Genomic DNA, 72,089 nt, shown 5'->3' with positions numbered 1-72,089 from the left:
GGACGACGATGGTGGTGGCCTTGAAGCACTTCGGAACGATGGCGCTGCTCAGGGAGGTGTTGAAGATGTCCGTGAAAACATCCGCCAGCTGGTCTGCACATCCTCTGAGCACTCAGGTGTGTTGTCTGGTCCAGCAGCCTTCCGCGGGTCGACTCTGTGTAGAGTCTTCCTCACATCGGCCGTGATTAGGCACATAAAACCCTGTATTTCAACCAGTGTTAATAACAATGCTAACATTACCCCGTCTCAATATTTTCACTTTTCCACAAACGTAGTCTGCTAACAGTCTGCTAGCTAATTGCTTCGTTAGGGATTACCATATGAGATTAGCGCTCTCATCTTAAACATAACAGAGGACACAGGGACGCTAATCTCACACAAGTTATGCCTGTTTATTTCATTACACATTCATACGAATGTTATATTTCTGACACAGTGCATTATGGGTAATCCCCATAACACCACATGATCACTCAACAATAAAATAACTGCTATCAAGATGTCTGGATAAAAGCATCCTGTGCATTTCTAGCTTTAAAACAACACTAACACGGCAGGAATTCTGAATCACGACCTCTGCACGTTTTCACGCTTACTTCCTGTAAAAGAATGTAAACATTCGATGATTTAATACAGACATGGAAATCACATTGTAATAAAAATGCACGAGTTTCTAAAGTGAGAAATTCTCCTCAGACTGAAATAGCACAGCAACGCCTTGGTGTTTTGCCTCTTATCATAAACACATCTCCAATCGCGGGCTCACTGACGTCCGACAAGTTTCACCTCATCGATAAGGACGACTTGAAGGCCACCTTCATCTTTCAGCTTTAATAATTAACGCTGTGATTGCCGCGAGCTCGCGTGGCCTTGAGAGACGAGATAAAACATGTCGATGATGAAGTCCAGCTCTTCAAACCCACTGATTTTTCTGTGAATAAACCTGGAAAAACATCAGGAGGGCGAGTTTATTTGTGTAGCACGTTTCATACAAATAGATCTTTCAAAGAGCTTTATGTAAGAAAATAATAATAATGAAAGGATGTTAAAATAAAGTGATAAAAAGATAAGATAGAGATAAAACAAGATAAAAATGACAAAACAATAAATAAGCAATAAAACAAAGTAAACAATAAATAAGGAAATAAGCAATCCAATCAAAAACAAAAAACATAAAATGTCAAATAAAGCATTTAAGATTGGTTAAAAATAATGTAAAGAAATAATAATAACAATAATACAAATACCTTTATTGTTATTCTATACGTAAAATGAGATTCAGTGGAAGAAGAAGAAATGAATTTCTTCTTGCAAATTCAATTAATTAATAATAATAATAATAATAATAATAATAATAATAATAATAATAATAATGATGATGATGCAGGGTTCTTGCCAGTTCCTCAGTGGAGCCAGTAAAATTACTATGACAAACAATTTTGATCCAGAACATTGCAGTCGGTATAATTTTTGCTACTTTCGGGTCATTTATTGTTTGCAGTGGGTAATTTTTGTTTGTTTTGGATCGTTTATTGTTTGCAGTGGGTAATTTTTGCTACTTTCGGATCGTTTATTGTTTGCAGTGGGTAATTTTTGTTTGTTTTGGATCGTTTATTGTTTGCAGTGGGTAATTTTTGTTTGTTTTGGATCGTTTATTGTTTGCAGCGGGTAATTTTTGTTTGTTTTGGATCGTTTATTGTTTGCAGTGGGTAATTTTTTTGAATCTCACCACATTTATTGTTTGCAGTGGGTAATTTTTGCTACTTTCTGAGTGTTTATTGTTTGCAGTGGTTAATTTTTTTGCTACTTTCACCATGTTTATTGTTTGCAGCGGGTAATTTTTGTTTGTTTTGGATCGTTTCTTGTTTGCAGCGGGTAATTTTTGTTTGTTTTGGATCGTTTCTTGTTTGCAGCGGGTAATTTTTGTTTGTTTTGGATCGTTTACTGTTTGCAGCGAGTAATTTTTGCTACTTTCTGAGTGTTTATTGTTTGCAGTGGTTAATTTTTTTGCTACTTTCACCATGTTTATTGTTTGCAGTGGTTAATTTTTGCTATTTTTATCACGTTTATTGTTTGCAGCGGATCATTTTTGCGAATCTCACCACATTTATTGTTTGCAGTTGGTAATGTTTTCTACTTTCAGATCGTTTATTGTTTGCAGTGGGTAATTTTTGCTACTTTTATCACTTTTATTGTTTGCAGTCGGTATAATTTTTGCTACTTTCAGAACGTTTATTGTTTGCAGTGGGTAATTTTTGTTTGTTTTGGATCGTTTATTGTTTGCAGTGGGTAATTTTTGTTTGTTTTGGATCGTTTATTGTTTGCAGCGGGTAATTTTTGTTTGTTTTGGATCGTTTATTGTTTGCAGTGGGTAATTTTTGTTTGTTTTGGATCGTTTATTGTTTGCAGCGGGTAATTTTTGCTACTTTTATCACTTTTATTGTTTGCAGTCGGTATAATTTTTGCTACTTTCAGATCGTTTATTGTTTGCAGTGGGTAAATTTTTTTAGTTTCAGCTTTGTTATGGTTTAAAGGTTAGTAATTTTTAGTACTTCAGTTTACTTTGTTACTACATAATTAAATATCAGATGCCATTTAGAGGTGGTCAAAGTCGCTGCACTTTTAGTGAAACATTAGAGACAAAAAATAAAATTGTCTTTTAAGTGATTAGTACAAATGAACAAATGAATTGTGCTCAATCTGGTCAAGAACACAGCAACAAGGTATTAAAAAAAAAAAAAAGGTTCGTGTGGATTTCACGTGTCTTTGAGTTCAGTGTTGCTCCCTACTGCACTCTAAACTCTTCTCTCTTAAGTGCACTTGTACTGCACCGTGTAAGATAAAACTTTATAGATCTCCAGGTGGGAAACTGATTTATTACAGCCGCATAGATTAAAATAAAGATAACACGCATGTATACCTTATATAACATGGGTGGAATACGAAATATATAAAGAGCTGAACAGTGATGGCCCAAAGCTTGTCCCAAAATATAAAACCCTCAAGCAATCTTAACACAAAAACTCTTTTTTTGTGTGTTTTATTACATTTATACTCTTAACAAGCTAGAGATGCGTAATCTCGAGACTTACTCTATTACTAAGTAATATTTACAACTAACACCATACTATACTGGGATTAGAAATAATAATAGTTCAACATCCAGTCGTATCAGTCATGCCGTGTGTGTGCGTGTGTGTGTGTGTGTGTGTGTGTGTGTGTGCGTGGGTGTGTGTGTGAGGAAGATATAATGAACAACCCATCTTTATTGTGAAATCGTGATAACCAGCATTTCAGTAGTAATATATGGGCAATCCCTGCGTTAAAAACGTGACGTTAAAACTAGTGACGCTTGGGAAACATCGCTGCTGTCCAACATTCTCAGAGCAAGGAATATAAAACACTTGACTTGTGAATTGTTTAAGTGAAAATTTTATGTTATTTACAAGTTAGCTATGATTTTTAGGCAGAGTTACTTAAAAAAACAACTAACAAGCACGAGGTAGCTGGTGAATTAGCTAATCTGCGTAGCTAGCCAACTAGATTGTGAGTCTTTACAAGGTTTTTGGTGTGTAAGTGCAGGAATTTCATCCCCTTACACTTACAACTTGCATTCATTCATCCATTTTCGATTATTATTTTATGAGCTAGCAATTTGCTGCGCAAGTTTTTTTTTAAAGCAAGTTTCCTGTAAATTGCGACTGATCTTCTTGATCAGATCAGATAGTGAATAGCACCAGGGTTAATGATGTTGACTTGTAAATCAAGTCAATTGGCTTTTATTGTCATTTCAAACACATACAGCTGGTAAAGTACACACTGAAACGAAACAACGTTCCTCCAGGATCATGGTGCAGATAATTTCCCAGAAGAAGAAGAAGAAGAAGAAGAAGAAGAAGAAAGCTTTATTTGTCACTTGCACATTACAGTACAGTGAAATTCTTTTCTTGGGAGGAAAAATAATAATAGTTCCAACTTCCAACTTCCAATCATATCAGTCAGGCCATGTGTGTGTGTGTGTGAGAGAGAGAGAGAGAGAGTGAGAGAGAGAGGAAGAAACAACGTTCCTCCAGGCCCATGGTGCTACATAAAGCAACAAAGAGCTACATGAGACTACACAGAGCTAACTAAAGACTACATAGAGCTACACAGGACTACATAAAGTGCATGTGTGCATATTTCCTAAAACAGGACGATAGTTACGTTAAAGGACAGCGCAGTGCCGTCTAGTACACAGTTCTAGTGCGGATAAAGTGGACAGACCGCGATACGTAAAAGGTTGTGCAAGAAGATATAACAATATAATAGTAAAATGCTGTAAATGTAAACATTAAATACTCCATATGTTAAGCATATGTTACATGCATATGTTAAAAAGGTTTTAAAAAAAGTGTAGCAAAGCTACAGATCTGAACTATTTATTTAAAAACGGTACAGTCGTAAAATACTTTTATCCTCTCAGCAAGTCAGTGTTATAGAGGAACATTCCAGCAGTAAACTCGCATTTAATATGTTATTAGTCAGATTATGTCGCATTCTGTAGCGATAATAATCTGAATTTGAAGACAGTTAGCAAAGTTACATGATTACAGTACAAAATTGGCTAACTAGCCTTCTTCTGTATTAGCCTATTTAAACGATCTAGTGAGCGAGCTAGCAAAAGAAAAAAAGACGAAGACTGTGTTATGGCTGTAAGAGCAGATTAGGTATATTTACAACATCTCTATCAGCAGTTAATTTCCCAGAAGAAGAAGAAGAAAGCTTTATTCGTCACATATACATTACAGTACAGGGAAATTCTTTTCTTCGCATATCGCAGCTTGTTAGGAAGTTTGGGGTCAGAGTGCAGGGTCAGCCATGATACAGAGGGTTCAGGGCGTATTTGACTATTTTGAGGTTAATAAATATCTTATGTGCGTATCTAACATACCAGATATATAGTTAGCAACTAGCAATTTTCAGCTAGTTAGTGATTCTGCTAATCTTTACATAGTCAAATATAAAAAATATACCAGTGTGTGATGGGCATTACAAACTCCTGCTGTGTTAAAGCAACTAAAAACAATCAAAGTAAGTGTGTGTGTGTGTGTGTGTGTGTGTGTGTGTGTGTGTGTAGGGGGTATTAGGTGTGTTATAATGTGCTGTTCTGAAGCCTATCTTCAGAAAATACGTCTGATAAAAACAGGGAAAGTCGCTGATAGCGAAGGTGAAAAAAGGACAAAATGATTAACACGGTTACGTTAACAACGGCAATAACAAGGTACCAAAAATGAAGAAAAAAATTTGAGACCTTCGTATTATCAGGGTTTATCTGTGATTTTAAGATATTGAGGTTAAAAAAAAACCTTTAAGGAATATTTTGGTGTAAAACGTCTCACATAGTGTATTTACTGGTTTATAGTAATAGCTGAAGATTAGAAAAACATCACCTGGTCTGATGAATGTCGATTTCTGCTGCGACATGCAGATGGAATTTGGCATCAATGCCATGAATCCCTGGACCCAACCTGCCTTGTGTCGGTATTTCAGGCTGGTGGAGGTGGGGTGATGGTGTGGGGAATGTTTTCTCGACACACACTGGGCCACTTAATAGCAATCAAGCATGGTGTGGAAGCCACAGCGTAGCTGAGCTGCTGAACGGCCTTCATCTCTTCATGGCATCTTCTAATGGTTACTTCTGGTATGATAATGCACCATGTCACAAAGTCTCAAATTGGTTCCATGAACATGACAATGAACTCCAGAGTCACCAGATCTGATTCCAGTAGAGGAAGTAGAATGTGTACATGAGCAGGAATCACGTGTACATGGATCAGAATCTCAAAGACATGTTTCTAACATCTCGTGGAATCCATGTTCTGAGGGCAAAGGTAGGCCTTACCCAGGATTAGCATGGTGTTTCTAATAAAGTGGCCAGACAGTGTTCTTACAGTGGAATGCTTTTAGTTGGAATGCTTATCTCCGTCTCTACGTGTACAATCGTGATTATAACTGTGAGAGATGTAGCGATGGCGTGTGCACTCTGACCCTCGCAGCCTGATAAAAGGACGAGGAGGACACGGACAATGCGCTGAATGTTTGGCCCGAGAGGACGTGAGCTGGCCTTGACACATGAACTGCACTGCAATAGAGATATCAGGAGCGCTGTATTGTCTGTAATCTGTTAGGAAGGGTTTTGTGATAGAGTGAAAATACGCTTCCTGATAACCACTGTACTGACATGAATGAAAGAATTGAGCCAATCAATGCAGAGGAGCTGCAGCACCACTTCATTTGGCTTTAATGTAAAGGTGCAGCACACATCACAGTGCGTACTGTAAAGCACACGATACGGCCAAAAGTTTGTCACCATATGTGCTTGTTGAACATCTCATTCCAGATTTACTCCCCTGTGTTTGCTGTTATAATAAGCTCCACTCTTCTGGGAAGCTTTCCACTAGATGTTGGAGCGTGGCTGTGGGGATTTGTGTTCATTCAGCTACAAGAGCATTAGTGAGGTCAGGCGCTGATGTTGGGATGTCGAGGAGGTCTGGGGTTCAGTCGGTGTTCCAGTTCATCCCAAAGGTGTTCAGTGGGGTTGAGGTCAGGGCTCTGTGCAGGACACTCGAGTTCTTCCACTCCAACCTTCACACACCATGTCTTCATGGAGCTCGCTTTGTGCACAGGGGCATTGTCATGCTGGAACAGGTTTGAGCCTCTTAGTGATAGTGAAGGGAAACTGTAAAGCTACAGCACACAGAGACGCTCTATACAATTGTGTGCTTCAGACTTTGTGGTAACAGTTTGAGGAAGAACCACATATGGGTGTGATGGTCAGGGGTGCACATACTTCTTTTGGCCATATAGTGTATCTTTGTTTATTCTTATGAACATGTACTCTTTTTTACTGTATGTATATGCAGAGATGATTGTATGATATTATTGCTGCAGATTTATCCAGTGCACAGCCTGTTCATCCTGTAAATGTCAATCATGTGATTTATTTTTTACTGTGAAGTTTGAGTGACTTTGCTGTAAAGGATCTAAATTAAAGCATTAATTTGTTTAATAGTGAAACTTTGCATGACAGACAGACACTGATGCCTGACACTGATCATAGAGGACATTATGAAGCTAAACTCTCACGTCAGTGACTTGGTGAGATAGAAATTCTGCGATTGAACAATTTAATTGTCTTACATTTACATTTATGGCGTTTGGCAGACGCCCTTATCCAGAGCGACTTACAAAAGTGCTTTGAAGTCTCTATCAATAAATACACCCTGATACTGGTTCACTCGGTCACAGACTAAGAGCACCATCAGTCCAAAAACTCGGCTGGGGAGGTGATATAGTACCAAGCACTCAGACAATACAACATTTTTTTAAGTGCTAATTTAAGTTTTTTTAGGAAGAGGTAAGTCTTTAGACATTGTTTGAAGACTGCCAGTGACTCAGCTGTTCGGACATCTAGAGGAAGTTCATTAAACCTCCTAAGTGCCAGAAATGATGGAGAATAAAAACCATCTAGTCTTTTACCAGAAAATCAGCATTTGTTGCAAAAGTCTGCAGTGCTGCTCACATCATATTATATATACACTGCCTGCATTTAGCTTTGATTACGGCACGCAGTCGTCCTGGCATTGTTCCAACAACCTTATGCAACTTCACAACATTTATTTCCATCCAGAGTTGCATTAATGTTTGGCTGAGATCTTGCACTGAGGACAGGAGAGTCGGACCACTCTGTAAAGTCTTCTCCAGCACGTTCCAAACACTTTCAATGGGGTTAAGGTCAGGACTCTGTGGTGGCCAATTCATGTGTGAAAATGATTCCTCATGCTCCCTGAACGACTCTTTCACAAGTTAATCCTGATGAATCTTAGCATTTTCATCCATTGACGGGAAAACCTGGTCATTCAGTACATTCAGATTATTTTATTGCCACACAATGAAGCTGAGCCTCGAACCTGAGCAGCTGATGCAAAGCCAGATCATCACACTGCCTCCAGAGGCTTGTACAGTAAGCACTATGCATGATGGTGAATCACTTCATGCATTTCCCTTCTTACCCTGACACGCCCATTGCTTTGGAATAGAGTAAATCTGATGTTATCAGACCACATGACCTTTTTCCATTGCTCCACAGTCCAGTCTTTATGCTCCAGAGCAAACTGAAGTCATTTTTTCCGATTAGTTTCACTAACAAATGGCTTTCTTGTGGCCACACAGCTGTTTAGTCCAAATCCTGTAAGTTCTCATCACATTGTGCGTGTGGAAATGCTCTTACTTTCACTATTAAACATAGCCGTGAGTTCTCCTGTCGATTTTTTACGATGTGACATCACCAAGCATTATAAAGATCTCCGATCACGATAATTCAGGATTTTTTTTCTGCTGTAAAGCTGAAGGTTGACCACTATCCTTCCAGGCTTTAATAATGCACTGGACATTTCATAACCCAGTTCCAGTGATTTCAGCAATCTCCTTAGCTGTTTTCTTTGCTTGATGCGGACCAACAATTTTCCCCTTCAGTAACATCTTTTCCACGACCATGGGATACGTAATCTGCCGTGGCTGTTTAAGAAATGAGAAGCTACACACTGCATCAGGTAAGAATAAAAGAACTGTTAGCAGCTGAAACACTGCAGTAATGATCCAATCACAGGCTCTTACGTATTTGCTTATTTAAACCCAAACAGCGACCTTTTTTTTGGCCAGGCAGAGAATATATATACATATATACTTCATGTGGATGTCAGTTTGACACGTACCACCTACCTACACATTGTTGCGTTGTTATATATATATATATATATATATATAACAATGCAACAATGTTTAGGTAGGTGGTACGTGTCAAACTGACATCCACATGGAGGCCAGGACCCAAAGTTTCCCAGCAGAACATTGCCCAGAGCATCACACTGCCTCCACCAGCTCGCCTTCTTCCCATAGTGCATCCTGGTGCCATCTCTTCCCCAGGTAAACAACACACACACACCTGAGCGTCCACATGATGTAAAAGAAAATGTGATTCATCAGACCAGGCCACCTTCTTCTATTGCTCCATGGTCCAGTTCTGATGCTCACGTGCCCAGTGTAGGAGCTTTGGGTGGTGGACAGGGTCAGCATGGGCTCTCTGACCGCTCTGCAGCTACGCAGCTCCATACGCAGCAAACTGCATCACTTACACTGTGTGTTCTGTCTCCTTTCTATCAGAGCAGCTTTAACTTTTCAGCAGTTTGTGCTACAGTAGCTCTTCTGTGGGATCGGACCAGACAGGCTCACCTTCGTTTACTATTAGCAGACAGTTGAGCAAAAAATAAAATAAAGAACTTGATACACAAAATTATGTAGGAATGATAAAGAAAAATAATAGTTTAAGCCATTGCCTTAGAAAAAAGTGTATTACATAACTGAAAAAAAAACCCTGTTCAGAAACTTGCCTTCTGGTCCTGAAGGTTTGTTTGTATTTGGATTGGCCTCTTGTCAATCATTCTATAGACACGCCCCCTAATGCACCTTTAATAAAGAAATCTTGTGTTTTGATGGTGGTGTGTAAAAATGGCTGTGTTGTAGGAAGTGTGGATGAGCAGCAGAGGGCGCTGTGTGCACATTTTCTCCACAGACTCGTGTGGAATAATAATTACACAAAACCATGACAACACTAAAGAGAAAAAAACAACAACAATTAAGTCTAAAGAGCAATCTGTGAGAGTAAGTGTGTGGTGCAAATTACTGAACATTATTTTCAGCTTAACACCTCGAACCTGTCAGGAGTTTAACGTTCGTCTACACTGTCATGTCTTTAAGGCGTTTAGCTGCCATTAAGGGGTCTAAATGTTCTGAGAGTTGCTTTTAGGCAACTAAGGATGCGTAACTATCGAAAGAACCCTAAAAAGAAACAACAGTTGTCTAAAAGTGTACACACTCTTCAGAAATTGTGCGTTTAGGAGAGGAAACGTTAATGGTTCCACATCAAACCCTTCAACAGCACGTTTTCTGTCAGAAAAGATTTCAGGTAGAACCTTTCTGGAAGCTAAGAACCCTTAATTATCCAGCGAACCCTTGAAGAACCCTTTTTTCTAAGTGTGTGTGTGTGTGTGTGTGTGTGTGTGTGTGTGTTAACCTCCAAATTATTGCTCATTATTTTCTTCTTAACACCTAAAACCCGTCAGGAGTTTAACGTTTAGATAAAAGCTTAAAAAAGGGAACTTTAACGGTTTGTTGGAAAATGAAAGAGTTCTTAAAATGATACAGGAACTGTTTTTGGGTTCTACATAGAACTTCAGAGTTCCTCCAGAAGGACGAGTGAAGAATCCTACATTTTCTGAGAGTGTACATATTTAGCCATGTGGATATCACAATGCTAAACTGGCAGCTCTGAGCTTTCCTTTCGAAACTAAAGAACATGAAACATCCTGGTTTTTGACGCGAGTGGAAAACTGGGAACGATTTATTTAACAGAACTCGAGTGAGTCGTGTGTTATGAACACGTTCGCTAGTAATCCAGCTAATCAGCATCATGGGCCATCAAATAAACAAAACCTCTGATGTTTAAGATAAACTGCTCATATTGATGGTGTGATTAAAGGCAACAAGCTGTGAGAGAGATGTGTTTGGGTTTGTAGAGACTCTCCCAGCCACAAGGATAAAAAAATCCATTTAAATGTTGTTGTGCTTCAGGTTACAGGTTGCGTAACGGAGGACGGCGGTGATACACGACCCCGGCGTCTACGGGTTTGTGATGAATTGCGTACGTCCAGCCGTAACGGTTTTCTCGTTTCTCAGAAAAGTGCACGAGGCCGAGTCGATGAATGTTTCATCAGCTGAATCGATCCACAGCTCAACAGAAGAGATGTATGTACTGTATGAATCCTATAAACAGCTAGCAAAGATCTAAACCAAAATTTAATAGCGAAGATGTGAGTGGAGGAAAAGCTGATTTGCCGGAAGCTTGTGAGTTCAAATCCCACTCTTCAGCTAATCACACACGCTGGTGCAGTTATTTTTTTCCTTAAATTGAAAAATATCACCAATATGAACTTAATACAACATGCTGTGAGATTCCTTTAAAATGGAATTCCACTTGTAATTAAAATATTTACCATTTGAAGATTTGAATATTTAATTAGCCTTTTATTTTATAGCAGTGTTAGCATTAGAAGTTGCCGTGCAAAAGTCTTATTCACGTGCAAAGAAATGCTGTAGAGTAAAGACGCCTTCAAATATAATGAAATTAAATATTTCTACATTTAAAAAAATCCTATAAAGAGCAGTAAACAGTAATAAATGAAACAAAGTCAGTATTTAATGTGACGATCCTTCACTTTTAAAATAAAGCAGTATCTGAGGTGCAGTGTGTGCAGTTTTATAAGGAAATGAGCTGGAAGTGTTACTGAGCATCTTGCAGAAGCAGCCACAGTTCTTCTGGAGACTTTGACTGTCGACTCGCTTCTTATTTCTGCAGCGAAACCCAGCAGCCTTCATTCTGTTTTTATCTGAAAAGTGTCTCTTATGGAATCTGCTGCTTTCTTTACTGACATACAAACATTTTTCTGTAACGTTTCATTCTGTGCTGGAAAACTAATGTTTGGAATCTAAAATGTTTTTGTAACGAATCAATAATGTAGAAGTCAGAAAATAAACATCTATAACAAAGTTTGTACTAAAAAAAAATAGAGTGCCAAGACTTTTGCACAGGACTGTATGTCCTAAAGCATGAAGAAAATCACTGTGCAATATAATACTGATGTTATGTTTATGAGTGTAATATATAAATACGTAATGTTTTCTCATGGCTGATTTTATTCAGTGATTAATAGTGATATAAACATCTGCCATTTCAACTTCTATCCTGACTTCGAACGCAACGTAATTCACACATTTATTAATAATAATAATTACACACACACACACACACACACACACACAAACTTAGCATGTGTTATTTGGGATGTTAGTGAATCAGGGCCTGAGACTCCAGAGTAAATAATGTAGGTGTGTAAGTCCCGAGTGCTGATCTGAGATCAGTTAGGTGAGACGTAAATGTTTGCCATGTCTGTTTAATCTCCTCTAACACTTCAGCGTGTGTGTGTGTGTGTGTGTGTGTGTGACCGTCTCTGATATGGATGAAGCTCTAACACTCTTTCACTGGGATCCGAGCTCAGCGCTGATAAGGCCGGAATGCTGGGAATGAAAGCTATGCGGAATTGCTGAAGTGTTGATGTGAGTTGTAATATCACACGCGATACGATCAGGACAAAGACGCTGATGAAACTCCCAAATAAGGAATAAAACCATCAGCGTGTCGCTGTTCCAGTAAAATGCCGAGTGACAGACTGGTGTGATGAAGCGCAGTTACTGTTACCACTCTGATGCTGATTAATTTCCTCTAACAGCACGACCCTGAGTGTTTTATTCCTCTTCCACCACAGCAACTCACCAACAACTACTTTCAGTTTTTTTTTTATTAAACAGTGAGCTGTACTTTTTATCCTTTTACAGTTATATTTAATGTTGCAGAATCTCTCTTGAAGTTAATGAGACAAAAAACTAAACGAAACAAAACGCAGCTTGTTACCGAGAAGCGTAAACTCCTCCGTCCTGAAGACGTCGGAAAACTTACAGAAAAAAAGTTACAGCTTTACTTCTGACTGTTACAAAGCGCTGACACTGGAGACTCCTTCCATCAATGTTAAATATACACATTTCTCCTTACAGAAAACGTCACCATATCGTACACGTCCCTGTGAATGAGCCGTTACTATAGAAACGATAACGTATTAGAATGAGTGCATTAATATAATCCTGTGAATTTGAAGCTGCTGTTATAGAAAATTAATCGATACCTGATGACCAATCAGAGTCCAGAATTCAACAGTGCTGTGGTACGTATATTTGGGATTATATACAGTCCTGGGTCAAACCCAAAATGGCAAAATATGAAGCTTTTAAAGCTCTTAAGAACAAATGACTGGTGAGAAAATGAGCAGGAATGAAGCAGATGCTCTCCTGAGAGCTCCTGTGCCTCCATTCGCTGGGTTCCTTTCTAGAAACAGGGAAATTCACTTCTACAGTCTTCTTGTACGCAAAGATAAAATCATGATAATGATTAAAATGTTTGATATGAAATTCAAACGAACACGCCTGGGTGTACAAACTTTTCCAAAAATATCTTCTGGGATTTTTTTTTCTTAAAAGATTAGTGATTATTTGGTTTTCTGCCACCTGATGCAGCCATCAAGAGCCACAAGCCTTCAACATTTACAGAAATCAAAAGGAAAAGCTCTCACATACTGAACTCTTTTATTTATTTATTTATTTAATTCTTGCTCATTTCCTGACTGATCATTTGTTGTGAGACCATTAAAAGCTTCATATTTTGCCATTTTGGGCTTCAACCAATTTTTCTTTTTCTATTTATTTATTTTTTGCCCAGTGTATTTTTGAGTGTATGTTTATTTATTTCAGTATTAACCTGAATTAAGACTTAAGTGAATCCATTTACTTTAATCTTCAGGACACACACTGGGTCAGAACGCCGTCCTCGATCAATCCCGGGGAATATTTAGCATCACGCCATCTTGAAAGACGCAGCGAGGTCGTCCTGAACGAGAACGATCAGTAACCCCGAGCGTGTCGGTGCAGTCCTCTGGCATAAAGGGGGAGACAGAGAGCAGGTACAGAGAAACTACAGGTCATGGAATTACTACTTAAGAGTTCACTCAGGTGAAGTAAATATAAACATAAATAAATAAAAAATAAAATCTATATAGGAAGTAGTTGTTACTATTTGATGAGAAGAATTTCTAAGGGCAGCAGTAATTGTGACATGATGTTAAAAATGTAAAATTTTAAGTATTTTGTTTTTATTTTTATTTGAATTCTCTGTGAATAAATTTACTCCAGTTCAAGGTTAGATTTCTGTCTCGTTTTCATGAAGCCAAGACAATTTCTTTTAATAACTTTTTTTAAAAGAAAAAAAATACAAAAAGAAAAAACACATCATTCAGAACAGCTTTGCTACAACGCTACTGTGGATACCAGCGGCAATATTAGCGCAATCTCACATCCCCATGCTAACATTTTAATTACAAATTATTTATCTTTATTAGATAAATATTAGATTTATAAACTCCTTCTAAGCTGTAGGACGCTAGCACTTTTTCTTTAGATGAGTTTTGTTTCCTTTATGATTTGAAGACTCGCAATACCAGTAAATTATATTCACTTTCATTACAGCACTCGATTAGTTCAACTGCTTTTTAATTTTTTTGAATACTTTTTACATGCAACTTGTAGCACAGATCACATTTCAAGACTTTGGCTAATCAATTTTTATTTGTGTAGCGCTTTTAACAGTGGACAGTGTCACAAAGCAGCTTTACAGAAATCTATACATTTTTAATTTATGAATTTATCCCTAAAGACCGAGCCAGAGGTGATGGTGGTGAGGAAAATCTCCCTGAGACGACATGAGGAAGAAACCTTCAGAGTCTAAAAGTGCTAAGTGTGTTAACAGGAAGTGAATTTCTGAATTCATATCATTATAGTTTTAACTTAAAGTTTGTTGTATTGAACTGAAGTTATTAACTGTTCAGTGATGGAGACTTGAGTGGAAACTGTTCATAGCGATTGCAGTTGTCAGGAAGAACATCCACAGCCGACTTCATGGCTTCTTGGTGCTTCCATCCTCAGTGATCTCACTGATCTTCAGACTGTGTGTGTTGGAGGTCGTCCTCAGCAGCAGCGAGTGATTTTCAGGTGATGAGTTCAGAACTTCAACCAGAAGCAGGGCATCAGGATGGATCAGGCAGGTCCGAGAGCAGGAGGAGTCACGATCACTGGCATCTCAGGAGTAGCATGACTGTTAGTGAACTTTCTGACTCTATAGTACACAGTTATAGAAGGGAATGATTTATAATCACACTGTCCGGTGTCACAAAGATGAGGATGGGTTCCTTCTGAGCCTGGTTCCTCTCAGGGTTTCTTCCTCATGTCTTCTCAGGGAGTTTTTCCTCACCACCATCACCTCTGACTGCTTTGTGACTCTGGCTGTTGTTAAAAGCGCTACACAAATAAAACTGAATTGAATCTTAAGCTATTTCAGATCACTGATTTTACAGTTTGTGATTTTTATCATGATGGAAAAAAAAAAACCATACACGGTGTAGATCAGCCTTTACCCACAAGGCCTTGCAGTCTGCAGCAGAAAACTGTTGGGTGAAGTTGTTTATGAACGTGAACGAACGCTATAAAACGAAAGCTCAACAGGAAGAGGGAGGAGTTTGGACGTCTTTTTAACAACCTGCTTCAAACCCAAGCTAACGCACAGACGGTGATTTACAATATAAAAGATGGCGAGATGATATTTATTCTGGAGCGTCTCAAACTTCCTCTTCTGTGATGCTTCTACGGTGACCGGATTACATCACACCCTAACCACGAGGTCATAAATCAGCTCGGCCTGCGTACAGATTCTGCTTTCTGACTCCGATTACACGAGGGCTGGACGTGTTAAACACATGACCTTCAGCCTCCTGCTACAGACGCGATTCGAGATTTCTGGCAGCGTGGGGCCTCCGCTGCCGAGGCCCAACTTTTCCAAACATTTGTGACGAATTAGGTCATTTCCTGTAGCCCTGAGAATGCAAGAAAGAAAATAAAACAGTGTGGCCAGACTCCAACAGACCTCCATGTTCTGCTAGAGAAAGGAGGATTTACACGTTTACTCAGCTGGAGAGCAGATCAACAGGCTGAAGATACGCTACAGGCTTTGTTCTAATCCTGTTTTTAACAACTTCCTCTCTTTATTTCCTTTCGGTCTCTCCGTCGCTGTCATCACATCCAGCTGGAATGATGTTTGTTATTTTGGAGAATCCTGAACCTTTCCCAAGGCTTTGTTTTTTGATTACTGCATTAGCGTGACTGAACTGGTGACGATTTTTTCCGCTCTTCAGCGCTTTAATGCTGTCAGAGCTCCAACGTTAATAAAACTATCGTGTGAACGAGACGCTAAATCAAATCATGAAATTTTAACTGTTTAAACTGTTTGTAGCTACTGCAAGTCGTCAAACTAATTCACACGGGTCACGTTTTGTTTCATTTGTAAACAACGTAAAGGACAAATTGCAAAGCTTACAGTTTATTTTGGTGGAATTTATGATTTACTTTATCGCTCTATGGATAGATGTTTTTATTTACTGTTAGCACAAAGACGCGTGACGTATTTCCATTGCTATTCATGTCATTATGGCAAATAAATAAATAAATAATCACACAAATATTTTTACAAGTTTTTCTTCCACATGGTTCTGTCCACGATGAAGCCTGGACCACGCCTACCTGCCTGCTATCGTACGCAAGTTTTCTTCAAAAGATAGCAGAACGAAGCTATTAAAGAACTCTAACCCGAGTTTGAGTAAAGAAGCGGAACATTGTGCAAGCGTTTATGATTTCCTATTTCCAATTTAGGATCTCGGAGCCACGTTAAACTAAAAAGCGTGCGTCTCTAGGCTTCCTGATTAACCGATCTTTACATCTACCCTTTCCAGTCATTACAGAAGCGCTCCGATTCCTCACTCCAGCTGAACTAATGCGGTGCTCAGAATGTGCTCAGAATCTTATCGCGGATTTGTTAAGTGACGTATGAAGATCGTGTCCAGAAGAGGCATCTGATCTGGAAATGATTTCCAAAACAGTGGGAAACAGCTAGCTAATGATGTTAAAGAGGAAACCTTAACTGCTTAGTCGTGTGTTCACGCTGGGTTTTACGTCACTACTTTATTGTTAGCTAGTCACCCAGCGCTAGGAGTTAATCCCCAAGGAAAATCAACTACTTCCAGGGTCACTTCAGCGTTTTTTTGTCCTAAAGCTAGCTAACCACCCGAGTTAAATATTCTGTAACTAGCTGGACTTTAACAGTAGAAGCTAGCTAATGAAAGCAGCGCTCAAAAGCGATCTCCCATTACAAAACATCCAGAAATGAATTTATAGGAATCCTCTCGTATGAAAGAATCGCATTACTAAACTGATAAGTCACTGAGATTGATCCATCCTGAACTACTGCCGATCTGAGGAATTTTCTGACTCTCATGACAACTTAGTTTGCATAAATTTAAATTTAAAAATAAACATAAATTTGTTGGCCCCTCGGTAAAAAAGAAAGAAAGAAAGAAAGAAAGAAAAAGAAAAGCTTAGAGTTTAATCTCATGGAAAATATGAGAGAGATCTAACTTTTAATCGAGGTTAATTAATTCCAAGAAAATACAAAATACATCACTCATCATTGCGTCTTTGTCTATTTATTATTATTAAAAAAAAACCTTAAACATTTCCCAGTCATTTATTTCCTTAAGCACATTTCACACCTTCAGAAATTTTAGCCATTAGCATGAATTTGAATCCTGAATTTAACTAGTTCTAATGTTCTTACTGCAAATCTACCAGGCACAAATCAGTTTCTCATTTAGTTTCACTAAACACTCTTCTGAGTTTCGTAAAGCAATTTTTACGCGATTTGTACGTTTAAACGCAACAAAAGAAGAAAGTTACTGGTTCATGAATTTTGGTGTCTGCTAAACTACAAACATCACAGAGGATAGTCTGGCTTTTTTTTTTTTTTTTATTAATTGAATAAGTTAGCTTGTAAAAACTGACCTAATTTCTTTTTCCTGAATCGCAACACGCAGTGATGTGGAAACTGCGACGAATCGGAGCAAAATATAGAACAGTGCAGCTCAAAACTATAGAACAACTCCGTTAATATCACGCTGAGCGAAAATAAAGATGTGTACCGCAACAAGAGAACGCCAGGAGCGCAAACACGATATTAGCTTGTCGTACGTTGAGGTTAAATGAGGTTAGCTAGCTACCACTGACTAGCCTGGTTACTCTTTTACAGCATATTGAAACTTTCACTTAGCCACTGTGCTAGCTAATAACATTTAGGATTTGTCTGTCGGTGTGTAACAACATCGTTAGCTATAAATTAAAGCTGCTGGTGGCCAGTTAGCATCATTTCAGCCATTTAGCACTAGTGTGATGAAAACTGTATTGGAGTTTTCACAAGGAGATCATTAGAAAGAAGAAAAAAAAAAAACCACCACTGTACAAATGTGACTGAAGGCAAAAGATGGCAAATTAGCCATTTATTGAAATAATTAAAAATAACTAACGGAAACAAGTCTTTAAGGAACAACTCCAGGTGGAATATACCTAATATTTAATGTTGTTATAAAGAACAGTGATGTACAGAGTCGATCATGGACACAGACTGGTGATGCGAACCGAAAAAAAAAAAAAAACGAGAGAAAGACCAAAGCAAGAGCTACGGGATGGAAACAGCATAGCAGGATCTTCATCACACAACACCAGGGGTTGTTTTTTTTTGTTTTGTTTTACTTGTTTTACTTTTTTTTATTTTCTTTTGACAAGGAATTCAAAATTATATACATCATCTTACAGAATTTACACTGATCAAAACAATAAGTACCTTCGTAACAAGAGCATTGTGGACGACGAACAGAAACAGAAGTAACTACACCATGATGTGGTGCGTAACCATCCCGATGGAAGCCATTATTTTTGAAAAGAAGTTGTTTTCTGGTCAGACATGCTTCTGCAACACTGATTCTCTCTCTCACACACACACACACACTGATATACACACATTTAAAAAAGGAAAGAGAGAAAACTAAGGAAGGAAAGACATCTAAAGACACTGATGCTCTGCATTCATTCCCGTATGGCTTCCTGGCTCAGTGCGCCCAAACACAGACGGAAAACAAAGATCGAAACCCAGCTAGCTGACGTACAGAGGCGGAAAGAACAGAACGATAAACCACTCGATGCTGGAGCTGTTCGGGAAAACGGCCACCTTTTGACAGACATGTGACGAGCCGGAGGCCGTGGGTATGTGTGTGAGGAAGTCATGCACAATCTGAAGACATGGAAAGCGGCTAAAAAAGAAAAAAAAAAGAAAAAAAAAGCTGTAAACCTATAAAGAAATACAAACAGCTTTATTTTCGTCAGTCAATCCTTCAAGATAAAGACAGTGCACTTGATCGTCGAGTAAATACCGAGTCAGAAGTGAGATACGCGAGAGGCTGTAGCTTGTTCATGATCTCTGAAACCTCAAACGTGCGAGACTTTCTGAGATTCTCGCGCCTGCTTGATGCTGTAGAGCCACTTGATGACGCGAGCGTTGCGCTCGACAGCAGAGATCCCGTAGGGGACGCGCTCCTCCTCATCCTCGTCTTCGTTGGAAAGGTCGTCGTTGTCGTCGGTGTGTCGCGAGCGGCCGCAGTCCGAGCTGATCATGCTGGCGCTACGGAAGTTCAGTGATACGATATCAGAGCTGGCGCGTCCGAAGCCTTCGACGAAACCCTCGAGCTCGTCAGGTTCCAGGCCGCAGTAGTTGAAGAACCTCTCGGCATCTGCGCCGGACCGAGCCAAGCGGTCGCTCAAGTCCGATTTGGAGCGATGCAGCGAGGGCCGACGAGCTTCTAGTTCCGTTTCAGCGGGACATTTTGTGTTGTCAGAGATTCCTAAAGCCTTTGCACTTGGTTTTGGGGGCAGTGGAGGAGCCGAGCTGCTGCTGCTGCTGCGTCCCGAACGGAACGGCTTCCCGTTACACAGCCGCCGGATGTCCGAGGAGCTCTGAGAGGCATGGAGCGGTAAACGATCGCTCTCGGCCCCGTGGTTCTCCATAAGTCCACGACTTAGGTTCAGGTTCTGTGGGCTTTTCCGGCCCTGAAAGGCTGCAGCCGGGACATTTAGGGACTCGGGAAAGGAGCGATGCCCGGATTCTGGAGCCCAGCTCCTGGCCACTGAGCTTTTAGCAGGTCCTTCTGCAGAAGACGAGCTGTTGAGCAGGTTCTTCAGGATCTCCAGGTTGAGATTTTCACGCTTGGTGCTGGCGCAGGTGTCTGACTTGGCGTTATTATTGGAGGCTTTGAGAGCAGAACTCACCCCCGGGCTCCGTTTTGCGAGCACCTGCGGCTTCACCGGTTCCTGCTTTGCGTTGATCACTTCCTGGCTCTTGACGTACTTGGCTTTGTCAGCCTCAAGTCGCTCCACAGCACTCAGGCGCTTTGGGTTGGGTTCGGCCGCTCGTCTGAAATATTCGGGACCTTTGTTTAGGATTCGGAGGGGTACGGCCGATGCCACGGCGCCACCAGCGCCCAGCGCCTTGCTATCTGGCGGCAGCGTCTCGGTGGGCATCTCCGCTGGGCTCCGGGAGGCCGCCGTGGTGTTTTCGGCTCTGGACTCCGGCAAGGGACACACACATCCAGCCGGGTAAGCGGAGTGTGTGTGAGCGCCGTCTCAGCAGCTGGGCTTCATGCTCTGAGATCTATCAGCCTCCTCCCCCCCTCGACGATAAATAAATAAATCCAGCGCACACGGGATACAGGGGGGTAGACGGGCACCAGGCAGCTGGAGGCCTCCTCTTTATGTTATAGCTGCTCCTTTTGTTAGACCTGAAACATAAAGGACCAATCAGATTAAAGGAGCACGTGACATCACAACAGGAGGCACAATCATCTATACGCAATTAGAGGAATTTATAATCTTTGTAATCTGTTTAATTTAACTCGCATTTGGATTCGCTCGAACCACAACAAAAACTGTACAACTGTTTAACCGATGATGAATCAAATGACGATTCACTCAAGAGTTATTCAAAAAGAATTTATGGAAATGCGAAAATTTCTAACGTTTCGCTTTCATCGGTGCGTGGAAAGTCTGGAAGAAGAGATCATCGCAGTCCACATTTCCAGTTTGAACACTTTGCACTATTTATTTCTGGTGAATCAAATGAATCAAACCTCATATCGTTTGATTCGCTTTAAAGGGGAGTTCAAAGAATCAAAGCACCAAAATGATTCATAAATGTTCAGTTTATCATCATTTCGAGACTATTCTCCTGAGCTGGGGAGGCCTGCGTGCCACGAGAGGGTACTTTAGTTGACACTTTTTCCTTTTTTTAAGCTCTAGCTACTTTAAATTTAGACTTTTTATAGATTGCAATTGTTCGAAATTGTTACGTCGTTTTTCCAGAGCAACTCAAGATGTATTTCTGAGCTGAGGTTTCTTTTCTTTTCTTTTTTAAACAAACAACTTTTTACGTGTTACGCAGCCTGTCGTCACTTTTGGGTTTTGTTTTTTTTTTTTCGTGTGTGTGTGTGTGTGTGTGTGTGAGACGACATCTAATCATCTAAATAATCATGTCTTTAAAACAAACAAACTTCCCCCATTTTCTACGTTAGAGGTTTTTGTGTTACATAAAGTTTTATTTATTTTTTCCCCCTCAAATCATTTTATTTTATTTTAAGATTATACAAATTACACAGTTAATAGTACATTACACAAATACTAAACCCTAACAACACTGACTGTACACACACTCAGACTAACGGACGAAGATATACACAAAAAAAAAAAAAGCAGACAGATATAGATCATCATCATCATCATCATACAATAACAATGAAATATTAATGATCGTATGGACTTTATGATGGACTTTAAATAAATGTTTTATTTATCCCTCATTGTCTCACACTCTTCGCTTCACCTCATGCATTACACTTGTGCATGAACAAAAAAAAAAAAAAAAGAAAAAGAAAAAGAAAAAGCTGAGTCAGCAGTACTACAATGCGAGATGGCACTCGGGTCCCTGCCAAGAACCTCCAGGGCTGTTTAACAGCGAAGGAGAAAAGAAAAGAAAATAGCGGAAATAAAAATCCCAGCGTCGTAAATAAAATCACAGCAGCGGGATGAGAGAGGACGGAGTGTGTGTGTGTTTGTGGCCCGGTGACGGAGCCGGAAATTACTGTGACAAAGCATTTTTATGGCACGAGGTTCTTCTTTATGGCAAGTTTATGAAGTTTTCAATCATGCGGCTGTGGAGAAAAATGAAAACCATCAACAGAGAGATGAGAGGAGAACAGGACGGGAGCTCAGAGCTTTTATCAGCATAAAGATCTTATTATTATTCCATAAGATAAGATACGGATTCTACTTTAGCACTGAATATAAATATAAAGGTAAAATGTGTGGATATTTTTAGGTTGCGTGATTAAACCGTTTTTCACCTGGCAGACACGAAGCTTTCATAAATGTTTTTAATTTGCGTTTGTTGACTTTTGCACTCGTTTTCCTCTTAGGATTTCTAGCTGTAAGTTTCATCTCCTACCTCATCTGTTTACAAAAAATATTTGTGCAAAAAATATTTAGCTAGATAAACGTAAATTAAAAAAAAAAACAGCTAGCTAGAGAACTAGCTAATATTACTGATGCTTATGCTATTGACGGCTACATGCAGGATATTCTGCAATTCTTCAAACTTCAACAAAGCTACACTATTGTGTATATTTTCATAATTAAGCATTTCATTGTAGTTAAATTTGCTACTGATAAAATCTGTGTACCTACATTCACACTAGTGAGCGACAAAGCAACATTTAAATGGCGGTTTTCTCAATTCTGCGATAAAGCAAAATTTCCAAAATTCCATAAGCTCGAACGATTCCTCGGATTAATCCCAAGGCACGTGTGGTCCGACTTTTCTTCAGTTCCCCGCTCGCAACCTGTAATAAGTTCCCATTCACTGTCTGACGCACAAAAACGGAACAACAACTTATAATCGTGGCTTCACACGGATATCCTGTCGTTATATACAACCTCTCGTTAAACGTATAGCGACGTTAGGAAGAAAAATAAAGCTTACAAGGAAGTAACAGAGTGCCTCTGGTGAGTGTATGTCGCTAGTACAGCTAGCTTGCTTTGCTAATCTGTTGCTAATCCAGATGTAGAAAGCTAGCACAAAGCCTAGCATGTTATATTCGTATACAAACATATACACAGAGTATATAAACATAACTACTACTATTTCTCAAAACAAAAACGCAGGACTAGCAAGCTGGCTTTACATTTGGTCTTGAGTATTTTGTCCCTTTTCTTTTCTTTTTTTTTAATTTAAAGTAATTTCTAGCATGAACATAAACATCTAGAGAACCAAGAAAAAAAGCTTTTAGTGTAGTGTTATTATATAATACAAATTATACGTATAATGAAGAGCACTTGTAGCTCCTCGGATGGTCGAAACATCACACTGATAACTTCATCAGAGCTTTAAGAGCATGACTGCGTCGTTCGCTTTATATTCTGTTAACAGTTCTGCAAGTTTACGAAGGACAAAATTGAGCCGTTTCCTGGATCAGTAAACATCCTGCATTATAACTAGCTATGCTAATTCAAATCACTGCTATTCAAATCACTGTCTGGCTCCGTACCGAATTACAATCACGTTAGCGTTAGCGTCCCTGGTGAAGCACTGACACTGAAACTTTATTACATTCTTTAGCTAGTTAGGTAAAGTTCTGTACGGTCAGTATTGTTTTGCGTATTTTATTCAAACGTAAATATTTTAATTAAATCTCCCACCCAAAAGCCTGTAACATCACCAGATCTACCAGTTCTGCCCAGCATAATGTTGTCATGGTGACAGAATGTCCCGCCCCCAAAAACCACTAACATTATCAGCAAAACAACAGCAAAACTGTTTCAGTTCCAACACAGAGGAGCGGCGATGTTAGGAGCTTTCCGGGCGGGACATTTCGTCGTCACGACAACGAAATGTCCCGCTGAAAAGCCACAGACCTCGGGTCGGTTCCAATCCTGAGAAACGGTGATGTTTGGGTGGGACATCACGTTGTCATGGTGACAAAATATCCCACCTAAAAGCTACTGACATCACCTGGTGGGCTGGTCATTTCGTCACCATGACAACGTTAAATTAGAGCTGCTCATGTTGTCGTGGTGATAAAATGAACATCCTATAATAAAACCCCTAAAATCACCAGTTCTCGGTGTTTTAGCAGTCAAGAACCAATGGCGTTTGAGCACGTCATTTTGTTGCCATGACAACTTTAAATAAGTAGCGCTAAGGTGTCATGGTGACAACGTTCCCCATCCTTTCTTCTTGTTGGAAACAAACCAGTTTTGCTGGTCTGGAACCTGCGATTTTAAGTTCTTTTGGGCGGGACATTTTGTCGCCATGACAACATGAGCCAATCTGGTTACTTTAATTTAATGTTGTCATAGCAACAAAATATCCCACCCAAAAGCTACAGACATCACTGACAAACCCGACAAAATCGCGCTGGTTCCAACTCAGAGAAGCTGCGAGGTCAGAGGCTTCTGGGCGGGACATTTTGTCGCCATGACAACCCGAATCAACACCTGGTGTAAAACTGTTACAGACTACGTTAAGTTTTTTTTTCGTTTTGAGATTTACGGTTACTCGGTTTATACGAGCGACTAAACCGTAATCACGAGGTGCAGAGAGAATGTTTTGGGTTTCTCATCAGGGCCGGTGCTTGTTATTAGAGTTTCAGGGCAAAGGCTGTAAACAGTTACACGGGCTACGAGCCGCTGGGATCCGGCGTAATTAGAAAGCAGAGACGGGGCTAAAACCGGGGTCGCGGACACAGTAATGACAATAATCACACACACACACACACACACACACACACACACACACACGCACACACACACGCACAATGCGGCCTGGTTTTAATCCTCCCTACACACTCCCCCTCCCCCTTACAGAGCAGAGCGCTGATCCAGCGTCGGGCTCCGAGCCAACACCCCTCTCATCTCGTTTCACACAGACTCCACGAGACAGACGCAATTCCCACAGGTATCTTCACACACACACACACACACACACACACACACCAGTCTGGGGTGAAACGTCATTTTACCGCACAGAGAATCAATAACACCGATATGAGACCATACAGCTCAAACCCACACCCAGGCATTACAAGCTCGTATTAAACCTCTCTCACACACACACACACACACACACACACACATCTCCATTTTAGAGCCGTAGATAGCTGATGATGTCATTCTATCCACAGCGATGTGAGGTTGCTTGGCTGTTCCTCTATCTTCATGCTGTAAAATAAACAGTTGTGTGCACACGGAAAGTAAACAATAACAACAAAACTATTTAAGCCTCATAACAAGACTTAGGAACGTCACTGGAGTTAGCATGTGTACGTGTTTTTTTTGGGTTTTTTTGTGACAGTAAAAAGCCAGTTCTTGCTACAAAAACATGTTTTTATGAAGGTTAAAAAAAAAAACTTCAGTAGCTTGTTCCAGTCCACTAATTTGATTGGTCGAGCCACGTTGCTAGAGCGCTTATATTTAGTATAACCACACCAGGAAGTTTCAGTGTGTGTGTGTGTGTGTGTGTGTGTGTGTGTGTGTCGCTCTGCTCGTCTGTGTTCGCTACGTAAAAATTCTCATTTCAGCAACAGTCCCACTGAAACCGTTACTACAGTAGAGTTAGCGACATCATCAGCGGACACAGCGAACGATACATTTTTCACGAATATAACTTCTGACTTACGATATGAAAACTCGTCAGATGAAGATGAAAAGCAAGAAGGGAAGGGAATTTCACCGGAAGCGCCTTTAACGGAAATGTGACAAATCACCGTGAGCTAGCTAGCATCAGTGGGCCATCAGTGAACGTGGCTTCTTCAGAATCTATCTCCGCTAACGGAGCAATAATGAACTAATTATATGGCCATATTGTGTCTGAACTGTCAGTTACTCGATATTAATTTCTTATAAAACCGTTGTATAAAAGTAACATCTTACTCGCAATTGTGTATATTTTTTTATTAACTACAAGAAAGAGACTCAGGGTGGTAACAGTAACGCTGCTCTGTCCTGGATTGTTTTCCTATAACAGCATCTCCCAAAGTGTTTTACTTACAGGGCTAATGATGGCTACGACAAGGCTAAAACTGCTAAAATGCTAATGCTAACATGGAGCTATTTAAGTCAAGCTAGCTTTATCTGTGCTACGTGAAATTTTACTCTTGCTAATTAGCACCAGATTAGGCTTTTTAACTGAAACATTCACACCAACTAAACCGTTACTGATCTTATCTGACAAAAGAAGAAACAGTCCAGTTAAGCCCATCTGTTAACTGTGTGTGTGTGCGTGTGTGTGTGTGTGTGTTCACTGAACGTATTCTTCGAGTACAGCTGAGACTTTCATATTAGCACAGAAATGAGAGACAGATGTTAGCCGGTGCGTTAATCCGGTTCAGGGAAAAGTCACTCTGAGACGGTGAATAAAATCCCAGTGGTGTCAAAGGCCAAAGGGGTAATGAGTGGAGTATAAGCAGAAAGACGAGAAAAAAAGGTGGAAGGATAGACGGATAGCCATCTGAATAGTTTTTCATATAGACAGACAGAAAGACTGATACAGGCAGATGAGATAGAAAGATGAGACAAAAAGAGAGAGAGACACATTACAGAAAGAGAGACTGGTGGCTGTTTTAACAGTCTGTAATATACAGACAGACTGAGAGAGACAGACAGGCAGACTGAGGCAGAGAGACAGGCAGGCAGACTGAGGCAGAGAGAGACAGGCAGACTGAGACAGAGAGACAGACAGGCAGACAGAAAAAGAGAGACAGGCAGACTGAGGCAGAGAGACAGGCAGGCAGACTGAGGCAGAGAGACAGGCAGGCAGACTGAGGCAGAGAGACAGACAGGCAGACAGAAAAAGAGAGACAGGCAGACTGAGGCAGAGAGAGACAGACAGGCAGACCGAGGCAGAGAGAGACAGACAGGCAGACCGAGGCAGAGATACAGACAGGCAGACTGAGGCAGAGAGACAGACAGGCAGACTGAGGCAGAGAGACAGGCAGACTGAGGCAGAGAGAGACAGACAGGCATACTGAGGCAGAGAGACAGGCAGACTGAGGCAGAGAGAGACAGAGAGGCAGACTGAGGCAGAGAGAGACAGAGAGGCAGAGAGAGACAGAGAGGCAGACTGAGGCAGAGAGAGACAGAGAGGCAGACTGAGGCAGAGAGAGACAGAGAGGCAGAGAGAGACAGACAGGCAGACTGAGGCAGAGAGAGAGAGACAGGCAGAGGCAGAGAGACAGGCAGGCAGACAGAAAAAGAGAGACAGGCAGACTGAGGCAGAGAGAGAGAGAGACAGGCAGAGGCAGAGAGACAGGCAGGCAGACAGAAAAAGAGAGACAGGCAGACTGAGGCAGAGAGAGACAGACAGGCAGACGGAGGCAGAGATACAGACAGGCAGACTGAGGCAGAGAGAGACAGACAGGCAGACTGAGGGAGAGAGAGAAAGACAGGCAGACTGAGGGAGAGAGAGAGAGAGACAGGCAGACTGAGGCAGAGAGAGAGAGACAGGCAGACTGAGGCAGAGAGACAGACAGGCAGATTGAGGCAGAGAGAGAGAGAGACAGGCAGACTGAGGCAGAGAGAGAGAGAGACAGGCAGACTGAGGCAGAGAGACAGACAGGCAGACTGAGGCAGAGAGACAGGCAGGCAGACTGAGGCAGAGAGACAGGCAGACGGAGACAGAGAGAGACAGAGAGGCAGACTGAGGCAGAGAGAGAAAGAGAGGCAGAGAGAGAGAGAGACAGGCAGACTGAGGCAGAGAGAGAGAGAGAGAAAGAGAGACAGGCAGTGGCAGAGAGACAGGCAGGCAGACAGAAAAAGAGAGACAGGCAGACTGAGGCAGAGAGAGAGAGAGACAGGCAGACTGAGGCAGAGAGAGAGACAGGCAGACTGAGGCAGAGAGTCAGACAGGCAGACTGAGAGACAGACAGGAGTGAGAGATAGACATCCAGACAAAGCTAGAAAGACGAGACAAAAAAAAGAGAGACATTACAGAACGAGGGACAGGTGTCCATTTTAACAGTCTGTAATATACAGACAGACAGACATGAGGGGATATGAGACAGGCAGACTGAGAGACTGAGAGACAGACAGGAGTGAGAGAGAGACATACAGACAGACAGGTGAAAAGACAGACAGATCGAAGAGGAGACAGACGGAAGTGAGACAGATGGGAGTGAGACAGACAGAGAGACAGGCAGGTGGAGAAACAGAGAGACAGAGAAAGGCAGGTAAAGAGACATTCAGGCTGAGACACAGACAGGTGAGGAGAAAAACAGAGAGACAGACAGACAGGTGAGGAGACAGACAGGAGGGGCAACAGAGAGAAAGACAGGTGAGAAGACAGACAGGAGGGGTGACAGAGAGACAGACAGGTGAGAAGACAGACAGACAGACAGACAGACAGGAGGGGCCACAGAGAGACAGACAGGTGAGGAGACAGACAGGTGAGGAGACAGAGAGACAGACAGGTGAGGAGACAGAGAGACAGACAGGTGAGGAGACAGACAGGAGGGGTGACAGAGAGACAGACAGGTGAGGAGACAGAGAGACAGACAGGTGAGGAGACAGAGAGACAGACAGGTGAGGAGACAGAGAGACAGACAGACAGACAGGCAGGTGAGGAGACAGAGACAGACAGAGAGACAGACAGGTGAGGAGACAGACAGACAGACAGACAGGTGAGGAGACAGAGAGACAGACAGACAGGTGAGGAGACAGAGAGACAGACAGAGAGACAGACAGACAGACAGACAGGTGAGGAGACAGAGAGACAGACAGACAGACAGGTGAGGAGACAGAGAGACAGACAGACAGGTGAGGAGACAGAGAGACAGACAGAGAGACAGACAGACAGGTGAGGAGACAGAGAGACAGACAGGTGAGGAGACAGAGAGACAGACAGACAGACAGACAGACAGGTGAGGAGACAGAGAGACAGACAGGTGAGGAGACAGAGAGACAGACAGACAGGTGAGGAGACAGAGAGACAGACAGAGAGACAGGCAGGTGAGGAGACAGAGACAGACAGACAGACAGACAGGTGAGGAGACAGAGAGACAGACAGAGAGACAGGCAGGTGAGGAGACAGAGACAGACAGACAGACAGAAATACAGGCTGACGCAGAGACAGATGGTAGTGAGACAGACAGAGAGACAAACAGATCCTGTCTGAATGCTCCAAAATCACTCTCTCTCCAAATAGCAGGTAGCTAACTTTAGTTAGCATGTTGGCTAAATCCTGAAATGGTGCCTCAGTAGCTCGGACTTTAGCACATAGATAATATATTATGGGGAAATGAATCAAATATAGATCTTTTTGTGCTAGCAGTGCGGCTAGCCGGAGCTAGCAGTGCGACTAGCCGATGCTAGCAGTGCGAGACGAACAGCTCAACTGAAAAGTATGTTAGCAAGAACGAAAGGTCAATTTTGTGGCTTCACTTCTCCACAGCTCAGCTTTTCATCCCCACACACACACACACACACACACACACACACACTTCCAGATGATATTCAGTCCCGCAGTGTGTATCGCTTTACCGCTTTGTGTATAAAACAAAGACCGGATCGGGTTTCAGCTAAAATCTCTTTATCACATTGGACCAGATGCTCAACCGCTAATAACTTCTCTCACAGCTCACGCCGCGTGAGACACACAGGACGAGCGCTAACCAAAAAATATAAATAAATAAATAAAAAAGTAGGAGAAATGAAGAATGAAATGTATAAAAAGTGTATAAAAACAATGAAACTAATTGACCTGTTAGCATAAGCATTCATGAGCCATGTTTATATTAGCCGTTACTAGCAGTATCATCATTAGCTATCTCAGTGTAGATGTTATTAGCCATCGTTAGCTGGCTAATGTCTTTATTAGCATGGCTAATAATGGATAGCGATAACATAGCCACGTCATTAGCCATGCTAATAAAGACATTAGCCGTTATCCTAATCCAGTATTAGCCATGGTAATAGTTCTTCATCATTAGCTGTATTGTTATTAGCTGTGTTATTATTAGCGACGTCATTTGCCATATCATTATTAGCCGTGTTATTAGCCTTCATAAGGCAAATTATTCATCATTAGCTTTGTCATTATTAGTTACAGCCATTATTAGCCAAGTTGTTATTATCAGCTACTAGCTAATGTTATTATCAGCTACATCAATGCTAGCTATTATCTAAAAGGTTCTTAATCATTAGCCACAACTTTATTAGCCATGTTATATTAGCTATATTGTGATTAGCCACTATCAAGTTATTTATCATTAGCTATTTTATCATTAGCCATTCTGAGCCATATTATAGAGAATATCCATGAATAGCCATGCTAATCATGATTAGCCATGTTGTCAAAACTATTAGCTAGCTTAAATATCAGTAATCATGTTATCATTAGCCATCATCATTAGTAATTAGCGACCAGGAAACATGATCTACTCATTAATATTAACCAATATTAGCCAAGTTAGTCATAACATTGACTAGCCATTATTAGCATCTCTGTCATCATTAGCTATTATGCTATTATAGCCATTATTAGCCATGTTATCATAACTGTTATTAGCCACTGATTAGCATCCAGTGTACATGCTCCTCCTTAACATTAATATTTACATTGTCATTAGCCATTATTAGCCGTTTTATCCTTTCTATTGCTAGCCAAGTAATTTTTCAGTATCTAGGTCATCACTAGCCATCATAACCATGTTGTTACTAGCTAGGTTATTAGCTAGGCATATAATTAGCCACGTTATCATATCATTAGCCAATGGTTATTTAATATTCAATAGCTATTCATATTTGTAGTAGCTATTATTATTAGCCAAGTTTTCAGTGTCGCCCTGTGACCCAGTTTCTCATCACTCATGTACGATCCCGTTACATGGCGAGTTAGCATGATTCGGCATATTAGCATCATCTACACAGTAGACCGTCATGCTACGAGTCATCATTAGCCGAGTTAACGTTCAGTGCCCGGGGTATCATGTGCATTAATAGCCAGCCATTGCTGACCGTGTCCTCATAATTAGCATAGATATTCATGTTATTCACTGTTAAGCATTGTTAGCTATCATTAGTTATCGTTAACCGTGTCATTATTAGCCACTACGATTAGCCATGTCAATGTAGCAATTGTTAGCGTAATCATTTGACAGAGATTGATATCCGTGTTGTTCTAGACATCGTTAGCCGTTCGTAGCAAAGTTTTTCATTCTCCATGTGTCCATGTGTTGTTTAGACATTTGTTATCAGCTAATTATTAGCAAAACTATTCAACATCCATGTTGTTGTTGTTGTTGTTGTTGTTGTTGTTGTATCTGATTAGCCATTATTAGCTAGATTATTTATCGTTAGCCATGTTATCATTTTGGACGAAGTCTTTCAGGTAAAGTGTGAAGAAATAATAAAAATGGCTGACATTTAATGGAAAATTACAGAAAACAAATAAAGGACATGCTAAGGAAAAAAATAAATAAATAAATAAATAAATAACTTTTTATTTTAGGCCATCTTTTAAAGCAGCATGTTCTTTAACTGAAGTTTAATTTTATTTTAAAGGTTTTAGTGAAAACATTCAGAAAAATCTGATGTAGTTTTGTGGCTTTAATGTAATAGATAGATACTTTACTGGAAAATTGTGAATAATTATTAATGGAATTTTTTATTTATTTATTTTTATTCTTTAAGCATATTAGTTTTAATTTTTGCGGTGTAATACAGTAACCTGTCCGAGATCAGTAATTACTACAGAAATTAAAAAAAAAAAAAAAATATATATATATATATATATATATATATATATATATATATATATATATATATAAAATCAGCTAGTTTTAATAGCTGCAATCATTTTTAATTCTGCATGTTTTTCTTTTCCTGTAAATTTTTAATTTTAGTGGATCATATCGACCCCGATTCATCCAGCAGCAGCGTGACGTTCCACTAGTCACAGAAACGTGGAGAACAAGCTACTCGTACCAAACCAGCACACATGCTTAGCTTAGCACCGAGCAAGCCTAGCATACGCATCCAGCTAGCAGTAGCAGTAGCTACAGCTAGCTCATGCTAGCTTCAAGCTAATGCATAAGTACTTCATAGTACCGTGTACTAGTACCCAGCTAGCTAAATACTCCAGTCATGCCACTACAAACGATTGCAAAGCTGCACGTTTTTGTCATTTTGATCGTATAACGATTAAAACTGGTTTATTTAGTGTTTTAAACCATATTCGACAAAACAATCTGCTAAGAAAGAAGGCAATATTTGCTAAAATAGAAGCTAAAAATGATCCAGAGAGAGACAGAGAGCCAGGGATGTGCGTTTAGGCAATAAATACATACATACATACATACATACATACATAAATAAATAAAATAAAATAATGCATGTGTTGTCTGTACAAATATAAATATTGCCTAGGAATTCATTTACGATTTTTTTTGTAGTGATTGTAGCGAATTCTTAGCAAATTCTTATCAACGTACGTTGCAGTAAAGTAGCACAATGCACAGTGAATCTCAGATATAAATATAAATATAAATATAAATATAATGTTTAAACACAGAAAATCATTTTTAATACTTGTGTATTTTTGCGGTTTAAGTTCCTAATGTTCGAGAGCGTTCGCTTTGTTTTTCAGATCGTCACGGTGACGATGTGTTTCAGCTTTGGACTCGGACGCCGCGTTTATGGAGCATCGGAATGTTATCATCTTGCTGCTCCACTTCAGAATAGTCACCAGCTGATGGAAACTCGACCGCACACATTTTCTTTTTCTGGAAATTCGCCGAACATTTGGACGGAATCGTAGCCCACATCGGCGTAAGTTAGTGCTGGTTTTAATTATGGAGATTCAGAGCAGGAAGCCATATCCAGTTCCCCAAAGCCTCCTTAGAGACATCCAAAACACACACACACACACACACACACACACACACACACACACAGTGTCGTAATGCTCCCTCAGCACACCTCCTGAAGAGAACCCGAATAAAGCACTACGCATCTGTCTGACATTTTTGCTGCAGTCTTGCCTCGCTGCTGCAGGTTGTAGCTTCCTCAAACTAGACGTCGATTATGGAAAAAAAACAACAAAAAGGGCTGCTTTATTACTCGAAGCTTCTGTTAGGGGCAGACACACCTCGTTATTACACAGCCTGGGATCCTATTTGGCAACACGCAAACGAGCTGGTTACAGTCCCAGAGCTGCTCTGATTCTGTTTCATCACAGCAAATTACTTCTAACTGTATTACAGACATCTCTATAAGTTAAATAGTTTGAGACCCGAGGCTCGGTGTTAAATTAATTAACTCTCAGTTTTGACTGACAGCAAGGAGGCGTGGCCTCTGTCTGTCTCAGCGAAGGAGGCGTGGCCTCTGTCTGTCTCAGCGAAGGAGGCGTGGCCTCTGTCTGTCTCAGCGAAGGACGCGTGGCCTCAGTCTCAGTGAAGGAGGCGTGGCCTCAGTCTGTCTCAGTGAAGGAGGTGTGGCCTTAGTATGTCTCAGTGAAGGAGGCGTGGCCTCAGTATGTCTCAGTATGTCTCAGTGAAGGAGGCATGGCCTCAGTATGTCTCTGTATGTCTCAGTGAAGGAGGCGTGGCCTCAGTATGTCTCTGTATGTCTCAGTGAAGGAGGCGTGGCCTCAGTATGTCTCAGTATGTCTCAGTGAAGGAGGCATGGCCTCAGTATGTCTCAGTGAAGGAGGCGTGGCCTCAGTATGTCTCAGTGAAGGAGGCGTGGCCTCAGTATGTCTCAGTATGTCTCAGTGAAGGAGGCGTGGCCTCAGTATGTCTCAGTGAAGGAGGCGTGGCCTCAGTATGTCTCAGTATGTCTCAGTGAAGGAGGCGTGGCCCCTGTAGCTGTCAGATCCAGTGGTGTAGACGTGGTCTCTGTCTGTCTCAGTGAAGGAGACGTGGTCTCTGTCTCAGCGAAGGAGGCGTGGTCTCTGTCTCAGCGAAGGAGGCGTGGTCTCTGTAGGTGTCAGGTTTAGTGAAGGAGGCGTGGCCTGTTTGTCTCAGTGTAGGAGGCGTGGCCTCTGTCTCAGCGAGGGAGGCGTGGTCTCTGTAGGTGTCAGGTCTAGTGAAGGAGGCATGGCCTCTGTCTATCTGAGGTGTGGCCTCAGTATGTCTCACTGAGGCCACGCCTCCTTCACCATGTCTCAGTATGTCTCAGTGAAGGAGGCGTGGCCTCTGTCTGTCTCCGTAAAGGAGGCGTGGCCTCTGTTGGTGTCAGGTCCAGCGAAGGAGGCGTGGCCTCTGTTTGTCTCAGCAAAGGAGGCGTGGCCTCTGTCTGTCTCAGTGAAGGAGGCGTGGTCTCTGTAGGTGTCAGGTTTAGTGAAGGAGGCGTGGCCTCTCTTTGTCTCAGTGTAGGAGGCGTGGTCTCTCTCTCAGTGAGGGAGGCGTGGTCTCTGTATATGTCAGGTCCAGTGAAGGAGGCGTGGCCTCTGTCTGTCTCAGTGAAGGAGGCGTGGCCTCTGTGAGGAAGGTGTGGCCTACTTAGTGCTCAAGGCTTGTGATGTAAAGATTGTGATGAAGGCCACGCCTCCTTCACAAGGCTTAAAGCTAAAACTTTTCCCTAAAGGAATTACACTATCATATTAAAGCACTTCTAAATCGCATCGTACTGAAGCGCGTCCTGTGTGTTCGGTCCTTCCAGCCTTCCTTTATTCTTCTCGCTGGTAAAACTGCAACCCTGAGGGGTTTCTTGACCCAGTCCTAGTGTCGATAATAAGATGATTAGTGAAGACGTTAAACAGACTTGCTGCCCAAACGACTGTTTAGGGAGCGTTTCATCTCAGCTTTGGAGAACAGATCAAAGGGAACTTTCCAGACTGCACAGGAAATGACACAGAGAGCACTGATCCTGCAATCATCAACTCTTTCCCGCAGGTAACTCCGAGACTTCTTTACAGAACAGCACGTTCTCTCACATGCTCACGGAACACCACACTGTTTTCGCTTTTACGCATTTCGGAAATTCTAACGTCAAATCAAGCGTAAACGCTTTCGTGTTCGCATCAGATCCTGCTCTGATGACTATTTTGAAGAGGATCAAGCTGACATCAACCAAAACACACACACACACACACACACAATCATGAAGACCTGAAACATGCACCCTGTTTAGGTTTCTTTAAATATGTTCTCTTTTACATATTCTTTTAAGGAGTTCACATGGTGTATTCCAGCTTCCTGTTCAGTACATGTTGGATCTCAGAACACAGGAAAGTGTGTGTTATGGTGTAAAACTCACCTGTGTGTGTTTCTCAGGTGTTGTCCGGCTCCGGGTTACCTTCTGCGTCTCCTTTCTCCTCCAGCGGCTGCAGACTCTCAGTCGGCGTGGGAGTGATGCCTATAACAGAACAACAGCAGTGAGACCAAACGGTGGCTGTTTACATGACGATAAACTGGTAGCTGGAGGCCTCGCTTGCTCGTTAGCTAGATTAGCTTTTGTAGCTTCAGTGCAAAACTAAAAAAGCAAACTTTACACACCAAGCATGTCTTGACTGATTGCATCTAGCTGATGCGGACATTCCAGACTATTAAAACTGCGCTTATGGGAAGAATATATGCTCAAAATAGTTCTATGTTGAAAAAAATATATATATAATTACCATAAAAATACTGAAGAACAGCTATCAACTGTCCCAGCTGTCCTGACTGTCCCAATATCCAAACAATACTAGTGAACAGTCCCAACAAGGAGAACAATATGGCTGTCTCTGATGATGCAAACAGTGAACCATCCTGATTAGAAGACCAATGCAGTTGTTCCAGATGATGCAAAACACCCTAACTGTTCCACCAAATGATGCAAAACAGCATATCGTCCTGACAAGGAGGAGATCAATATGGCCGTCCCAGACAATCCTAACCATCCTGACTAGCAGATCCATGTGGCTGTTCCAGATGATGCAAACCACCCTGACTGTTCCAAATGATGCGAACAGTGAAACGTCCCAACAAGTAGAAGATACAGCTGTTCCAAACAGCTGATGATGCAAACAGTGAACCTTCACAACAAAGAGGAGATCAGTACAGTAGAGTAGTTCCAAATGACTCGAACAGGAAATCATCCTGAGTAGAAGATTCATACGGCTGTTCCAGATGACGCGAACAGCAAACTGTCCTGACCTGCTGTGGTGGCTTTGGGGCTGCAGTTGCCACGAGCACCTTCATACTCAGGACTCCATCAGTGGACGGTGGATAGATTTTAACTAACCGGACTTCTTGGGAAAACTGTTACGAATTTACTGGTTGCACATTTGCACTATTTGTCCATATAGTACACAATAATAGAAGGGATTTATTTATAATCATACTATCCGTGTAACCCAGATGAGGATGGGTTCTCTTTTGAGCCCGGTTCCTCTCAAGGTTTCTTCCTCATGTCGTCTCAGGGATTTTTTCCCTCATCACCGTCACCTCTGGCTCACTCAATGGACAATGTCCATTGTTAAAAGCGCTATACAAATAAAACTGAATTGAACTGACTAGGAGGAGATTGGTACAACTTTTCCAGATGACGCAAAGAGCAAACCGTCCTGACAAGATGATGGATACAGCTGTTCTGGATCATGTGAACAGCAAACGATCAGGACGAGGAGGAGATAGATATGGCTGTCCCGGATGACATGAACAGAAAACCATCCCCACTCTTCCAAATGATGCAAACAGCGAACCATCGCAACAGGAAGAAGAAGAGTACGACTGTTCCAGATGATCCAAACAGCCATCCCAACAAAAAGCATACTGTCCTGACAAGATCGGTATGGCCTGACAAGAAAGTGGCAGATATGGGAACTTCAACCATCTCGACAAGATGGCGTGAGCAGTGAACCATCCTGACGAGGAGCTCAATACAGTTGTTCCAGATGATGCAAACTTCATGCTCAACAGGTACAAAGAACTGGAAGTTGAGATCAGCTGCGTGTGGAACGCTTGGATGCGAGTTGCGCCAGTCATAGTGCAAGCATTAAGAACAAGAAGGAAAGGATTTTTTGAGGACAACCTTCAGATGTTCATCAACCAGCCATGTGCAGAAGATCACACTCATTCTCAGAAAGGTGCTGGGAAGAGCTGCTCTGGTGATTTGGTGACAATAATCCAAAAGGATTTTTAACAACATATTAACATCTGATGCCGTTATATATTCAATCTGTAGTAATTCAGTCTGACCCATAATTAACACTTTTAATTTTTTTGGACCTGTAGATAAACCCAGCGCTAATCACGTCTTAGGCATAACCATAATCATTAACAACAAAATCAAGGAAACCCTACAGGAGAAGAAGAAAAAACATCTGAACACTGAACCAATTAACCACTAGCTTCCTAATGCTGCGTAAATCTGCTGTGGGACACGAGTTCCCGAGCTTTGTGTACAGAGAGAACGGTGGTTTTGTTCTCAGCCTCCAGCTCAGTTCTTTATAATAATTTCTCTGCATGAATGAATCGCTGGAACACGACGCTGCAGTAACAGACGGCGGAGCAGCTCAGCCCCGGAGCATCACGCTTCATCATTTCAGCAGCCGTTTCCAGTCAAATTCATTTCTGTGGTTATTCCATCCATCCAGTCGTTTACAGGAGGATGAAATATCGAGCTTTCAGGATCACAGTACAACACACAAGGCTAAAAATACACAACTACACACACACACACACACACACTCGACAACAATGCGACGTTAAAACTGCAGTGCAATAACAGAAATAAAATGGCCGTGTCGAAGGTGGGATGAAGATCAGCGCTGAAAACAGTCCTTGATTTTCAGTGTAGGTAGAATGATAGCTGTTGCTATAGCGATACTCTAACGAGAATGAGTATATTTCATTGATCTTAAAATTCAATTTTCCCCAAATTAATTTGTACACAACTCAAGCACTACCTTGATGCTAATGTTAGCTAGCCTGCAAATAACATGGGGCGAGCGGTTTTATTAAACAATATAAACAATAAACTATATAATTTTAATATAATAAACAATAATAGCTAGTTTTTAGCCTAATTTTAGTTCATTTCTAATCAAACTTGGTTACTCTTATACATTATAATAGCTAATGTTTGCTAGTTTGCTAACAACCTTGGCTATTAATTTAAACAATAGTTAGCATAATGTTAGCTAGTTTGCAACTGAACCTAGCTAGTTTTAATTACATAATGATTAGCTTACTTTTAATTAGCTTGCAATCAAACTTGGCTACTGATTTATACAATATAATAACCTAATGGTTGCTAGTTTGCTAAAAGATGTTGGCTAGTATAAAAATAAAAAGTGTTCCTGTCCAAGTTGGCTGCTAGCAAGCGAGCTAACTCGTCAAGCATAAACAGTAAACAAACATAAAAGTAAAAGAAAGAGGTAGATGAGCTAATACAGGCTCGGTACGTCGTACATCGCTGTAATTCTCACCGAAAAACTACAACTCGAGTAAAGTATTAACAAGTCAGTCGTTAGAATAAAACACTGTGTGTGTGTGTGTGTGTGAGTGTGTGTGTGTGTGTTTTGTGTCGACGTCTGCAGCAGTGTTAAAACCGTCTCACATGGCGCATCAAAGCCTCGAATTAGCACATGCTTTCGTTAGCCAAGAGTAGCAACACCTCCGCCGCTGAAAGCAGGCTGCAGGAGGCACGTGGGCCGACGCCGGAACCTGGATCATCACACGCTTTCTCGCTTTCTCTCTAACATATTGTTCTGTTGTTCCAGGAGGAAAGAAAGCAGCTCATCTGATTAGCGCAGTTTAAAAATCTATACAGTACGCTAGAGCGAGGTGATGCTAATCGATGGCGGTGATTCGAGTGAAACGCAAGCTAATAAATCACACTCCTGGATGCTGTTTCTGCCACAAACCAGCTTCCTTTACCTCCTCTGGCTGATCGACTGTATTTGTGGAAAAGACGGTGACATAAATAAATAAATGTGTACATTTTATCTTTATCTTTTAATTAGAAATTTAACCGAATACATATACACTCACTGTCCGTTTTAACAGGAACACTTGTACACTTATGCAGTTATCTAATCAGCCAATCATGTGGCAGCAGCACAATACATAAAATCATGCATTTCTCAAAAAAAAAAATGGAATAAAGTGTTGTTTCGTCTTCCCCTGACATATCTGACCTGTCAGTAAATGTTTATAGAGACGTTACGAGGAAAAAAAAAGCTTGGAATAAAATAGCAGAGATCGTTGGTGCCTCTTGTGAGTGTATGTGTAGCTAGTGGACGTAGCCTGCGCCGCTGATCTGCTAATAGCTGATACGACGCCTGGTGCGTAACGTACAACCCATTTTCACACTTTGTTAATGTTAGAATTCATTTTACATTGTAAGTACATACTGTAGTAAACTGTGTGCTGTAGGCTACATTTTGCCCATAACACTCATCACCCACGAGCGACGCCGCCGCCTCTCGCCCCACACCCACGAGTGACGGCAGCAGCACTCGTGCTACACCCACGAGCAATCCACGGCCACGCCCACAAGCGACGGCACTCGTGCCAAGCCTACAAGCGATCTACGGCCACACCCACAAGCGACGGCACTCATGCCACGCCCACGAGTGATCTACGGCCACGCCCACAAGCGACGGCACCTCATGCCACGCCCACGAGGACAGAGGTGGCACTCATGCCAAGCCCACGAGCGATCCATGGCCACACCCACAAGCGACGGCACTCGCCCCACGCCCATGAGCACCCCATGCCCAAGAGCAACGCCGCTGGCACTCGCCCCACACCCACATGTGACCCACGCCCAAGAATGACACTAGCAGCACTCGTCCCACGCCCATGAGTGACGCCGTCGTCTCTTGCTCCACGCCCACGAGCGACTCATGCCCACAAGTGACAGCGGTGGCACTTGTGCCACACCCACAAGGACAGAGACGGCACTCGTGCCACGCCCACAATCGACGGCGGCGGCACTCGTGCCACACCCACAAGGACAGAGGTGGCACTCGTGCCACACCCACAAGCGACGCCATTGGCTTTCGCTCCACGCCCACAAGCGACACCGTAGATACTCGTCCCACACCCATGAGTGATGCCGCCGGCACTCGCTCCACGCCCACTAGCGACAAACTACAAGCGGAACGAGCGACTTGCCAGGCGCTGGTGTGAACGCAGGGTCAGTGTTTAATCCGAATCAGACAGTAGCATTGCGTTACACTCCTAATAAACCTGTCCACTTGTTTCACTGTAGATTCTTTACTTTATCCGATCCGGCGAGGAGGAGAGATAAAAACGTCAACATTTTAATTTTAACCTTTAATTATACACGTGCACATTTGTTTAACTGTAGATTCTTTACCTTCTAAAAGTAACAGATTTAGTTTTTTTCTGTTCTTGTTCAGAGCAGCTGCAGATAGAGAGAGAGAGAGAGAGAGAGAGAGAGTTTTGTATTCAGGAGATCCTTCACTCAGACTCACAGCTTCATTTATTTCTGAGTGAAATCCCACAGGCTTCACCGGCGTTATCGTTCCTAAACAATCGGCGGTCTCGCAGCTCGCTCTCAGCACCGTAACACCGTCCTGTAGTAATAACTTCATCTGCACTCGCAGCCTGGAACAGCAGCAGCCTTTACTATCGTAGCGTTTACACCATGAAACTGCACGACTGAATCCTGCATCCTGATTGGTCGTCAGGTGTTGATTAGTTTTCTAGAACAGCAGCTCTGACAGTAGCGCAGGTTTATATTAATGCCCTCGTTCTATATTAATACGTTATCGTTTCTATAGTAACAGCTGATTCACGTAAAAAACTCTGTTACTCTTTTCTTTCTCTCGTTTTCTTTCTCCGTCTTATTTCTCTCCATTTCCTTTCTTTTTTCACATTTCTTTCTCATTATCTCTCTTTTCTTTCACTTTTTGCTTCTCTTTTTTCTTTACTTTTCTTTCATTCTCTCATTTCTTTCTCTGTTCTTTATCGGTTTTCTTTTTTCTTTCTCTCCATTTTCTCCTTCTCTCTCTCTCTGTTTTTTCCCTTTTCTTCTTTCTTTTTGTTTTCTTTTTCCTTTCTCTTTCACTCTCTTTTTTCCTTTTTTGTTCTTCCCTTCTCTTTTCCTTCTCCATTTTCTTTCTTTCTTTCATTTTCTTTTCTTTCTTTCTTTCCCTCCCTGATAAAGGACTGGGAGTGTAGTCAGTATGGAGATGTAGTTACGCGAGCTGAGAGATTCTCCTCCAAAGTCTCCAAGTGAAAACGTTTTTCCCTCAACACAAGACGCGGCCTGCAAAATCACCCAGGTGTCGATCTGGAGATTAAAATCATCAGACAGCCGAAGAGTTTTTTTAAAAAAAGTTTAAAAAGTAAGTAATTTGGTGTGTAATATAATTTTCTCAGAACAGGAGGGAAAACACGGACGGCCAATCTGGAGGAGAAAAAAAAAAAAATAAAAAATCACAGAAGCTGCAAATAATGGAACGACTCCAGGACACTGATGTAAACTTCATCTCAAGTGAGCGGAGCTGATGAGGAGCTGATGAGGAGCTGATGAGGAGCTGATGAGGAGCTGATGAGGTATGGAGGCGCTATGGAGAGCTGATGAAGATCTGATGAGCTATGGAAGAGCTGATGAGGAGCTGATGAGGTATGTAGGAGCGATGGAAAGCTGATGAGGAGCTGATGAGGATCTGATGAGGAGCTGATGAGGTATGTAGGAGCTATGGAAGAGCTGATGAGCTATGGGAGAGCTGATGAGCTATGGAGGAGTTATGGAGGAGCTGATGATGAGCTATGGAGGAGTTATGGAGGAGCTGATGAGGAGCTATGGAGGAGTTATGGAGGAGCTGATGATGAGCTATGGAGGAGTTATGGAGGAGCTGATGAGGAGCTATGGAGGAGCTGATGAGGAGCTATGGAGGAGTTATGGAGGAGCTGATGAGGAGCTATGGAGGAGTTATGGAGGAGCTGATGAGGAGCTATGGAGGAGTTATGGAGGAGCTGATGAGGAGCTATGGAGGAGTTATGGAGGAGCTGATGAGGAGCTTATTTAACCTCATACAGTGTACATGAAACTGGACTAAACTCTAATTAAGGTCATTTAGTGCAGGAGACAGAGTCCTCAGTGTAACGAGAAGCAAAACATCCATCAGGAGACACACACACTGTCCCTCCCAACACACACACACACACACACACACAGTGCTCCTTCCAACACACACACACACACACACACACACAGTGTTCCTTCCAACATAAACACTGTCTCCACTCATTTAATGAAACTCTGTAATTCTGTTAGGAAAGACATCACTTCATCACACACACACACACACACACACACACTCCCTGTCTTGCACATTGTCTAGCGTCAGCTGATATGCACTCACTCCCTGTCGTCTCCCACCCTCTCTCTCTCTCTGTGTGGGTGTGTGTGTGTGTGTGTGTGTGTGTGAGTGTGCGTGTGTGTGTGTGAGAGAGAGAGAGAGAGAGAGAGAGAGAGAGAGAGAGACATATGGGATGGACAGAGAGGGAATTTTGCTGAATAAGGACTGCAGTAGTGCTGACTGCTACCTCACGCTTTCTAAAGTGTTCATTTTCATGTGACACACACACACACACACACACAGTGTTCCTTCCAACACACACACACACACACACACACTCCAAGGCCAAGAGCTCCTGCACTCAAACCTTCCACAAACACATCAGACTTATACAATAAAAATAAAGAAAGAAGTAATGCAAGAGAAAGACGCTAAAATAAAAAAAAACTATAAACACTATCAGATATTTTCCCCTTTTTTGGTGTTTTTTTTTTTTTTTTTTAAACAAAAACACTTGTGTAAACCGATACACACCGGATGCCAAAAAAAAAAGGGTGGATCAGTGCGGTTAAAAACTGCAGAAATAAATCAAGTGTAACTCCACACACACACACACACACACACACACACACACACACACACACAACAGAACGTGACCTGAAACATCCAACATGCAGATATTTGTGTAATTCAGCCACATTTCTGCTACTTTTCTCTTATATAACACTTTATACAAGTCGGCTGATGAAGCAGGAATCGTAAAGAGAGATTAAAAAATTAGAATTAAGGCTGAATAATATATCGATTATTAATCGTTACGACAAATATGATATCGCAGAAGTACCGAAGTCCATGATCAAAGGCCAGGAGGTTTTTTTTCCCTGTACTGTTTTCCTGAAATCAGAACTTTTTTTTTGTTATATCAAGATACCAAAAGTTATTTTCTGAGATCATGTAGCAGTCGTACGCTAGCATTACATCACTGTGGCCAGCAGCATGCTGTCATAGTTTGGTGTTACGGCGATTCTGCAGTAATTACTTCCCAAGATTTTGACGAAATTAAAAAAAAAGCCACATGGAGACGTCCTGATCCTTCAAAGTTCACTGTGGCGTCTGAGTCTGAGTCGCTTTCTCAAGTGACAGACGCTAATTTGTAAACTGTCCAGCATTGACAATCATTCAGTCCCTGATTAAAAAAACAAAAACAGATGTGTTCATTCATGACGTACAGCACGTGTGGCCTAATCGTGCGTTTTGACATCATGAGCAAAATAAGTTCTCAAGATCTCGAAAAAATAAATTCTGTTCTCTTCGGATCATGAGAAAAATACGCCGTGATACCACAACACCAGCACAGAAAAATAAATAACGACTATAAATCATGACCTCTCCGGACGTCCAACCACAAACCTGTTGTCTGACAAAATCGTATTTTTAATGCAGGTTTAATTTTAGTATTTAGGTTTATTGTTTATTGTTTATTGTTCTGTGAGCATTTTGACAGAGAAGGGTCAGAAGTGTGTTTTAATAAAATCATCCTCCTCATGTGATCCAATTCCCGGAATAATCTTGATCAAATTAATGCAGGTTTATTACTAAACTCTCGACATAAATATAAACTATAATTAATACACTCTTTATAGACATTCAACTACAACTATACACTCTTTAGTAAGTAATAAACCACTGTGTGTGGTGCTGTTATAGTAAAATAATCAACTACAGCGCTGTGTGATGAAGCGGATTTACTGTTGATTCCCAAAGTGTTTTATTCCTCTAATAAGAACGACTTACAGCAGTTGTTCTTACACTTAAACTTACAGCTTTACCTCTGACACTGGAGACTCCTTCCATAAATGTTAAAGAAACGTCTCGTTACAGAAAACTTCTCCATATCAACAATTTTTAAATTCGGTTTATTATCAGCGGAGCATCCGCTATACCCGTCCCTGTGAATGAGCTGTTACTATAGAAACGATAACGTATCATTAATATAAACCTGCGCTACTGTCAGAGCTGCTGCTATAGAGAATTAATCAACACCTTCTGACCAATCAGAGTCCAGAATTCAGCAGTGCTGTGATGTGTAATGCTATTTAACGCACAGTTATAAACCTGTTCAGTGCTGAAAGTGAAAGTGAATCATGAAAGTGTTTCATTAGCAAAACGTGAAGCTCTCTCCTCCATCTCACTACACACACCTCTAAAATCAGGGTATTGTGACAGACTGCTGAGGCAAACACACAAAATCACCTGAATGTCTCTCTCACACACACACACACACACACACACACACACACACACACACACACACGAAGGAAAGAGAGCGTATCAGACACAACATCCACACCATATGGACTAAACCTCACTCCGCCATTCTGTTACTCCACATTGGGATTGTGGTAAACATTATGACACCGGTGGTTACACCACAGTGCTGTTAAACTCTGGATTCTGATTGGTCCTCGGGTGTTGTTTATTTTTCTATAACAGCAGCTCGGACAGTAGTACCGTTTCTATAGTAACAGCTCATTCACAGGGACTTGCGCTACGGACGCTCCACTAATAATAAACAGATTCAAAACGTGTGTAATCGGTGATATGGTGACGTTTTCTGTAAGGAGACGTTTTATGGAAGGAGTCTCCAGTGTCAGTGCTTTGTAACAGTCAGAGGTAAAACTGTAACTTTAGGTTTTCACACATCTTCAGGACAGAGGAGTTTACGCTTCTTCTTCTTCTCGGTTTCTCTGTAACGTGAAAAGTTGCGTTTTTTTTGTCTTATTAAGTGAAAAACAGTAACACTGCGTCAGAGATGTGAAAACTTCAGACTTCTGAAGAGGTAAATGCACAAAACAGTGTCTTCTCGTAAACATGGAAAACACACGCATATTTAAATGAAGCTTATAAAGTTAATTACGTAACGATTACAGATTTCCACGTCACTTTATAACGTCTTAATGACGTATCGTTTCACCGGATCAACTCTAAACACATCATCTGCTCGCTGCGTGCCCTTTATTAATCCAGTGTGAATCACTGACAGTAATAACGACCATCACACACCCCACTTCACACGAGTGTGCTGCAGCCCCGCTGTGTACTGACCTTTACAGGGCGTCTCTCACACTCACACACACACACACACACACACACACACACACACACACACACACAAAGGGCGGTGGACAGAATGCAGAATTACAGCCAGCCAGCCGTGTTATCAACTGAGTGCTGGAGTGAACTCACACTCACTGGGCTTGAGACCAAAACACACACTCACTCTGTCTCCCTCAAACACACACACACATATATATATATATACACACATATACACACACACTCTTTGTTGCTGTCAGTCAGAATATCGGCCAAATTAAATTTTCACACACAAATTCTTTCAAGGCAACACAATAGTGTAATTCTGTTAAGTGCACTATACGATAAAATGCTTTTCATCCACCACACACACTCATCACAACACACACTCCTGATTACACACACTCATCACAACACACACTCATGATTACACACACTTCACTCTAATCAACACACACACACTCCGGTCAAATGCATTTGTAGATTATTATAAGTCGTGGCCCTGGTTACAGCTAATATAAGACAATTAATCTCAACCTAGGCCACCACAACCTAACCTCAATCCCTCACAACCTCAATCCCTCACAACCTCAATCCCTCACAACCTCAATCCCTCCAACCTCAACCCCTACCCCCACACCCCAACCTGAACCCTCAATCCCTCACAACCTCAATCCCTACAACCTCAATCCCTCACAACCTCAATCCCTACCCCCACATCCCAGCCTGAACTCTCAATCCCTCACAACCTCAATCCCTCACAACCTCAATACCTCCAACCTCAACCCCTATCCCCACACCCCAACCTGAACTCTCAATCCCTACAACCTCACAATCCCTACTACCTCAATCCCTACAACCCAACCTCAACCCTCAAAACCTCAACCCCCACACCCCAACCTAAATCCTCAGTCCCTACAACACCCACAAAACCCCAACCTCAAAACCTAACCTCACCTCCACCCCCACAACCTACCTATAATCCCCCATAACCTAAACTCAACCTCCCCAACCTCAACCCCCCCAAACAATACCCCCCCCCACACACACCCACACACACACTCACACACAGCCTAAACCAACACAACCTTGATCACCACAAACCTAACCTCAACCCCTGCGAGCCCTAAACCCCCAAAACCATACGTCCCCATAACCTCTACCCCATAACCACATAACCTCAACCATCAAGGCTTCTGCATAGAAACTTTAAGGGTTCCACTACAGGAACCACCAAAATCTTCTACACATGGAACCACGCTCATGTCTTCTATACTTGACCTTTTCCCCCGCCCTACGTGTGTAACCCTAACTCCTAGCCTAATTAATGTTTAAAATGTTCTTAAATGTTATAACAACATAATGTTGTAGGGTCTAGTAAACATACAACACACATTATTTTTTCACATCCTCAAACCTTCAACTAAAAGTTTGCAATACGTCGAACCAAATATGCGCCGTGAGCAACGTCTTCTCAATTTCAACATCATTCCCAACCCATATGAGACCTCCAGTCTGTAACATTCAGAACATTATCATCAGAACAAAATCTGTTAAAGACTTTTACTAAAAGTTCCGTCCCTGCTGTTGTGCGCCTGGATGTGTGTGTGAGAGCGAGAGGCAGGAAATCAGGGGCAAGTCAGAGCCTTTAATCCCTCCATAAGCCCAAAACATGCACCTTCTTTACAGAGCGATTCTGACCGCAGGCTCCGATTCATCAGAGACACCAACGCTTTAGCATGCTGGAAAACGCCGCAGCACAGCGGCAGCCTCGGCTCACAGCGAGGCGTTTCATAACATCCTCCATGAGGATTAAACCCGACCTACATCATCCTGTTTATATGCAAGTACACACTCACGCTATAAAACAGACCTACAGAAGCACTCAAGCCTGAATCTCGCAGCATAAAGATCACGATGCTCTCAGATACCAAGCACAAGTCATCATACGAGGCTTTACACAACGTTCTCCAGTCATCCTTTAGCTCCAACATCTATACAGAAACACTTTAACTCTCACATCCATACAATCACTCACTTATTCCTGCATGTGTCACTTTCAGAGGGACCCGAAAACCTGATGCAGAACATTAGATAGAAACAAGATAAACAACAGAAACAAACGTGTATGTAAGTAAAAAATCAGAAATCTCAAATAAAAGAAAAACATATCAAGTCTACAGCTAAGTGTTTAATGAGCTAGTTAGATAGTTAGTTAGTTAGTTAGTCAGTTAGTTAGTTAGTTAGCTGGAAAGAAAGAAAATAGCAACAAAGTAATGAAAGAAAAAAGTATAAGAAAGAAGCAATGAAAGAAAGTTAAAGAGCCAAGAAAGAAAGAAAGAAGCTGAGAAGAAAAAAAGAACCGAAGAAAGAAGCAAAAAGAAAGGAGCTGAGAAGAAAGAAACAAAGAAAGAACCTGACAAGAAAGAAAGCAAAAAGAAAGAAGCTGAGCAGATAGAAAGAAAGACAAAGGAGCTGAGAAGAAAGAAAGAAAGAAAGAACAAGAAAGGAGCTGAGAAGAAAGAAAGAACAGAAGAAAGAAGCAAAAAGAAAGGAGCTGAGAAGAAAGAAAGAAAGTAAGAAAGAAACGAAGAAAGAACCTGACGAGAAAGAAAGCAGCTGAGCAGATAGAAAGAAAGATAAAGGAGCTGAGAAGAAAGAAAGAAAGAAAGAAAGAAAGAATTAAAATCAGTTAAGACCAGCTTATAAATGATGAAGTGGTCATGGTTCTAATTCTCAGTGGCTGTAGCTGAAGGCACACGGAGGTAAAAGTGTGAAACTCAGTATAAAGCCTCATGCGGCTGATAATCTGCTCCTGATCAACTCGCTTCAATCGATCAACAGAAAGAAAAGAAAAAAAGCCAAACCGAGACGCCAGACTTACGTGTTGCAGCTTCTCGCGTGGTCACCACGGCGACGGCGAACTTAAAGAGCTGGCGTACGAAAAAGCACACGATCACAGTACACATGGTTCGACATATTTCACGCCACGTTCACCTTCGCAAAAACGTGGCTCTGCACCTGACAGCGTCTTACAGATAAAGACGAAAGACACCCGGGACGACGGCTCACCTCCCGCCACCGTCCATTAGGCTAATCCGCTCAGAGCTAACGCTAATGCTAATCACTGCGTCAGGCGTGGCTTAGCGTGATGGAGCTGGAGGATGGAGAACATCATCCAAACAATTCTGCTGTCCATCAAAGAGGCAGCGTTTCTGCTCCGAGAACGTTTCTGTCCTCTGAGTCATATTTATGCTCGTAGCTCAGCGGAAATGATCACGTTTTTCCAGCTCGGGTACTGCGACCTGACAGAATAACCGACATCAGCCACGCTAACACACACACACACACACGCTAACACACACACACACACGCTAACACACACACACACACACACGCTAACACACACACACACACACACGCTAACACACACACACACACACGCTAACACACACACGCTAACACACACACGCTAACACACACACGCTAACGCCCAGTGAAAACAGCATCTATCAACCTCCATCAGCAAAATGCCATCATATGAGTACAGGTAGAGGAATGAAGGAAGGATCTGAGAAAGAAAGAAAGAAAGAAAGAAAGAAAGAAAGAAAGAAAGAAGCTGAGAATAAAGAAAGAAAGAAAGAAAGAAAGAAGCTGAGAAGAAAGAAAGAAGTTGAGAAGAAAGAAAGCTGAGAGGAAAAAGAAAGAAAAAGGAAAGAAAAGAAGCAAAAAAGAACAAAAGAAAGAAGCTGAGAAGAAAGAAAGAAAGAAAGAAAGAAAGAAAGAAAGAAAGAAAGAAAGAAAGAGGAGCTGAGATTAAAGAAGGAAAGAAAAGAAGCAAGAAAGAAAGAAAGAAAGAAAGACAGAAATTGGGTAAAAAGTAAATAAATAAGTCAGCAGCAGCTGCGAGTGAAAGTGGCACATGTATAATGGGAGCTGTGTGAAGGTCTGAAAGTGAACAGAGAGTGTGTGTGTGTGTGTGTGTGTGTGTGTGTGTGTGTGCGTGCGTATACATGTGTGTGTATAATCCAATCAGAGCAGCACGGACACCAGGTTCCTGCAGGATTAGCGAGTCAGCACTGCTCTCTCAGCCCAGAGTTCAGCTGAAGTCGAGTTAAACTCATAAGCTCAGGCCCGACGACGACCTTCAGCCTGAAGACAACGATTACAGAGCGATGAGTGGAGAGGACGCTGAGCTGACGGTCACGCCAACGCTTCTCCCCAAAGCATTCAAACCAGGAAAAGGTGGTGCTGGGAGAGGAAATAAAAGTAGAGTGAGATGAGACGGAGCCCAGAAGCGAGTGAATCATGAGTCATCCGTAACCTCAGCGAGCGCGAGTCACTGAGCTGTGGAGAAAACTGTGAAGACTCTTAATCTAAACAACAACAACAAAAAAGAAGATTTTTATCCTCCACAGAGAATAAAAGACAAAACCAGCAGTGAACACAGAGCAGTAGAGTACTGTACGTGTGCGTACGCGTGTGTACGCGTGTGTACGCGTGCGTACGCGTGTGATCTCAAAATGTGAACGATGATTCAGAGCTTTCAACGTCATACAATCAGTGTCAATCTATAACAAGTGTTTCTGTGTATTTAAAGAGTGGGACTGAAAATGATCCAAAGACACGCCCACCTTCCCTAGAACCAACTGCCCAAGGACACGCCCACCTTCCCTAGAACCAACTGCCCAAGGACACGCCCACCTTCCCTAGAACCAACTGCCCAAGGACACGCCCACCTTCCCTAGAACCAACTGCCCAAGGACACGCCCCCCTTCACTGGAACCAACTGCCCAAGGACACGCCCCCCTTCACTAAACCAGCTGCCCAAGGACACGCCTCCTTCACTAGGACTGACAGACATATATACATGTTTTATTTCTATTGACTCAAAGACACATCTTCCATAATCTAAAGACAAATAAGCTTCAGAAGTTTCTGCACCTCTGCATTCTCCAAAACAAAGGAGCCAAAAAACAAAAGCAGCATCTGTACATAACGCAACACTCTGGGTATTTATGAGATTCAAATATAGCACAAAGACAAAATCCGGTTCACTCAGAAAGCTGTGTAATGACGGTTAACGTGGCAATTAATCACGATTCTGACAAGAGTGAGTCAGCGCAGCGTTGGAGAATATGGATTTACAGAGAATAATGAGGATGTTTTTTACAGCTGAATCAAAATCCCCCAAAAATATGGAGAATCGTGACTAATACGAGTGAAAGAGCACACATGATTTTCACCTCAGGTTACTAAAGTTTATTTATATTCTTCATAAAACACTGAAAAACCCAAACCCTGGCTGAGGCAGTGTGTGAAGACACGCATCACCCTAAACAACCCAAACACACAAACCTGACCAGTCGAGAACCTATTCATCATTCTGCTTCCGTATCAATAAGAGTCAGGAAAAAGGTCAGAGACACAGACAGTGACGTAGCAGTCCAGATTACTGCAAAATAAGACGAGGACTTGGTTTACATCACATTTAACACTGATCAGGATTATTACAGAAATGTCTCAATGGCCAAAAGAAAGAAAGAAAGAAAGAAAGAAACACACATTTATAAATATTCCCCCCTCCACCTTACCCCTTGGCTGGTTTGGAGGATTTGGGTCAGTCTAATCCTCCAGTCAGACCGATCACACACAGATCAGCAGTTCAGTGTTTACTTCACCAACCCTCACACATTCATCTAAAACCCATCTTACTGCTCACTTCCCCACTCTGTAAAAACTAATACCAAGAAAATTTGACTCATTTACTTCCTGTGCAAGGCCATGACACGTGGATGATTCCTGGAACATGCTACACAGCAACAAGGCAAAAAAAAAAAGACACAAGGGGACACAGAACAGGGAGACAGGATAACAATGCGACATGGGAAGGCCGTCGTCATGGCAACAAACAACAGGGTGACAGAGACGGCATGATAAAAGAGACAAGACAACAATGATACAATGTAGGTACAGGCTGAAACAGCAACAAAGGACAGGATAACAAGACAGAGACAATGAGACAACTGACAGGGCAACAATGAGACAGGCCACAACAAGACAACCGGACAACATGGCAACAACATGACAAGCCACAGGGCAACAGAGCAACAACACGACAAGTCAGAGGGCAACACGGCAACAACACGACAAGCCACAGGGCAACACGGCAACAACACGACAAGCCACAGGGCAACACGGCAACAACACGACAAGCCACAGGGCAACACGGCAACAACACGACAAGCCACAGGGCAACACGGCAACAACACGACAAGCCACAGGGCAACACGGCAACAACACGACAAGCCACAGGGCAGCAGGGCAACAACACGACAAGCCACAGGGCAGCAGGGCAACAACACGACAAGCCACAGGGCAGCAGAGCAACAACACGACAAGCCACAGGGCAACAGAGCAACAACACGACAAGCCACAGGGCAGCAGAGCAACAACACGACAAGCCACAGGGCAACAGAGCAACAACACGACAAGCCACAGGGCAACAGAGCAACAACACGACAAGCCACAGGGCAGCAGAGCAACAACACGACAAGTCACAGGGCAGCAGAGCAACAACACGACAAGCCACAGGGCAGCAGAGCAACAAGTGACAACAAACATGAGAGACAGGGCGACAACGAAAAGCCAACAGGCAACAGAGCAACAACATGACAAGCCACTGGGCAGAAGAGCAACAAGGCAGATGGGTGTAACAGTGTGACACTGGAGAAGGGCAACAGGGCGTCACAGCAACAAGTGACAACAAAAATGAGAGGCAGGGCGACGTCGAACACGAGAGCCAGGGCAACAATGAAAATGAGAGATGGGGAGACAATGAAAAGCCAACAGGCAACATGGCAACAACATGACAAGCCACAGGGCAGCAGAGCAACAAGCGACAACGAACACGAGACGGGGCGACGATGAACACGAGAGACGACGAACACGAGAGACGGGGCGACGACGAACACGAGAGACAACGAACACGAGAGACGATGAACACGAGAGACAACAAACAAGAGAGACGATGAACACGAGAGACGACGAACACGAGAGACGGGGCGACGACGAACAAGAGAGACAACAAACACGAGAGACGACGAACACGAGAGACAACAAACAAGAGAGACGACGAACACGAGAGACAACGAACAAGAGAGACGACGAACACGAGAGACGGGGCAACGACGAACACGAGAGACGGGGCAACGACGAACACGAGAGACGGGGCAACGACGAACACGAGAGACAACGAACAAGAGAGACGACGAACACGAGAGACGGGGCGACGACGAACACGAGAGACGGGGCAACGACGAACACGAGAGACAACGAACAAGAGAGACGACGAACACGAGAGACGGGGCAACGACGAACACGAGAGACGGGGCAACGACGAACACGAGAGACGGGGCAACGACGAACACGAGAGACAACGAACACGAGAGACGACGAACACGAGAGACGACGAACACGAGAGACGGGGCGACGACGAATGTTGTGACACAGGGGCAGAGCAACACAGCAACGAGTAACAACAAGATAACCAACAGCACAACAAATGAATTAAGTGAGTCCATTTTGAACTTTATGTGGTAAAGTAACAAATCCAGATGATCTGAGCCAGTGAATTTCTCACACATTCCCATGGAATGAGACACAGCAACAGGGTGAGACGGAGACGCATCAACACAACAACAAGCTACAGGGCAAAAGGCAACAACCAACAGGACAACAGGCATCACATCAACACTACTATTTCTTACAGGAACTTTAAAAACAAAAGCTGAACAGGCCACACCCACAAGCGCCAAACATTTCTGCTTTAGCTTTAACTGAAGCCCCTGCCAAATAAATAAAGAAATAAACAAACAAAAACACATCACCCAGTTCAGGTCTAAAAACAGTTCTCGGTTGTAAACTCAGGCTTTTGGACCTGACTATAAATAGCACTGCAGAGAAATGTGAACGGCTTTCTGGGGAGAAGCGAAGGGAAGGCAGCAGACCTGCAGCACCATGAGCACAAAAACAGCAGCCATTTTTTAAAAACTGCAAAAATAACACACTATCAGGTTCATATAAAGAAAAAAGATTAGAAGAAGCAGCCAGCAAACACACATATAATCTGCAGGATCAATTTTAATAAGCGTAGTCTGTGTTTATCATCATCATCCCATCCATCGACATGTTTACAGCGGGACGAAACAGAGCCTGGAGGGCAGACAGTGCAGCACGCACATCACCACACAGGGTAATAACACGGTTATAAGGAAAATGACGAGAGCGGGACAATGCAGTCTGATGATGAGCTCAGCGATTGAATCAGAGAGATCTGATGTACAATAAGAGCTTATCAAAGTCAAAGGTATTGATTACAAATCAGGCAGAATTGTGTCTCTCATCAAGCACCAAATTTACTGCAGAAAGTAAAGTAGTGCAGGAGAGCAGACGTGAGCATACGTTCAGAGGAAGGTGAACATCGTGCCTGATTTTTTTATCTATCTTTTTTCACTGAGCTGTTCATTAGTGGGCGTGTGGAACAGGAATGGGGCTTGGCACTCGATCCAGGCTCCTGTAGGGCACCGCGGTCGGTGCCATCTGTCGAACGGTTCGCACTCTCAGCAGTGGGCGCGGGTTTTAATCCTCCTTCTTCTGAACCGGTGCTGGATCCGGCTTCTTCCAACAGCCATGCCCGCAGGATCTGCTAATCAAGACCTACTCTGCTGCCTCGGACCTGTGACGGGTCAGCGAGTCTTTCTGTTCGCAGAGCAGAATCAGGAGGTCCAATCAGCACCATACGACGGAGTACTGTGATGAGGAACCGCAAAGTATCTCAGCAGCTGAATTTCAGTCCGGATCAGGAATGCTGGGAAACCGTATCTAATGCAGGTTGTGATGAATTCTCAGAGTTTCAGAGTGATTCCTCTTTAAGCAGATGAGGTATAAACACTGTGGCACTGGTTTTTTTTTCAACTTTATGAATAAATCTCGATTACAATTTCAATTTTTTTTTGTTCTTACATAACGCAATTATAAATTTGTTTATTATTTATTAGAATGGACTTTGGAAATAGTACAAATAGTGCAAACAAAGGTTCATCTAAATAAAGAATATTTAAAGAAAAGATACTAAAAAAACATTATTTGCACTATTTGCTATAGATGGCGCTGTTACTATTTTTGCACAACTTCGTGAATCCTTCTTTTTCGCCAGAGTAAACGGGGACCGTGTCTTTCCTGACATGAAACGCCACCGCAGCTGAGAAGTCAACTTCTTCTCAAATCCGAGTTCCGTCCCCGTTTACGGAGTGACGTCAAATCAACATGGCGGCTCCCAGCGTCAGAAATAAACACAGTAAAACTTCTGACCTTTAAATGAGTTACACCGTATATACAAGTATTAGCTTTAGATTAATCAGCATAGATATATTTGTTTGTTAAATCTAAAACAACGACTCTACAGTTCGCTGTTTGAGAAAGAAAATATACATCACTCGTCCGAGTTAGCCGCCTAGCTTGTTGTTCACAAAATACAAACATTGGGCATCGAAACTACGCTGAAAATGACGTAATTCCGACCAGCGATTTACCGTTTAGGATGTAATGCGGTTATATTTTACATAAACTTGTTCATCTGACTTTTTAAACCTGTAGTAGTTCCATCTCTCTGGAGTGACACGAACCTTTCCTCACTACGAGCTCAATCCTCGGCGACGTGCTGCCTGTTTATCTTGGCGTTGTTTTTTTTTTTTTAATCTAAGCGTTTGGGAGAATCGCAGACTGTAGGAGGCGTTTATCAGGTTAAGAAAGCTGTGTTTTTCCTGGTTTATTGGTTTAAATTTGTAAATACCATTTACGGATGTTTATTTAAAAAATGTAATATGCATACATATATATATATAAACACGTACAATCTCGATTAGAACATTTTGAAAATCTTATTAAAACATTAATTTGAATTAATCATGAAAATCTCATAGCACTAACTCTTACGATGATTATTTTCCTATAACAGCGAGTCCCCAAGCGGTCTATTCCTATTATACCACAGCAATGTACGAAAGATAACAATTTTTTTTTCAATTAAACAACGTCACATTTTTATCAGTTTATAGTTACATTCAGTGTTATGGAAACAAGTAAGTTCCTGTTCTTTCTTACATTACAGCAGCTATAAACAGCCGTTTTCCTCACCAGACTTTAATTTTCCTCTTTCTTGACGCTAATAAGACCAAAAAACACAGCGAAGCGTAAACTCCTCAGTCCTGAAGATGTCAGAAAACTCAAAGTTTCAGCTTTACCTCTGACACTGGAGACTCCTTCCATAAATGTTACATAAATAAACGTCTCCTTACAGACTTTACAAAAAACTTCATAATATCAAAAATTACGTGGAGCAACCACTATACAAGTCGCTGTGAATGAGCTGTTGCTATAGAAACGATAACGTATTAATATAGAACGAGCGCATCGATATAAACCTGCACTACTGTCAGAGCTGCTGTTATAGAGAATTAATCAACATCTTCCGACCAATCAGAATGCAGAATTCAAGAGCAATGTGGTACGAAACGGTTTACTACAGAATTACTATAATATTGTAATTTTAAAAATGACTTTGTTCTGTCGTTCCCTCTGTCCTCTGAACGAACGGCAGTCCCAGTCTGACAGGAGTGTAGCCTTGTACTCAAATACAGAGATCAGACTGTAGCTTTGGGATTAGTGTGCTTATGAGTCATGTCTAAAAGCTAAAGGATGTGTTCTGCTTTTTCACAAACACACTCATTAAAACTAAAACACACGATTACGAGACTCGAAAACATCGAGCCGTACCTGATACGCAGGAATTTATACGAGAGGATCCTGTAACGTCCAAAATATCTGCTCGTACGCCGCCACCATTTAGGGCACACGTTACACAGGCAGCTACGTGATCACAAACACAACGTACATGTTTCATACTTTAGTTTTCATCAGTGGAATATTGTGAGTGTTGCGTATTGCAATGTTTCATATTCCTGATGATCAAAACACACCTTAAACTGGGATTGTCATTATGAAACACACATTCCTGTCGTTATTTCTTATACACCGTGCATGAAAAAAGGCACTCTGGGATGGGCAGGTGGTCCAAAAGCGCACACACACACACACACACACACACACACACACACGGGTACATTACTGAGGTCTGCCGGGGGTCGGGTTGTGCAGCTGCGTCCCCCATTGATGTGAGGAATAAAGCAGATGGGCCTAAAACAACCCAAGAGAACACACACACACACACACACACACACACACACACATACACACACACACACACACACACACACACACACTATAACCACCAGTTGAGTCTCTGTTTGGTCCATAAAGACCCCAGAGCTGAACAGTGAGGGTTTAAACATGTAATATTCTTATTTATTAAGTTTGTTATTAACCACAACACGTTTTCCATAAAGTCCTTTCACAAATCACTTGTACACAGTAGCAACTGGAGTGTGTGTGAGTGTGTGTGTGTGTGTGTGTGTGTGTGTGTATACAGAGTTTACTTTCTTTCTTCCTGTTTTAAGAAAAAGACGTTCTGTACAGCAGTTAATTAGAAAGTATGCATGAGAACTTTTTTACTGCCTACATTACTAAAACTAAACAAACGAGCGTCAGTTTCTCCTGCAGCGGACTTGACCGAGCTGCTGAACACATCTACTCTGACCTTCTCTTTTAGCTCATAATATTCAGTGACATCCCTAATAAATATATTTAACTGACGTAACCTACAAAATACAGCTAAACGTATGTGCACCCCTGACCATCACACCCGTATGTGGTTCTTCCTCAAACTGGTTTAAAGCACACAATTGTATAGAGCGTCTCTGCGTGCTGTAGCTTTACAGTTTCCCTTCACTGGAACTAAGAGACTCAAACCTGTTCCAGCATGACAATGCCCCTGTGCACAAAGCGAGCTCCATGAAGACATGGTGTGTGAAGGTTGGAGTGGAAGAACTCGAGTGTCCTGCACAGAGCCCTGACCTCAACCCCACTGAACACCTTTGGGATGAACTGGAACACCGACTGAACCCCAGACCTCCTCGACATCCCAACATCAGCGCCTGACCTCACTAATGCTCTTGTAGCTGAATGAACACAAATCCCCACAGCCACGCTCCAACATCTAGTGGAAAGACTTCGCAGAACAGTGGAGCTCATTATAACAGCAAAGTGGAATAAAGGCATTCATTAAGGGTTCTTATCTTACAAAAAATGTTCTACTGATTCCTCCAGAATGACGACCAAAGAACCCGTAAGAGTGCTACATTTTATAGAGAAACTCAACCTTGGGGGGGGGAAGAAAAAAAAAAAAAAACATTCCTCGACGGTTCATTAAAGGTTCTTATCTTACACAAAAAGTTCTACTTGGAACCTGTTCTCCAGAGGGACGAGTGAAGAACCCGTCAGAGTTCTACATTTTTAAGAGAGTAGATCCTCTGGGTTTTGTTTTTCGTCACTCGAATCACTCAGGAAAGATAAACAAGAACAAAATATTTCCTGAAATGTCAGCATGTCAGCTGTCACTTTTTTGCTAAAGCAAAATTTGCATCGCAAGAAATGACATTTTACAGTCAGAGCATTTTAATCGTCAAATTAATTGAAACAAACAAACATCTCATTTTTCATTTTATTCATCTAAATTCATAAAGTCAGTTGAAAACTTGGCTACTGTCCAGAATCGGACGAAACCACAAAGACATCCACGACTGCAATTTCACTTTTGCGGTCTATAAAAAAACCTTCATGTGCCATAAACGATGAACAAACATAAATACACTTCCACATCTCAGGATTAGATTCACTCGCTCGTAAGTCAGCGGATAAAAGCATCCGCCAAATGAAGAAATGCAAATCAATAAAAGCTTCATTTAATACAACACCTCACAAACCAGTGTATGTGTGTGTATGTGTGTGTGTGTGTGCGTGTGTGTGTTGCCCAAAATGGAGACTCAGGCTTTTTCTTTTTTTTTTTGTACAGAGGGAATCTGTCTGTCTGCATTTTCATCCATTACCTCTGAACACTGCTCGTTTCCGCATGGCGCTTCTGCTTAAGTCATCATGGCATTCCGACTGTAATCGCACTCCACAAAAGAAAGAAAAACACACACACACACACACACACACACACACACACACAACAGCAGAAATCAGCCTTACAGCAGCCGTGCGCCAAAAGTCAGTCAGACGAATTCATGTTCTTGCAATTGTACGCGTTTTCACGTCTGTGCTTTACGTAGTGTTGGTCACGTTACTGTGTTTACGTGCAGTCAGATGCCTTTACGCAACATTTCTAAGGCTGTCTATATAGAATTAAGAGTTAACAGGATGGTGAGATGAAGCAGAGTTAATGTTATCACCCTGAAAATGATTCCTTTCCTACAACAGCACCTTCCCAAGTGTTTTATTCCACTTATACCACAGCAATATACCAACAATTACACTGTTTAACCATTCATACTTACATAGTCCACCATACAATTCCCTGTGAATGAGCTGTTACTACGGAAACGATAACGTATTAGAACAAACCCGCACTACTGACAGAGCTGCTGTTATAGAAAATTAATCAACACCTTCTGACCAATCACAATCCAGAACGCAACCGCGCTGTGCAGAGTTATCTGTCTATTTCTAGCGAAGAGAAAACTTAAGCCAGTTCTGCTGAGCTATTTTAACTATTCACCTTATAAATACAAAGCTTTAAGTGCTGGGTGAAAATGTGATTAAAGCAGCAGTCTGTAATATTTAGAGCCCTCTGCTGGCTGTGAGTTGACCCTCAACCAAACCTCACCCCTTCTGCTGAAACATACGATACGAATGCCTCGAGGTGCTCATTAAGGAGCTTAAACTGGGGGTGGAGCTTATTTCAGGGCCAGAAAAATTGCAAATAGGAGCCTGAAATGAAAAAAAAAAACAAAACTAGCCAGATGCACTGCATTGCAATAAAGCAAATATGTTTTTCTGATGTATTTTGTTAAAGTTATATGATTGTTATGTGTCTAGAAACACTTTAATTTTTTTTTTTACAAACTGCACCTTTAATGGTTCCTAAACATGAACAAAAGACAGGAAATGACAGTGAGCATGAGAAACGCCCACAATTGATGCTTTTTATGCTATAAATTTAGTAAGGAGTGTTCGTTAGTCACTCAGATGGACTTGTCTCAGACATGATATGTAAAAGATTGGCCAATGATTTAAAATATTAAATAAAAAAAAATGCAATGCTACATTATTAAGTGCTAATCTTAAGCAGCCATGCTAACTTTTAACCTCCGGACTCCTGTTTAACACCCGTTATCAAACTAGCAGCGCTAAAATTTACTCACGTTACGATAACCGTAACCGCCAGTTAAACAGATTTGATATTTATATTATATTAAACCTTTTTTGAGCAGTTTTTAAAGGAACAGTTTACATTTATTTCTTTAGTTTCAGCACTAACAATTAATGGAAGTCACTCAAATCTGTATTTACATTTTTTTTTTGTTTTTTAGGAGAAATAAGTATATTTTAATCCAGATCATTCCACCTTTAATCTTTGGAGGAAGGAGAAATAAGATTGTGCCTATAAGGAAATTCGCTAAAGTTAACCTCGATTCAAATCATACAACTGTCAGAGAGTTACTGCGATTTTATATACGGATTGTACTGTCAAGTTTCAATCACATTTACTCACCAGTTTAGTGAACATTTTGTGAAACTCAGTTGCTTCATATTCATGACCTGAATGAAAGCAAAACCAAAACAAATCCATAATTAGGACGAATAAGATTAGCCTAAAGTCACAGCCGAGCTGCATTACTGTAAGATTTACTGCAAGCCGTGCTTAGGAGGAGCTCTTCAACCGTTTAGTTGCCATTTTGTCGTTTTCAGAACTCTTTGAGCTTTGCCTTTTATGGAATTCTGTGGGTGTGGCTAAATATAAATCAGCCATGTCATGAATGCACGGTTGTTTGGCATTTATCATTTATTTTATATATCATTTTTATATATATCATTTATTATTCATTTTGTTATTATTTATAAATGTGGCCAGAATTTTTAGTTCAGTTTGACCAGGGAAACATTTACACACAACTTTATTAAAAGACCGATAAACGAGGACCAATGTTTTCGCCAAACTGCACCTTCGACAAAAAAAAACAAAAACTTGTTTGTCTTGAAGAGGAGGCTACTGATCTACTATAAAATACATTCTTTTGCCTTATCATATAACACTTTTTCAGATTCATCTCATATCTTGTTTTGTTTCGTTTCATTTTTGAATTCCAGCCTGTCAGGAGTCACACCTCTCTCTCTCTCCTTCTCTATTTTCATATTTATAGTTTTAATTTATTTTTTAGTTATTTATTATTATGTTCTAATTTTTTATTTAAGCTTTTCTTGTATTAAATGCTATATCCTTTGCCATTTATTCTTTTACGTTTTTTTATAATTGTCATTTTGTGAAGCACTTTGAACTGCTTTTCGTATGAAAGATGCTACATAAATAAAGATAATAATAGTAATAATAATAATAATAATAATAATATCATCATCATCATATGGCATCGCACTGATATATCGCCCCACTTCTAAAGGTCATTCTCTCCGTTTCTCCATCTTAAAAGAAGGCGAGAAGAACTTCTCATCTTGACACTAGTTGCTCTAACTGACAGAAATACGAGTCATGTTTCTCACACACTCCCCTCCTCCCCGGGCTTCAGAAGAACGAGGCCACACAGGACGTGTTCTGATTACGGCCATGATTTCAGACCTTGTGTGGTTTTTACCCCCCCATCCATGAAGCCATTTTAATCCTAATACTCTGATATAACTCTAAGCCTGGAATCGTGGAGCTCCGTGTCAGGCGCCAAGCTGCTGTCGCGAGTCAAAAGGTGCAGGAAGGTGGTTTCCCATGAGGCTATGTGCATGGGAACAGCTTGGTTCCTTCACCTCTTAGTTTCGCGTGACACTGTGTTTCTTTCACCTCGTGTGCACCCTTTCGTCGAGCATGCGACCCATTTTTCTTTCAATAAGCTGAAATCTGAGTATGATGCAAAACCTAACACATTTAGAAAAAGGATCTGAGGTCAGGAACCTTGAAAGGAACCTTGATGGAACTCCATTAGAATATATTACGTTATAGACATGCAGGTAGATAGATACTGATGATGTGTTGATATAGGATGGACCTGGTGATGCAAACATTCAACACCAAACATCAGCAAACATCACTGCATGCCTACAGGTGCTGAAAGAAATCCCATCATCCAGCATGTGGAGGTTTTTTGGTTAAACTGCACCATGACAGCAGCAGCAGCAGCAGCTATTGATCCACCTTTAAAGGTTGCAACAGCTCCCAGTCCAGCACACATGAAGCCCAGGAACCCATGCATGACCTGGATCACGACCTGCTCTGAACCATGCATATGTTAGTACACCCTCTGATGTCATAACAGAGGTGTGTGTGTGAAGAAATCCACCTCTTCCAGATCCAGATCCATTTCCATGGAATTAGGGATGAGAGCAGATGAACAATAGAAGAGGATGGATGCATTGAAGCAGACACACGCCACTGCTTTTTTTCTACTAAAAATAAACATCTCGCTGCTTGAATGAACTCGTCATCAAACAAAACCATTAAACACACTCATCAACTCACCTTAAGTGCGAAAAAAAGAGGAAGATAAACCCGAGGATGCTGGATGTTCCCTATAAACCGACTTCAGAGCCTTGGCTTTGGGCAGCAACAAACTGGCTTATTGAAGCCTTGCTGCATTGGGACTCTTCATTCTCAGCGAACGGAGGGGGAATCGAAAATACAACACACTTGATTACATGTACATCAAACATTTATCCACAGGTATCGAATCCACAATGAAGGACTACAGCATGTACTAACCAATACACACACTTGCTCTTTGATAAACTTATACTGAATAGGTTTAAGGTTATTTTCCAAAACGCGTCTCCCCTACATCTCACAATCCCGACGTCCGCTTTTTTTCTTAAAGGGCCCGCACACATTTTCCACTCACATCTCAATGTAGCCTGAAAGTTCACATTTTTTATTTTAACTTTCCATACTTACAAGTTTATCTTTTATTCAATTGAGTATTTTTTTAAGTTTAAAATGTATATCCTTATAAAAAATCAAGTTTATAGGTCACTGTAAAAATGTTAAAATGGCTGTAAGTCAATTTCACAATAATAGACTTTAGTAGAAGTTTTTCTGTAACTGTCACTTTAATTGTGTAGAATTAACCCTGGAATAATCAGCCTGATAAATCTGTCAATCAATCCTCTAACTCAGAGTTTAACAGTTAAATGAGTTTCGAAGAAGAAAGAGAGAGTCTAAAATGAGGTGTTAATCTGAAGAAGGATGGAGGGACTAGAGCAAATAGAACATGGATGGATGGATGGATGGATGGATAAATTAGTTAGAGAAAAATGATGGAGGGATAGTGAGAAAGTACAGGAGGACAGATGGATAGATGGAGGAATAGCGAGCAGATAGATTCATTCGTTTTCACTCAGGCGAGGATGGGTTCCCTTTTGAGTCCGGTTCCTCTCAAGGTTTCTTCCTCATGTCGTCTCAGGGAGTGTTTCCTCTTCATCACCTCTGGCTCAATCATTAGAGATAAATTTATAAATTTTTAGTTTAAAACTTACATCCTGAATTTATTTATTTCTGGATGGATGGATGGATGGATGAAGGAAAGTAAACAGTTAAACAATGGAAAGATGGATGAATAGATTATGAGCAGGTTAAAGATGATCAGAGGACAGAAAAGATAGAGCAGGATGGATGGAATGATAAGCAGGTAGAGATGGATGGATGGATGGATGGATGGATGGGACCAGGATCAGGAACATGATGAATAGATGGATGGACAAAAGGATAGTAACCAATTAATGGACAGGTAGATGTATGGATGGATGGATGGATGGATGGATAGAGGACAGGTAGCAGATAGAACATTGTTGGATGGTTGGATGGAGGGATCATAGAAGGTATAGGATGGATGGATGAATGGATGGATGGATACTCAGATGGATGGCAGTATAGTGAGCAGGTAATGGATGAAGAGAGAGAGAGATGTATGGATGTGTGGACAGGAGGATAGTGACCAGGCGATGGATGGATGGATGGATTGATGGGTGTAGAATTAGATGGACGAGCAAGTAAAAGATGATCTGTGGAACGATGAAGAGGAAGTAATGAAGGACCGATGGAGAACAGTGAGCAGGTAGAACATGGATGGATGGATGGATGGATGGATGGAGGATAGACAGATGGATGGATACATGGATGGATGGGTGGATGGATAGATGGATGGATGGATGAGGTAGAACTGGATGGATAAGCAGGTAAAAGATGATCTGTGGAAGGATGATGAGGAAGTAATGAAGGACTGATGGAGAACAGTGAGCAGGTAGAACATGGATGGATGGATGGATGGATGGATGGATGGAGGATAGACAGATGGATGGATACATGGATGGATGGATGAGGTAGAAATGGATGGATATGCAAGTAAAACATGATCTGTGGAAGGATGATGAGAAAGTAATGGATGGATGGATGGATGGATGAATGGATAGAAGGATGGATGGATGAGGTAAATGCAGAGTGATGAGCAGGTAAAAGATGATCTATGATCTATGAGAGAGAGAAAGAGAGTAAGAAGATGTAGAAAGATGGATGGAGGGATTAAGATTAAAGTATAAAATCCGAGCGATAAATCTCATTTTCTTTAACATTTTAATCGTAAAATTCTCCCCGAGTTTCCGACTTTCCATTTCTCTTTTTTCATAAAACCGCATGAAGTCTGGATCTCAGAACATTCCGGGAATGTTTTTTCTCCCCAGACAAGGCCCTGTTTTTTTTTTCTTCAGTGTACATTTTTATGATATTTTCCTTATCACTAAGAGAGCGTTCCCTGGAGGGGCGTAAAACTATTTCCCAGAGAAGGTTATGTTGTTGTAAGCACAAACCCGTGGCAGAACATCACGGAGCTCACGGTGAGAAACTGCTCTGACGCATGACTGAGGGATGTTCCAGCACTGCTCAGTGCTAACGAGCTCGAGCTGTGGAGATCGTTTAGCCGTGTGAGGACTGTAACTAACGAGCACGTCAAAGCTGTCGATATTAGCCAAGCAGGAATGTTAGCGTTTCTCCGCTGATTAGCATGCTAACTCCACTTATAATGATGATGGGGATCATTTTATCAATCTTGTAGTCTGTTTTCCTCTTGTTTCTTTGCTTATTCCTTCATTTCTTTTTGTGATCAGAAGGTTGTGAGATCGAATCCCATGGCTGAACCTTCTAGAAAGATCCTCAGCCATCAGCGGCTCAGCTCTATCCAGAATTCGGTCTCACTTGGATAAAAGCTGCCAAATAAATAAATAAATAAATGTATTTTATCTTAATAATACTGGATGTTTATTTTTATGGTTATACATTTTTTTTACATATTTTTTGTAAATCATTTTTTGTATTATATTAACATATTTATTCATTTATTTAATTAATATATTACTTTTTTTTTTTTTATTTTATTTGTTTTAATTTTTTTTTTAAATTTTTTTATTATTTAATTTTTATCTGCTGTTATTTTCTGCTTCTTCAATTGTGCTGTTTTTCATTTGCATTTTTTTTCTTTGTAAAACTCTTTGAGCAGCATTTTAATGTACAGGAGCTACATAAATAAACGTTAACATTGCTTATTTTTATATAAACACATCATCTGTAGCTGTAATTGTCAGAAGATAGAAGGTTTGAATTTGGAGAAAATAAAATGGTCTAAAAATATTATCCTCAGAGATTCAGACATTATTTTATATCAGAAAGAAGAGACACTTCTAACACTTCACAATTTTCTTTTTTACATCGATGAAAATCAACACTACTGGACATTGATGGATGGTTGGATAGAGGGATCATATAAGGTATAGGATGGATGGATGGATGGATGGATGGATGGATGGAGGTATAGTGAACAGGTAATGGATGGAGAGAGAGAGATGTATGGATGCATGGACTGGAGGATAGTGACCAGGCATTGGATGGATGGATGGATGGATGAGGTAGAAGAAGATGGATGAGCACGTAAATTATTAATGAGCACGTCCATCTGTGGAAGGATGATGAGAATGTAGAGAAGGATGGATGGATGGAGGACAGTGAGCAGGCAGAACATGGATGAATGGATGGATGGATGGATTGATGGAGGATGAACAGATGGATGAATGGATGGGTACATGAATGGATGAGATAGAAATGGATGGACGAGCAGGTAAAAGATGATCTGTGGAAGGGTGACAAGAATGTTGAGGAGGATGGATGGAGGACAGTGAGGAGGTAGAACATGGATGGATGGATGGATGGAACAGATGGATGGGTAGATGGATGTAATGATTGGTACATGAATAGATGAGGTAGAAATGGATGGATAAGCAGATAAAAGATGATATGTGGAAGGGTGATGAGAATGTTGAGGAGGATGGATGGAGGACAGTGAGGAGGTAGAACATGGATGGATGGATGGATGAATGGAACAGATGGATGGGTAGATGGATGTAATGATTGGTACATGAATAGATGAGGTAGAAATGGATGGATAAGCAGATAAAAGATGATATGTGGAAGGATGATGAGACTGTAGAGGAGGATGGACGGAGGACAGTGAGCAGATAGAACATGTAGGGTGGATGGATGGATGGATAGATGGAGGATTAACAGATGGATGGATAGATGGATGGATGGATGGATGGATGAATGGATGAGGTAGAAATGGATGGACAAGCAGGTGAAAGATGGTCTGTGGAAGGATGATTAGAATGTAGAGGAGGATGGATGGAGGACAGTGAGCAGGTAGAACATGGATGGAAGGATGAATGGAGGATGAACAGATGGATGGATAAATGGAAGGATAGATGGATGGATGGATGGATAGAGGAGAAATGGATGGATGAGCAGGTAAAAGTTGATCTGTGGAAGAATGATGAGAATGTAGAGGATGATGGATGGAGGACAGTGAGCAGGTAGAACATGGATGGAGGGATGAATGGAGGATGAACAGATGGATGGATAAATGGAAGGATGGATGGATGGATGGATAGAGGAGAAATGGATGGATGAACAGGTAAAAGATGATCTGTGGAAGGATGATGAGAAAGTAATGAAGTTAATCAACGCTACAGGACACAAAGTTTGCGATTCTCGCATATTTTCAGGTAGGGATAATATCGCAATAATATCCACCTTGTGATACGTCACAATACACTTTCCTGAGATACTGATGGCATCATGATATTTTTAAAAAACTTTTAAAAAATGTATTTAATTACAATTACAAACTGTGATTGAAAGCAGCTGATTTTATGTTAAAATTTCATACTGAATCTTTACATTTTTTACAGACCTTTTTAAATTTTTCCTCCTTTTCAGTTAAGCGTTAAGTCGTTTCTTTTTGTAGACATTAAATAAAAAACATCATCAAAACTCAGTTTGTCAGTTTTTATGTAACGCAACTATTTTACTGGCAGTTTGTTAGCTACTTTATCTACAGTGATGAAAAAGTCTTCAAGTCTCATGATCATCTGAGTGGCTTTTACACCAGATGAGTTTTATCTGCTCTCCGTCTGACCACTGCTTTAGAACTGGGAAATGGTAATGACTAAATGAGGAGGAAATTAATTAAATAAATAAATAAATAAACTTTCAGTGTCATGGCAGTACACTGTGACACACTCCCTCCACAGCACAGGAAACCTGCAGATATAAAACACTCAGCGTTATTCAGGAGCTTCGTCTATAACATGAAAAGAAAATCTCTCTTTTTGCTCTCTTTATAATGCACAAAGCTTGAGATGTTCTCCTGATTCAAAGCCGTGCAGTGAAAAAAAGGGGAACGACGTCGCTGTGAAAGGCACAACTGTTCACATCAGCGTCTCTGAACACTTTCACCTCCCAAACCTCCAACTGTTACCAAGCAACCGCTCAATGGAGCCAAATAACTGCGAGTCCTGTTGTCAGGCAGACGCGGACCCGAAATCTCTCTCCCATAATAATAATAATAATAATAATAATGATAATAATAATAATAATAACAATCATCATCATCATCATCATCATCGGGTTTAATCTTTAGGATAAACCCCTTGAGATGAACCATCTCATTTTTTTATCAAGGAGCCCTAACATACAATACGTACAAAAATAAAAAACAAAAATAAAAAACAAAAACAGTAAAATAATAATAAAAAAACAAAAACAAAACAACAATCAACAATCATCTTTTATTTAGAACTTTTTTCATTGAGTTCAAAATCTCTAAATAATTTTTATTTGGAAATTTGAAATTGAATTTAATTATATTTTAATTAATTTATGATAGAGTCCATTAATTTAAAAAAAAACTATGATCATTAATAAAGTAACTCAAATCTATTTTTAAAATGACTACAGATAAATAAATAAAGATAAATATAGCTCCAGTAACTAGGAACAGGCAGATTAAACATGTACCACATTTAATAAATCACAACTATTTTTCTTTCCTGTAGTGTTTTAGTGATGTTCTGTCCTGCTGTCCCAGATTTTATATCAGTTCAACAAAATTCATTTTTAACTCATGGAAATTTGAAATAAAACACAGAATTAAAAAAATCCATGTGAATTTCTGCTTCACATTTTTTAATAAACACTTATTTCACTTTCTGATGTTAATCATAGACTCAATAATTTTACTTTTCCAAAAATCACTACACTACAAAAACTTCATTCCCACTTATTATTATTATTATTATTATTATTACATGAGACACGCCCCAATTTACAACTTCATACATCTAATTTATATAAAACATGCCCAGATCATCTTCATTTACATCTAATTTATATGAAACATGCTCGAATTTACCCTAATTTACATTTAATTTACATTAGATACGGCCCAACTTCCCCACATACACTGTTTATCTAATTTTCTCCTAATATACATTTAATTTAAATGAGACACGCCCTAATTTATCCTCATATATATACATCTACTTTACATGAGACACGCCCCAATTTATCCTCATATATATACATCTACTTTACATGAGACATGCCCCAATTTATCCTCATATACATCTAATTTACATAAGACATGCCCCAATTTATCGTAAAATACATCTAATTTACATGAGACACACCCCAAATTAATCCTCATATATATTTAATTTACATGAGACACACCCCAAATTAATCCTCATATACATCTAATTTACATGAGACACGTCCCAATTTATCCTCATATACATCTAATTTACATGAGACACACCCCAATTTATCCTCATATACATCTAATTTACATGAGACACACCCCAAATTAATCCTCATATACATCTAATTTACATGAGACACGTCCCAATTTATCCTCATATATATTTAATTTACATGAGACACACACCAATTTATCCTCATATATATTTAATTTGCATGAGACACACACCAATTTATCCTCATATATTTTTAATTTGCATAAGACACGCCCCAATTTATCTTAAAATACATCTAATTTACATAAGACACGCCCCAATTTATCCTCATATACATCTACTTTACATGAGACACGCTCCAACTAAATTCAGATGTAATTAAAGCTGAATTTATAAAATTAGGTGAACCAAGTTTACATCCTGAACACAGAAACAAAAACAGAATTAAACAGAATAGCAAAATGAATCAAATCGTGTTTAAGTGTTGATATGAAATTATATAACCTTGACAGATGTGCGATGAGCTCAGAGTCTGTTAATTAACGCACTAATGAGCCAAAGCCGGCCAAATGTTAAACTCCTGATGGGTTCTACATGTTAATACACACGGTCATATTAAAAAAGGTTCTTATTATTAATTAAGGGTTTTTCACTTGCAGAAAAAAAGGTTTTACTTGTAACTTTATCTGATTAGAAAATAATTTGTAGTGGGCTTCTAACTAGAACATTTAAAGGTTCCTCCAGAAGGACCATGTAAGAACCTTTAAGAAACCTTTAAACATTTTTTAAGATATGTGGAAATGTTGAAATGGATTGATATTTGTGTTTATATGATCTGTTCTTAAATTTTAAACACTTTAAAATTTCTTTAGAAGAGTAAAAGTTGGACATAAAAGCAAGGCATGGTGACCACTTTTACTTTAACAGATTACAATTAAGCTAGCATAGATACCTAAAAAACCTAAAGCTAGCATAGATACCTAAAACAAACTGCCTGGTTGTAAATGGCACTATCTCTGGGTGTAGTTCGGATGTAAATGGCACTATCTCTGGGTGAAGTTTGGATGTGAATGGCGCTATCTCTGGGTGTAGTTTGGATGTAAATGGCACTATCTCTGGGTGTAGTTTGGATGTAAATGGCACTATCTCTGGGTGTAGTTCGGATGTAAATGGCACTATCTCTGGGTGTAGTTTGGATGTGAATGGCGCTATCTCTGGGTGTAGTTTGGATGTGAATGGCGCTATCTCTGGGTGTAGTTTGGATGTAAATGGCACTATCTCTGGGTGTAGTTTGGATGTAAATGGCACTATCTCTGGGTGTAGTTTGGATGTAAATGGCACTATCTCTGGGTGTAGTTTGGATGTAAATGGCACTATCTCTGGGTGTAGTTTGGATGTAAATGGCAGTATCTCTGGGTGTAGTTTGGATGTAAATGGCACTATCTCTGGCTGTAGTTTGGATGTAAATGGCACTATCTCTGGCTGTAGTTCAGATGTAAATGGCGCTATCTCTGGGTGTAGTTTGGATGTAAATGGCAGTATCTCTGGCTGTAGTTTGGATGTAAATGGCGCTATCTCTGGCTGTAGTTTGGATGTAAATGGCGCTATCTCTGGCTGTAGTTTGGATGTAAATGGCAGTATCTCTGGGTGTAGTTCAGATGTAAATGGCAGTATCTCTGGCTGTAGTTTGGATGTAAATGGCAGTATCTCTGGCTGTAGTTTGGATGTAAATGGCAGTATCTCTGGGTGTAGTTCAGATGTAAATGGCGCTATCTCTGGCTGTAGTTTGGATGTAAATGGCAGTATCTCTGGGTGTAGTTTGGATGTAAATGGCACTATCTCTGGGTGTAGTTCAGATGTAAATGGCACTATCTCTGGGTGTAGTTTGGATGTAAATGGCACTATCTCTGGCTGTAGTTTGGATGTAAATGGCGCTATCTCTGGGTGTAGTTTGGATGTAAATGGCAGTATCTCTGGGTGTAGTTCAGATGTAAATGGCACTATCTCTGGGTGAAGTTCAGATGTAAATGGCGCTATCTCTGGGTGTAGTTTGGATGTAAATGGCGCTATCTCTGGGTGTAGTTTGGATGTAAATGGCGCTATCTCTGCTCTGGGTGTAGTTCAGATGTAAATGGCACTATCTCTGGGTGTAGTTTGGATGTAAATGGCGCTATCTCTGGCTGTAGTTTGGATGTAAATGGCACTATCTCTGGGTGTAGTTTGGATGTAAATGGCACTATCTCTGGCTGTAGTTTGGATGTAAATGGCAGTATCTCTGGGTGTAGTTCAGATGTAAATGGCACTATCTCTGGGTGAAGTTTGGATGTAAATGGCGCTATCTCTGGTGTAGTTCGGATGTAAATGGCACTATCTCTGGGTGTAGTTCGGATGTAAATGGCGCTATCTCTGGCTGTAGTTTGGATGTAAATGGCGCTATCTCTGGTGTAGTTTGGATGTAAATGGCAGTATCTCTGGGTGTAGTTCAGATGTAAATGGCACTATCTCTGGGTGAAGTTTGGATGTAAATGGCGCTATCTCTGGGTGTAGTTCAGATGTAAATGGCGCTATCTCTGGCTGTAGTTTGGATGTAAATGGCGCTATCTCTGGCTGTAGTTTGGATGTAAATGGCAGTATCTCTGGGTGTAGTTCAGATGTAAATGGCACTATCTCTGGGTGTAGTTTGGATGTAAATGGCAGTATCTCTGGGTGAAGTTTGGATGTAAATTGGCAGTATCTCTGGCTGTAGTTTGGATGTAAATGGCAGTATCTCTGGCTGTAGTTTGGATGTACATGGCACTATCTCTGGGTGAGGTTTGGATGTAAATGGCGCTATCTCTGGGTGTAGTTTCGATGTGAATGGCGCTATCTCTGGGTGAAGTTTGGATGTAAATGGCGCTATCTCTGGCTGTAGTTTGGATGTAAATGGCAGTATCTCTGGGTGTAGTTCAGATGTAAATGGCACTATCTCTGGGTGTAGTTTGGATGTAAATGGCACTATCTCTGGGTGTAGTTCGGATGTAAATGCAGTATCTCTGGTGACGTTTGGATGTAAATGGTTTTGCTCACGGTGAGGTGATGTGGTTAAACGTACCTCAGCTCTAAAGTGAAACCATATGAGCTGCGTTACATAAATCTTAATTACTAACCTGGAGGGGACGGGCGATGGAAAGTTTCTGGGAACCTGATCGTGAGGGTGGGCTGCTCTTCACATGTAAAACTCACTATTTAAACATCATTAAAATCCATTAGCTGTTTCTACAAAGTGTGAGTGCAGAGAACTGTGTAATGTGTTCACGCTGAAGAACGAGTGCAACCGCAGTACAGGAAAAAGAGCCGGGTGATGGACAGCGTTCCTCACTATTGTTCGAGGAAGTGGTGTTGAAAGACATGGACTTTATTGGATTTTTAAATTTAAATAGAGCACTAATTAAATAGAGCACTAATTAGGGTGAAAATCAGTTGATTTACATGTTACACGCTCGGCTTCCTCCTAGCTTCATTCTCAGATTAGATTAGCAAAGCGAGCTAACTGTTCTAGCTACGTACGCTCACCAGCGACACCAACAATCTCTGCTACTTCCTTCCAACTTTATTTTTCTTCCTACCGGCTCTTTGGTTATTTAATGAGAGGGTGTAGAGGACATGATAAGATGATACCACAGCTAAAAGTTTTTTGTGCGTCAAACAGTAA

At 41.2% G+C, this 72,089-nt stretch overlaps 1 protein-coding gene across 4 annotated transcripts; it reads right to left on the bottom strand.

The window, feature by feature from the left end:
* Positions 1-18,119: 18,119 nt before the first annotated feature.
* Positions 18,120-62,039, bottom strand: fam110b (family with sequence similarity 110 member B). 4 transcript variants are annotated; one of them, XM_034310896.2, is made up of 4 exons: positions 61,791-62,039; positions 49,105-49,342; positions 34,987-35,085; positions 18,120-20,465 (listed from the first exon to the last, which is right to left on the bottom strand). In XM_034310896.2, the coding sequence occupies exon 4, from the start codon at positions 20,206-20,208 to the stop codon at positions 19,120-19,122; it is 1,089 nt and encodes a 362-aa protein (XP_034166787.2). In that variant the 5' UTR covers positions 20,209-20,465; positions 34,987-35,085; positions 49,105-49,342; positions 61,791-62,039; the 3' UTR covers positions 18,120-19,119. The 4 variants fall into 4 exon arrangements, with proteins under 4 accessions (XP_034166787.2, XP_053095578.1, XP_026790909.3 ...); XM_053239603.1 differs by lacking the exon at positions 49,105-49,342 and adding an exon at positions 59,823-59,869 and having other exon boundaries at positions 61,791-61,876; XM_026935108.3 differs by lacking the exon at positions 49,105-49,342.
* Positions 62,040-72,089: the final 10,050 nt, after the last annotated feature.

Source organism: Pangasianodon hypophthalmus, chromosome 14, assembly GCF_027358585.1.
Source record: "Pangasianodon hypophthalmus isolate fPanHyp1 chromosome 14, fPanHyp1.pri, whole genome shotgun sequence".
NCBI classification, from domain to species: Eukaryota; Metazoa; Chordata; class Actinopteri; order Siluriformes; family Pangasiidae; genus Pangasianodon; species Pangasianodon hypophthalmus.
Note: the sequence above shows the minus strand (reverse complement) of the source record. Positions and strands in the feature narration are given on the sequence as shown.

Bases quoted from the DNA above. Each gene is read 5' to 3' on its own strand.
- fam110b (XM_034310896.2), bottom strand. From the start codon at position 20,208: ATGCCCACCGAGACGCTGCCGCCAGATAGCAAGGCGCTGGGCGCTGGT.